General features: G+C 40.1%; 3 protein-coding genes across 3 annotated transcripts; 1 reads left to right on the forward strand and 2 right to left on the reverse strand.

The window, feature by feature from the left end:
* Window positions 1-2055: 2055 nt before the first annotated feature.
* Window positions 2056-6744, reverse strand: smim22 (small integral membrane protein 22). The gene is made up of 4 exons (XM_022764949.1): window positions 6637-6744; window positions 3646-3783; window positions 2234-2304; window positions 2056-2076 (listed from the first exon to the last, which is right to left on the reverse strand). Exons 2-4 carry the CDS (start codon window positions 3773-3775, stop codon window positions 2056-2058), a joined length of 222 nt encoding a protein of 73 aa, XP_022620670.1. The 5' UTR covers window positions 3776-3783; window positions 6637-6744.
* Window positions 6745-9558: 2814 nt separating this feature from the next.
* Window positions 9559-35561, forward strand: cog1 (component of oligomeric golgi complex 1). Its single transcript, XM_022764956.1, has 15 exons — window positions 9559-9910; window positions 11110-11357; window positions 12705-12886; window positions 12998-13174; window positions 14093-14249; window positions 19388-19598; window positions 19799-20159; window positions 23027-23475; window positions 23657-23803; window positions 23897-24058; window positions 24516-24640; window positions 27367-27475; window positions 27906-28015; window positions 28621-28702; window positions 35347-35561. Exons 1-15 carry the CDS (start codon window positions 9605-9607, stop codon window positions 35482-35484), a joined length of 2964 nt encoding a protein of 987 aa, XP_022620677.1. The 5' UTR covers window positions 9559-9604; the 3' UTR covers window positions 35485-35561.
* A 2975-nt stretch (window positions 35562-38536) lies between these two features.
* Window positions 38537-60150, reverse strand: LOC111236270 (regulator of G-protein signaling 9-like). Its single transcript, XM_022764943.1, has 17 exons — window positions 59997-60150; window positions 57218-57314; window positions 53341-53391; window positions 53126-53232; window positions 51907-51958; window positions 51074-51132; window positions 49000-49076; window positions 47580-47661; window positions 47422-47484; window positions 45211-45240; window positions 44952-45013; window positions 44595-44708; window positions 42945-43060; window positions 42706-42793; window positions 41909-42047; window positions 40397-40479; window positions 38537-38798 (listed from the first exon to the last, which is right to left on the reverse strand). Exons 1-17 carry the CDS (start codon window positions 60063-60065, stop codon window positions 38642-38644), a joined length of 1446 nt encoding a protein of 481 aa, XP_022620664.1. The 5' UTR covers window positions 60066-60150; the 3' UTR covers window positions 38537-38641.
* Window positions 60151-60782: the final 632 nt, after the last annotated feature.

The following is a 60782-nucleotide window of genomic DNA, read 5'->3' on the forward strand; positions in this document are numbered from 1 at the left end:
AATGTATTTGTTTGGTGTGCTAAAGTTTTCAAGGGTTTGCTGAACAGAATGATGTAAATTCATTTTACTCTGAGCTTCTTTGTTACTGATCATCTGTGTTGAGCTGTTGGAGTCATCTCAGCTGGATGTCCACTTCTAGGAGAGTAGCCACAGAACTGAGTCAGTATGTCTGACTGATGAAGATCTAAAGTGTTTGAGACGACTCTTAACATGGTTCAGTTATAGCTTCCTATAACTTTTTGTTTATAGGTAGAGTATATTGTGCTTTTTTGTTGTGGTGCTATTAATTCTGCTCCCTAGGTTAGTTTGACATCACCCGCTTGTCAAAGGGGGGATTCCACACCAGGCTACGCTGTACACCCTCGGACACCCACCTGTTGCTGGAGCTGGTCTTTCCCCATCTGCAGCTTGTCCTCCTTTTCCGTCCTTTGTGCCCTATCCACCAACTCCCAGCCTCCTGGGATGTAAGACCTGATAAAAGCCACATTGCGCAGATGCCAGGGGTGGCTTTGATTTGAAGTGAACAGTCCGCCTCTGTGCCTCTTCATTTCCTGTTGACTATGTGTTAGCTTAAACTTTGAATTTAAAGACAGTTAACTCATTGTGAGTGTTGATTTATTATTAATTTTGTTTGAGGCACTTGTTTTGTTGACAGGATTTTTATGGGCTATAGTGTGTTTTATTTTCATACACCTTGTGTTTGTGCACCACATTCAGTTTCTTTTGTTTTCGAACACACTACTTTATGGGTGGGCAGCCTCCTGTGTTTTTGGTTAGGTAGGTAGTTTAGGTAGGCAGGTTATTAGTTATTTTTTTTATAGCTTTTATTTTAATAAGCTGTATATAAGCCAGTGGAGGGGCTCAGTTAAGAAAACAGTTTTTGTTTTATTTGGTTCATGATTTGGTGCCACCTGCTGTCCTTCCCTTTGTTCCTGGCCTGGTGTTCTCGTGTTGTTGTTGAATTAGTCACCTGTCTGTTTGAAGTTTTAATCTTTAAGTTGACTATTGGGTCATTGAAACAATAAAAGGTTTTGTTTCCAGATTATATTGGCATATGTTGCTTTCCTTACCCCTAGACCCCTGCTGGGTTGTAACAGAGCACGTTCATGTGAAAGAGAGGGTTGTTTAATTACAAGCAACATCGTCAGATCCATGAGTAAGGAACTTGACATATATGAGAAGGAACTGACACCTGCAGGTAAATTCAGTTGTAGTGACGTCCATAAAGTGATATTCAACAAGGTGCATGTAAACAAAACTACAATAGAAAAGAAAGTAAAAATAATTACCAATGTTTAAAGTCAGACTAATGTAATGAGTGCATGAATTATGAAGATTCTTTGTATTTTCACTCTTCAGTCTGATGATGAACAGAACTGTTTAACTGTTTTCTTTAAAAACCAGAGTGGAAACATGCAAGATGTCTACATGCAAATATCTACTGCTCGTTATTATTGATCACTTTATATGTAACTCTTTTGTCCCTGTCAGGATCCTGTAGAATGATGATCTTCTGAAGTTAACCTGTGCCGGAGCAGGTGTTCAGCGTCAGTTACTGGTGATTTACCCTGGTAACAAGTGAACCACTGTCATAACCCTGACAACCCGAGTTAAACCTGAGCTTGCCTCACTAACTACAAATCCTGCTTTGTAGAAACAGGTCTGAGTCAGCTGTTGTTGATGTCATCAGTGAGGGCTTGACACTACACTGTGAATGTTTGAATAATGTTTTCAACATGGACAAGAACAACACAATGATTTGTGTGTTATTAGTTCAAATAGATCTGATCACATTTATATAGAAATGTAGGTCATTTTTTGCCATACTGTGTAACCTTCACCTGTTACATAAGCTTTACTAGTTATGAGTGTGTGTCTCTGTATGGGCTCTACATCCAAAATCCATGGCTCCACGTCTTAATTTTTTACATTCATTTGAAATTTTTGAAGGACAGAGCATGATGTCAGACTCAGAAATTCAGACCTTCAGAAGAAATCACAGCAGCTGAAAACAGAACACTACATACTGTAAACAGGGAGATTTGTTTAAGTCCTTCAACCTGTTGGCTCTGAGCTCTGGTCTGAGCATAACAGGGACAGAACTTCTGAGAGTTAAGCTCTCCTGACAGCAGCACCTCACAAGATGGGTGTGTTTTCCTTTCGGTCTGTCCTTTGTGTATGTGTGTGTGTGTGTGTGTGTGTGTGGTGTTGTGTTGTGTGTTGTGTGTCTTACCTTCTCATCATTACAACAGCAGCAGCAGCAGCAGCGGATGAGAACCAGGATGACCAGCAGCAGAACCATTCCTGACAATACACACAGACAGAGGACAGGTAGTCAGTGATTCAGATGTAGGACTGTATTCATGTCTCATACAGTTGCAGTCAGACCCTGTTTACGGCCGCCGCTCTGTTCACTTCTGTTGTGCCTAATTTTCCTGTCTGCCAAGCTGCCTGCACAGTCCACCCAGATGCTCCACCCTCTCTGTCCTGATTGGTGCGGCCTCCAGGCTCTTGGCAGCTCCGCCTTCAGCTCACCTGGGTTCCTGATTGGTGCGGCCTGTTTGCAGCTGGCCAATCCCAGCCGCCCAATCAGGAGCCAAACGCTACAAAACTCCTGCCAGCCTGTCAGTCCGGGCGGCTGACTGCTAGTGGCAGCTCGCCTCTTTGTTGGAAGTTTGTTTTTTGTGAAAAGCCAAGAAAGCAGATACTGGTAGCTTGTTGTGTGTTTTGTGTTTTGTACTCCTGGTAATCTGGTAGTCTTTGAAGCTTGGAAGTGGGGTCAGGTTTTAGATTTTTACTAATAGACTGATTCTGCTGATTCCTCCACCTTGTAAAATGACTTTTGTTATATACACTAGGTGCAGGGGTGCTGTTCCTGTTGTGTTTTGGTTTTTAGTTAGCTTTGGTAGCCAGCCTTGTTTTTCCTTTTACTTTGAATTAGTTAAATAATTTTATTGATTAGCTCCTAGAGAGATCCTCCTTTTGTTATATTCTGTTTTTTGCTTTGAACAAGCACCCACCGGCCGCGTTCCTTGGTTTATTTTGTCCATGTTAACCATTATTTTACAAATTTATGTTACAATAAACAACCTTATACCTATTAACAACTGGGTTTTGTGTTGCTTCCCTTTCCCCGGTTGTAACATAAGTGGGGGCTCGTCCGGGATTCCTTTTACGGATCTTAAAATACCGTGTTGTAAAAGACCCTCACACCAAAGACAGATTCATGACAGTTCCAGGCAGTTTGCCTGATACAACATCAAATGTGTGTCTATAGCAGACAGAAATGTCCAGGGTTAGAATGTTTATGATGCTGCCAACAGTGAAAGAGTGTTCACTGTGGATGGATGGATGGATGGTTGGATGGAATTGCCAAAACCAAGAAGATAAAGAAATTATGTGAAGCTGTTGTGTAGACTAAATTTATTTTACTTTAGACACAAGGGTTAAGTGTTTTGCGTAAATGACAGGTGAAGTGCTGCTCAGAAAAAAGTAAAAAACAGCATGGTGCAACTGAGAAAAACTATGCTTGGTGAATCGACAGTTGTCTGAAGAAGAAGTGGGGAAAGTTAAAGTCTAAACTTTTATTTTCTTAGGCATGTTTTACAAATCATCAGAGTGTCTTTGGTATTTAATCCCACTCACCAATGAAGATGAAGAAGACTGCAAAAGAACCGATGTCCCAGTCAGACTGGAATAACTGCTTGCTCTGCAGTCTGGAGACCACATCATTGAACTGATCCTCAAATTCCTGCTGGATGTTCCTCTGCTCCATCTCTCCGTCTGCTCTCAGAGACACACACAGAGGACACACACTACAGTGTCCATGAGCCTGCACAGTTTCATTCACACATCACAGCAGCTACCTGACAGCTACAGCTGCAACATCTCATCTCGCTGTGCTGCAGAACAGAGAGGTTCAGGAGATCCTTTGTTCCCACTGCCATCAGGCTATACAACACCTCAGCCAAAGGAAGTGGACTAATCTAATTATTATTTATTATCTATTATTAACTGTTATTATTATTATTATTATTATTATTATTATTATTATTATTATTATTATTATTATTATTATTATCATCATTATTATTATTATTACCAATGAGCTACTGGACACATGAATTTCCGCTAGGGATATAAATAAATATATATATATATATATACACACACACACACAGACATCTTATATGTGAGAATGTAGATTTATTGTTTCATGCTTCCTGGGACCGTTGTAATATTTGGATTGACACAGACTACTGATCATGACAGAGGTTGGTTGTAATTAAAAACAAAATGTATTATGAAAAGACAACATACATAGCACAAAAAATGAATGAATCTGAAATCATATGGAGAGAGAGGGACTGCAGCTGTGACTCCATTCAAGACTTTAAAGTGGGGACTGGAAGCTTTAGAGTAGGAGAAGAGGTTATACAATAGCTGTGCCTCAGGAACCAACATCAGTCATGAATGTGAGACATAAATATGTCAGAGCAGAACTGCAGCTCAGCATAAAAAAAACATTAATCAGCACATTCTGCACAGACCTCCCTGTGGTCTGTTCAAAGTTTTCCATATCTGTCTTAAAACAATAGTCAGGTGTGATCATTGCTCTTGTTCATACTAGCCATTAAAATTTCCCTTCATAATGCACTTTTACATGTATGTGGTCGGGGACTCAATTCTCATTCAAAATGCTGGTTCTGTGCAAAAAAATATGTTCCACAGTAAATTTGAAGTTAATATTTAAATAAAAATTTAATTAAATTCAGTATTTGTGTTACTTTCTACAACGGAGTATTAGGGCCATATTGACAAAAAAATCAGAAATCTGAAATTTCAAAAATAAAATTGTAATTTTTTGAGAAAAAAATCATAATATTTCAAGAGAAAAGTAGTAATATTATGAGAATAAAGTCATAATATTATGAAAATTAAAAATGTAAAATTTTGAGAGAAATAAAATAATTTTTAGGAATATTACATAAACCAATCAAACAGGTGAAATGACATTCAGTGGCAGCCTGAGCTGTTTCTGTTTGTCTGTCTAACAACAGAATAGACTCAGTTTCTTCGCAATCTTTTCAATGTCCTGATGATGATGATGATGATTCAAAAGATGAAGTTTCTCCTTATTTGTGAAACCTGCTAAAGTAGAACTTCACAGGATGCTTCTGATATTTATGGAAAATAAGACACTGGATCTGTTGTATGCAAACGTCAAGGAGGTCACTGCTACACTGCTTCAGCTCTACCACCACTTAGCAGATCAGATCATAATCTGTTTTTTCTTCAGCCTTCCTACAAACCCTGTGTACTGAGGCAGGCTGCAACCACCCGATCATTCAGGAACTGGACCCCAGAGGCCAGTGAGTCTCTAAAAGACTGTTTTGAGTGCACAGATTGGAATGTCCTGTTGGAGTCACAGGAAAATGATAAAAACAAGGACCCTGACCTTGATAGAATGGTTGAATGAACCACAGACTACATTAACTTCTGTATGGACACTGTAATACCAGCAAGGACTGTACACTGTACACCTGTTCTCTCTCTCACCACAGCATGTTAGGCTGGGTGACTGTGTCTCAGGGACAGTGATGAGCAGCACTGGACAGCATTGGTCTAAGCAGGCGCCCCATATGTAGAGGCTACAGTCCTCGCTGCAGTCAGCCCCGGTTCGAGTCCCGCATCGGACTGCCCATCATGTCATTCCCCCTCTCTCTGCCTCCCCATTTCCTGTCTCTCTATACTATCCTGTCCAATAAAAGGCACAAAGGCATAAAAGCCCAAAAAAATATACTAAAAAAAACATTAAACTTGTCCTTGAGGGTTTGTTTTTCATTTTACATAACAGGTGACAGTGTGATATTCATGATGCTCAGAGCGCATCATCATCATCATCTTCCATTAAGAATCACAACAGTGGAGAACCACATGTGAAGCGGAATTTAATCAAACCACAATGTTACATTCAGGTCCATTATCAGCCGTAGCAGGCAGGGTTAATGTTCTTCCTCCAGACAAAAGCCTTATTATGTGATTTAGAAATAAAGCCCAGTCTGTATTTTATTGCTCGCTTCCATCCATCCACAGCTAAAACAAAAGGCCAAAAGGCCACAGCAGACGCTATGACGTCACAGTGGGAAAAACACAGGTGTAAACAGTTAAAACGGCTGAATTCCTTTTAGCTGCTTCTGTTTCATTTTCTCTGTCACACCATCAAAGCTTTGTCAGTGTTTTAAACTGACATTTAAAACACTGACAGTGGTGAATGGGTTCACGTTTGCTCATCAGCTCTGGAAGCACTAACAAACAAAGCTGAGTGGGATTCACGTTAGTAGTTGCCATTCACTCCGTGTGGAGTCTACAGTGAAAACACACATTCCAACACTCTTACAGCAAACACACACAAACTTTTCGGGAGTGAATCAAACACACTTCACTTCGTGTTGATTGTAACTAAGGTGAATCATTAGACATGATTGATGCTGCTGGTGTATCAGTGTCGTTCACTCGAACGTTTTAAAGATAAAACTTGACAACATACATTTGAATAAATTCATCAGTTATTCGTTATGTTATAAACGCTACAGTATGTAATATATGACGTTATTCAGAGCAGCAGGTGCCTACCTGTCAGTAGCGTCGTTTGTTTTAGTCTTTTTCCTTCCGGGATGAAGGTCTACCTGGCGCACCTGTTAATCACTCACCTGACACCGCTCCACCTTCCTCCTTCCGCATTTAAAATAAACGCTTTCCGACAGAGGGGTCAAAAATAAGCCACTAGGGAGTGGTACACTGCACACACAGCATGACACTGACGCATATGTGGCACAGCACCGGCTACCTACAGTATCTGCCAGAGAGACTGGAATCATCAGCTGTTTATAAGTAACACATAACATCTGCATATTATAATTAGCAGTGACACATGTCAGTGAGAACTAGGCTGGTGAGAAGCGGTCAGGGGTGGACACTAACTAAGTACATTTACTTTAGTACTGTACTTCAGTATATTTTCCAGTATCTGCACTTTACTTGAGTTTTATTTTTTTAGAAACCTCTGACTTTTACTCCTCTACACTTAAAGACTAATATTGTACTGTTGACTCCTCTACATTTCATTTCAAGTACTCTTACTTTGAAGCAGAGCTGTTAGTCAGTGAATGAATTTTATTTTATTTTGAAAATGTGATATATCATACACTGTGTTCATCACAGGAGAAAATCCAATCGTAGCCAACTCCTCCACTGTCAGTCATGTTTGAACCTGTCAGCGTCCTAACAATGGCGACGTTAGATAAAGATGAGGCAGAAGATTCTGCACTAAAGACCATGGTCTGATCTGAAGTCTGTTAAGGTTTAGAAACAAAGAAAGATTCCTTTAGTTTGAAATGCTTTCTGTGTTTACCGAGACCAGACTTCATCACCGACTTAAAGAAGAAATAAGAAATATAAGAAATATGAAAACAACAATGGCTTCTAAATTGATTCAATTGTTTTTATTTCCATGTCTGCAGTCTTTGTATCATACTCTCTCTCTATCTCTCTTTATCCTACAGGTTCTACAGTCAGTCAGTAGGTTGTCTCAGAGTCATTAGGTTCTGTAAATGTAGAACAATACAACAGTATTAACTGTGTTGACATGAAAAATGTACATTTGAATAATTCAGTACTTTAACTCAAGTAACAATCTGACTGAACAACTTTCACTCGTATTGGAGTCATATCTGACCGGAGGATCTGTACTGTCACTCAAGCCATGGAGCTGTGGACTCAGTTCACCTCTGGAAGTGGTAGATGTCAAATAAAATATCGCACACTGTTTCTAAGAGCCACAAGCTGGTAAAACAGCAGCAGCTTATCAAAAAACTCCAGTGGCAGACCTCTGAATCAATTCATTTCTCTAAAGACTCTTTGGACATAATGTCAAAGTTTTACTTAAATCAGAGTCTGTCATTTTGAAAGCTACAGTCTCTAATATTTGGTCTTTTATTGACATAAATCTGGAGGATACATGGCTCAGTGCTGCATTCTGCATCAACTGTAGATAGACAACTGCATCATCCAACCAAGCAAATACTGAACTACAGTAAGGTTAAAGGAAATAGACATGGATGACCCTGAAAAGCATTGGCCTAACTTTTTTAATATTTTACTCATATTCCAGAGTTAGCTGAGGTTTGGATCAACAACTGTTCCCACAGTACATTTTTGGCTGTATGTTCTAAGTTAGTTGACCATGGTCCAATGTTAGAAGTATGAACAGGACCAATTATCACATTTTTCACACATTTTTTTTATTGACAATCTTTACAAGAGTCAAAAAGGCATGACTGACATTTAGGATAAATGCAGAAACAATAGAAACAACTGAGAAAGCAGTGATAAGAATAAGAACACTATAGGTCAACAAGACTGATGAAAAATAATAAACTTAAACTTAAAGATAAAGGGACAAAAATAAATGGTCAGTCAGGTATCAAAGTGCATATTCATATAGATGTTGGACGTTTTTAATATAACAGCATTTCACATATTTTTTATATAATGTAATTTCATTTAGACATCAAATGTAGGTGTTCTTTTTAAGAAATTACATTTTATATTTTTATATGTTAGAGTTAGAATATTGTGATTATTGCATGTTATCCAATACTGGAAAGCCTCCCATGTTTTATGGTCTCAGTGTTTGAATTGCAGAAAATAGAACTATTATGGTGTAAGAGGTCATTACGAGGATATATCTTGTTCAATATCTTAAAATGAATTTCTTTCGCATTTGGGGGACTGGATTTTGGTTCTTACCTTTATTAGACAATTGTTGGTGTATTCTCCAGAGAGAAATAATATGGTCAAGTGGTACACACAGGGGTACAAGCTATAAAAGAAAAGGGCACATCAAGTATCAAGCCTTACTGGAGCAGGACTTTGATCCAGTATGGATGCAGCCTCTAATAAGACTTCAGATTGATTGTGAGGTGAGTAATGAAGTGAAATGATGTCTGAGGTCCAGCCTTAAAAGGAGGAACTCAGGAGGAGTGGACCACTTCAGCAGGTGTTTACAAAATATTATACATGAATTATTATTATCATTATTCTTATAATTATTATTACTATTTGTAAACAGAATATGGTTTTCATATAGAATATAAGTAATCCATGTCTACATGATGTATGACGTTAAATAACCTTCTTTAGAGGTGTGATACATTCTTTAAAATGTCAGTGTTACTTGATCTGTACAACAACGAGGTTGTCATAGTTACTGCGCTACGTTTACAAAATAAATATTTGGTTTATTATAAAATAAATAAATAAAAATCAAAACTTCAGCAGGTGTTTAATGACTGAAACTTGTTATATTGGAATTGATAAATGAATTGTTTCAGTTTGTCATGTTTTGTTATGTTATGCTTTGGAATTATTTGATTGGTTCAGCAGTATGGATGGGCGGGACCCAGCCTGTACGGAAATGAACCAATGAACACATCACGTTTCAGTTGTCGTCACATTTTCCCTACGTGGAAGCAGGAAGTGTTTTCCTCCCGGTCTTCCGGGTTGGAGTTCGTGTAGGAGCCGAACTTGTTGTGTCGGAGCGATGGCCGAGGATCCTGCGCTGTCTCTCCGGGTCTCGGAGATTAAGAACCCGGCGGGTCTTTTCGAGCGCTACAACACAGACGAGATTCGCGGGATCGAGCGCAAAGTCCGCGGGGAGATCGAGCAGAAGAAGGAGGAGCTAAGGCAGATGGTGGGGGAGCGCTACCGGGACCTGATCGACGCCGCCGACACCATTGGGGAGATGAGGCAGTGCTCGGAGAGCGTCGTCCAGTCCATCCAGGACATGCACCAGTACTGCCACCGGCTGAAACAAGGCAAAGCCGGTGTGAGCGGCTGCAGACAGGAGGTGAACGCTTGACCTGATTGCACTTGTGTCGGTGATACACCTGCATCAACTGAGGAACACTAAACTTCATTTAAAAATGTGGCAATTCATTGTCATATAAATTATATGCAAATATTCACCGCAGTTATATTGTTACTTTACACGTAATGCGACCCATCAGCTGATGTGACCGTTATAGAGCTCATCTGTCAATAATCAGCTAATAGGAAATGTCCTGCATTAATCACAGCAAAAATATCCACCTCTGTTCACCTGCAGTGGTGAACTGGTGGATCACTACTGTGCCAAATTCACCAGAACACTATCTAACACTTGTTCTGCTGGTGTTTGTGTTTGCTGACTTCCAAAGGAGCATTAAATCTTAATGTTTCTGAATGGAAATTGGGGACTTGTCCTCATAAGAATGGATAGCACTTAGTTTAAATCAGGGGTCTCCAACATGTGGGTCACGAGCCACAAGCAGCTCACCCCCTGTTTCAGAGCAGCTCACATAAAGCTTCAGAGACTATAGTCTGTACAAACCATGGATGTATAGTATAGTTTAAGTAACACAACTTCACTCAGTCAATCTGCTTCTAATCAACTAAATCAAATGCACAGTCTTCAACACCAAATCATTATTTGTCAGTTGACTGTCAAATTAGTTATGATGTCAAGTTTGTTTGCATCAGATAGAGAGAGAGATAGATAGCTATTTTATAGATATTTTAACTTCCTGTTTGATATAAATCATTGATGAACTGACAACTATCACTGATCACTGACTGAGGAGCTTCTTCTTCTCTGGTTTCTAATCAGATTTATGGAGGTGTATTTACAGTGGTGTCTGTGTGTTCAGGTCTGACTGAATCATGACTCTGATTTTTGTGTGATGTGAGTTTCAGATGATTTTTGGATGTTGATATTTGATGACTTATTCATTTGATTTGTTGGGGATCAGTTTGAGTGTTTTGATACAATATGTGAATAAATGTGACCAGTAATATAAGACATGAGGAGCTCACAGACCCTTTGAGACCCCTGAGTCAAACCAGTCAACTTTAAAAACGATTCTGTACTATTGGATGTATGAAATGAAATCCACACTCATCTAATGCATTATAATATTACTGTACATCATTACATTGTCTTGTGTTTGTGTTATATCATTGCTTGTGTTTTCACCAGACATATAAATGTGTATGTGTCTCCACTTGTAGAGCCAGAGGCACTGGCAGGAGAAGTTTTACACCATGGCCTCCCAGATCAAGCTCCTCCTGGAGATCCCAGAGCGCATCTGGAGCGCCATGGAGGCATCCCAGTACCTGCAGGCCACCCAGCTCTACCTGCTGTGCTGTCACCTGCACAGTCTGCTGCAGCTGGAGACTGCGACAGGCGGCCATTACAGCCCCATCCTGGCCCGCTTCCCCATTCTGGTCCGACAGGTAGCCACCACGGGACACTTCAGGTATTGGATGTTTTTTATGTGTAGCTCCTTTTACACAAAGTCGACATGTTGCTGCTCCTGTGTGTGATTTTGGATACCATGGTCCAGATCTGTTAACACAGCATCAGCATCTGTCCTGCCATGCTGGCTTTAGCTTTTACCCAAACGTCGATTTGGCTCTGGCCCTGTTCAGACCTGTTCACGTCTGTTCAGACCTGTTCACATCTGTTCAGACCTGTTCACATCTGTTCAGACCTGTTTAGACCTGTTCACGTCTGTTCAGACCTGTTCACATCTGTTCAGACCTGTTTAGACCTGTTCACGTCTGTTCATACCTGTTCACATCTGTTCAGACCTGTTCACATCTGTTCAGACCTGTTCAGACCTGTTCACATCTGTTCAGACCTGTTCACATCTGTTCAGACCCGTTCACGCTGTTCAGATCTGTTCAGACCTGTTCACATCTGTTCAGACCTGTTTAGACCTGTTCACGTCTGTTCATACCTGTTCACATCTGTTCAGACCTGTTCACATCTGTTCAGACCTGTTTAGACCTGTTCACGTCTGTTCAGACCTGTTCACATCTGTTCAGACCTGTTTAGACCTGTTCACGTCTGTTCATACCTGTTCACATCTGTTCAGACCTGTTCACATCTGTTCAGACCTGTTCACATCTGTTCAGACCTGTTTAGACCTGTTCACGTCTGTTCATACCTGTTCACATCTGTTCAGACCTGTTCACATCTGTTCAGACCTGTTTAGACCTGTTCACATCTGTTCAGACCTGTTCACATCTGTTCAGACCTGTTTAGACCTGTTCACATCTGTTCAGACCTGTTCACATCTGTTCAGACCCGTTCACGTCTGTTCAGATCTGTTTAGACCTGTTCAGACCTGTTCACATCTGTTCAGACCTGTTCAGACCTGTTCAGACCTGTTCACATCTGTTCAGACCTGTTCAGACCTGTTCACATCTGTTCAGACCTGTTTAGACCTGTTCACATCTGTTCAGACCTGTTCACGTCTGTTCAGACCTGTTCACATCAGACCTGTTCAGACCTGCCCACATCTGTCCACATCTGTTTAGACCTGTTCAGATCTCACCAGTGGTCAGCTCTAAGTTTAGGTGTAAACGCACCCCCCCCCCATTTCCATGTTCATATCTTTTATACAGCATGGCGAGGCGGCCTACAGACTCTGTGAAAGGGGCTTGTGCCTTTGATTAAACACATGGTCACAAAAGTGAAACTTTAAAGGATTTAAAGGAGAAACTCCAGGCTTCAGAACCAGGAGAAGTAGTGATGGATCCACATGTGACAGTTAGTGAAAGCTGTGTGACAGGTCAGTCAGCAGCCTGTCTTTCTGCAGATCCACCATTCTGCTGGACAGCAGATCTCTGCTGCGGGGCCGGGCAGTGTCAGACCAGGCTATTGCTGAAGCTCTGGTGTCCACCATGCTGCTGGAGGGCAGCTCACCACGCCAGGCCCTGGCTGACTTCTTATTGGCCCGGAAAGCCTCTATCCATCAACTGCTCAACCAACCACAGCACGGTATTCTACCATTTATAACACCTGCTGACGTGTGTGTGTTTTTGTGCCAGACTGTTTACAGTATCTGTCAGAAATGTGTACCAGTTGATAAAGATGTTTGTTTGTATCCAGGTGCGGGGATCAAGGCTCAGGTATGCAGCCTGGTGGAGCTGCTGGTCACCACTCTGTTCCAGGCCTATGCTGTATTCTACCTGCCCCCAGAGGGAGGCCCTAGGCCAGGGGAGGGGGCCCTGAGCTGTGGCATGCTCTTCTCTATCTTAGAGAATGTCACCTCAACCACCCCTGCAGGTAAACAGCTAGGACATCCTGGAAGTTTGGATTCTTTTGAAACAAGCTTAGACCCCAATGGTCTCTGACGTTTCCCTTTGAAATCCAGGCTGTTAGTTCAGTTGCCACTCCCTTATTAACATTTGTTGGTATAGACACTACATGTCTTACATGTCGTGTATTGTTATGTTGAGGATAAGTTAGATTAAGTAAAGAAAGGCTGTTCTATTATTTGGCATGCAAGTGGTACTATGTATGTTTTTAGGGCTGTTCTAGGATCATTTTGAATGAACAAATACAGAGGGACCGACTACTCCAGGAGACAAAGACAGAAAAAAACCAAAAAACCCTGCTCTTACAGTTAATATAACAATAAGCACCAGTCAGGAAATGGATGTTTACAGTAAATTACATTTACCAAGAGAAGCAAATGTATATACATATATACAGTACATATACAGACATACCGTGTGTACACATCATACAAGACATACATGCACTTACGTAGATGCTTTAGTCCACTCTCATAAATAAGACAGGCATGCTTGCTGCATTCTGTCAAAGACAGACAGTAAATTTTATCCTCTCCAGATGTAGCAGGTTAGTGACCTCTGCCATCTTCAGTTTTCCAAAGTGTTACAATGATCCTCTTTGCAGTGACCGTGCAATATTGTTGTATCTTTTGTTGCAAGTTGAAGGGTGAATGGCAGTATATGGGTCTGGTGTAATAACACAGTTATTTACAGTAGAAAGGCATTTGAAGATATCTGACCAGAATTGGTTTACTTTGGGGTAAGACTGAAGGGGTGTGTTTTGATGCAGTAGTGTTCAAAGTGTTTAAATACAACACATTGAGTGGAAAGTAAGAAAAACCATTCACACAAAGTTTTTAACAGTGTGTCGATGCTTGTCATTTAATGTCTTCACCTCACTCCTCAGTTAAAGTCAGGAAGGTGCTGCAGGAAGAGACGAGTACAAGCAGCTGGTTCAGGTACCTGCCTACGTCCATCACTGAGTTCCAGCCCGCCCTTCGCACCCTGGCTCAGCCAATCCAGAGAGAGCAGCTGCGGGACACCTTGCAGCACTGGATTGATATGTAAGGATACTGCTTATCTTTTTCATATTACCTGCTTCCTTTGCCTTGGATGTTTTTTTGAAGTTTGATATGACTGTCTAATAGTGTACAGCAGAACATGGTACTCACATGTTTCTGAACACACACAGAGCAGAATCACAGTCAGACCCCTGCTCCTGCCACTTTTTCAATAGTATAGCGAATACGATACCACTCTCAGTTTATATACTGATGTCTGGCTTTCTTATGCATCTATGTGACTCATTTAGATCACATATAGTGGCTTTGATTTACCACACCAGCACAGAGAACCAGGGGCCAGTTGCACAGAGCACTTTAAGTTTTCTACTTAAGTCTGACACTTAAAGTTGAATTTCTCCTTAGCTGAGGGAGCTACTTAAGGGTGTTGCACAGAATAACTCAAAAGGTTTCCTTTGTTAAGGAAAAATGTTAAGGCATTTGCAGCAATGAAATAGATTTTACAGTGGTAAAATTCTGCAGTTTCCATGGGGACCATTTGTTTGCTGCATTAGCGCTTGTGATATTCAAGTCAATTTTTATTTGTATAGCACCAATTCACAACATAACTTATCTCAAGGAACTTTCCAAAGAGAGCAGATCTAGACCTTCTCTTTATAATATTATTTACAGAGACCCAACAATTCCCACCAAGAACAAGCACTAGGCGACAGTGGCAAGGAAAGATTTCCTTTTAAGAGGCAGAAACCTTGAGTAGAGCCAGACTCAGGGTGGGTGGCCATCTGCCTCGACTGATTGGGTTAGAGAGAGAGAGAGCGAGAGTGAGAGAGCACAGAGGAAAAGAACAAGAATGTACAGTGATAGCAATATTAATAATAGTGATAGTAGCGGCAGTAACAGCAATAGTAATGAAATGGCAACTGTAGTTCTCCTACTGATAAAAATAGTAATGACCGCTAATAACATTAATAATTATCATTATTAATTATAGCAAATTTTAGCAGGTTTAGCAGCAGGTGTGTAACAGGATCACGGGGGCAGTAGGTGGTTTGCAGTTGTAGATCCAGACTCTACGGTTGCAGCTCATACAGCACATACAGCTGAGTATCATTAGCATAACAATGGAAATTAATTCCATGACTGCGAATAATTTGACCAAGAGGTGAAATATAGAGAGAGAAAAGCAGAGGGCCAAGAACAGAGCCCTGGGGTACTCCATGTTTCACAGCACAGTATGTCGATATAGTGTTATTATAGGAGACGCACTGTGTTCTGTCATATAAGTAGGACTTTAACCAGGTGAAACACTGAATTATCTTTCAAGTCGGTCTAAGAGAATACAATGATCTGTAGTATCAAAAGCTGCAATGAGATCCAGTAAGAGGAGCACAAACGTGGAGTCCAAATCCATGGAGATCAGAAGATAATTTACATATCATCTATATCGTAGGTTAAAATATCTGTATCATCTCACACAGTTGGCCAGAAGAAAAAAATGTCTAAAAAAAATTACATTTAAGAGGTGTGCCTCTCTCATCCCCCTGTTGAGCAGAGCAGCTTACACTCACCCAGTTGATCGATGGACATGAAATAGTTCACCAATAATTGACTGGAAAGATCCTGTAGCATAAAACTGCAGAGTGATCATTAACTGGAGAGGAGATAGAAGAGCACAGTGGAGGGATCAGCTCTAGACAGACAAGTCATAAACTGACTGCCGATCAAACCTATAGAGCAAAATCAATTCCTCGTTGTTGAGGGTCCATCAGGTTCTTCTGATCGTGGAAAACTCTTGTTGAGATGTTCATCCTCTTCATTTATCATCATAATCTCAGACATGTTGCCGGTAAGAAAGAGTCAGAGGTACCTTAAGTTTTTTTCCTTAGTTTGGTTGCTAAGGTTTCCTGTGCAGCGGTTTAACTGACTTTAAGTCATTTCTTAGGAATAAGACTAAAATAAGGAGAAAACCTTAAATGCCTGCTGGACAACATCTCCCACCCCATGCAGGACACTCTGACAGCACTGAGCAGCTCTTTCAGTAACAGGCTGCTGCACCCACGGTGTGTGAAGATGAGATACCGCAGGTCTTTCCGTCCTGCTGCTGTCAGACTTTAAAACAAACACTGCACTCAGTGACCTTAGACACCAAAGACTGACAATCCACCATGTGCAATACAAGTCATCTACTGCTACTTTTTGTATTTTGTATCTTGTATATTTAGTATTTAATTATATATTTTATTTTATTTTATTTTATTATATTATTTATCTTCTTTAAGTATTTGTTTCTTGTCATCTGGCAATCTGTTTTTCTTTCTTTGTACTGTCCACTTTGCTGCTGTGACACGGGAAATTTCCCCACTGTGGGACTAATAAAGGAATATCTTATCGTATCTTACTTCAGTGAACATTTTAAAGAAACCTTAAAAAGAAGACTTTAGGGTGTTTTGTGCAACAGTTTTTATTTTAAGGAAATCATAAGTCAGACTTTAAGGAAAATCTTAACTTTTACCTTTTACCCCTGTTCTTCCCTGTTCTCTGGTTAATGCAAAAATTCAATGATGTTCATCTATTGTTTTGAACCCAGCACTGATTCCATCAATACAACAAAGTCATTTTGTAAATGTAAATGTAATTATTTTCAACCCACTTTTCACTCTGAAACTCAACACTTCCTGCACAGATGTTTCCAGTAGATGAAGGTCAATATAGAGGTTTTACAAAACACCATGGTGAGACATACTGATGATGACAACACTGCTGACAGTTTCTGTTACTGTCATTGTTGCAAGAAGGCACAGGGAAGACATCACAGCATGCCTGCCTTCACTGCAGTTTTCTTTTGTTTTTGTAACATTTTGTTTTTGGCTTTTGTAACAAAAGCCAGGCTCCTCAGAAGCAGAAGCCAGGCTCCTCGTGTGTCTCCCTCTACACTGGCTGTCCTGACAGTGTTCACTTTAGCTATTGACATACTGCAGTGCAAACAGTGCAAGCGGTCATCACATTCAGCAAGAGAGAGAAAAAAAAGAGAAAACTTGCTATGGATCCTCACAGGTCCGCTTCATCTCTGCTAATGTCAATAGGGATATTGCAGGGATTTCAATAAGTTAGACTGTAGAGATGCAAGGGCACACCCAATAAATGTGCATAACATCAGATAAACAAAATTTCTGCTTTTACATAAGTCGTGAGCTGAAGGTTTCACAACTCCAGGTGCGAACCTCAGCTCAACAGGCAGCAGGATAAACTTCCCTTTGGGTTGAATGATGTGGTGACAGGCTGTAGATTTGCACATCTTCAACTCAGCACGTTGCAAAATACTCATTATTGTGAAAATTTGAAAATGAAAGTTGTTTCTCCATTTTCTGATTAAAAATGCATGTGGACTTAACGGAAGCTTCACAGAGTATTAACACACACAGAGACTGTGCAGAATGTAAAGTGATTCCCAGTCAGCTATCCTAAACTCTTTAACAACCAGCCTACTTGTATTTCTGGTTTTATTTATTTCATGTTGCTTATATAATGGTTCTTTGAGTTTTCAACAAAGCTGTGGTTCAGGTCTGATCAAATAATGTTTCTGTATTTCAGCTCAAACAGCAGAAAATTGGATGCAATAGCATGATGATATCACTTACCCTGATGTTTTTGGCCTCAATAACCATAGCATGAAAATACTAATTTGCAACATTCTTCATCATCCAGTCGACATGATTTCTCTTACTGCCTGTATGCTTCTTTTCATTGCACTGAGTGGAAATGGATCAAAAGAAAAAGTGAGAGCAGCAGAGTGGTCAGTATGACAGGACAGTCATAGTGATGGAATTAGTGCTATGAAAATGCACATTATACTGAATTTATCCTGGAAGAAATTATAGTACAGGTGTTTTTTACATGGCCTTTATTTGTGCTGTTGATTACAGTTTTTCTCAATCACTTTGATGCAGTTCTCACATCAGAAACATCATTCTCACCTCTCTTAATGCAGTTCTCAGAACAGTTCATCATTTCCTCACACACATTAGCATTTCTCATTGTATTTGTACAAGCTTCCTTTGTATCCACACATAGTTCACTACTAAAGACGTTTTCTCATTGTGTTGATGCATTTCTCATCTGACTCTGACAACTCATGAAAACAGTTTGTTCCTCCGTCAGATAGAATGACAGACCTCTCACTCACTTTGATACTGTCCTGCAGCATCAGGGTTTTCAATCAGATCACTTTAAACATTCTTCAAATATGTATGAGAGAGCAAGGCCAGTCTCTCACACACACACACACACACACACACACACACACACACACACACACACACACACACACACACACATATATACAGTTTATGTGGTGTGAATTTACTGTATTATAATTGAGTCTAAGTTTGATTGCATATTTTTCTATTTTTGAATGCATAGTTCCATGTTTATCATTTTGCTTTCCTCGGTTACAGCATTCATATTCTGTGAATTTACAGATACCGTTTTTTTACAATTGCTTTCACACCATTTTCTAAACTAGGTCTTATTTTTCCATAACTCTACACACAAATCAATAAATTGCTCACACAATGCAAAGTGCCACAAATCTGCTGCAAAATGAAACACTGCATTGAAAATATCATAAAGTAAAAATACCAATGCAATGTTGGAACAGCATATAGTTATTTTCCCAACATGTTACTGTTGTAACTGTAGTTTGTGTCTGAACAGTTTTTACTATATATTTTCTGCACTTCAGCAGTCAGTCAGGTTTTTATCAAAACCAACTTGAAGCTCTGGTGAAAAGGTTTAATTCATTAGTGACAATGTTGAAGTGATTGACTGACTTTGCATGTTTCAACACGTGACAAGGTTTTGATTGTTTTAGAGGCTTTTGCACTGGTGAGTCAGTGTTTTAGGAACTGCATTAATTGTTCTGAGAACTGCATTAAGAGAGGTGGGAATTACTTTTCTCATCTGTGAACTGCATCAAAGTGGTTAAGAAAAACTGTAACAGAAATTCAGCTTTTATTTGAAAATTTCCAGTGTGTGAACTTTATTGATTGAGTAAGAAGTGTCAGGATGCTTTCTTGGAAACAACAACTGTAGTCAATCATCAATCATCTAAACTGTCATTGATCATTTGTCTATATATGGCTAATTAATCAACTGTTCTCTGATGTCTCCTCTCTTCTCAGGTGTAAGGAGGACATCTGCCGTGGTGTTGGCAGCCTGTTAGTCTATGTGAAGAGCCTGAAGGGGCTGGCGGCCATCAGAGATGCTGTGTGGGACCTCCTCTCCACAGATTCCATCAATCAGCACTGGGGCACTGTGTGCCAGCACCTGCTGGAGCGCCCCCTGGCGGTCTGGGATGACTTCCTCCAGCAGCTTTTCCTTCAGCGCCTGCAGGTTGGTGCTCTTCTAGCTCGACAGATATTAGAGCGGTCAGCTGTTTCCAGCATCTCAATAGGTCTGTCCATTGACTGTATGTATTGGTGCTTTCTGGGATGTTGTATTCTGTGTCACCACACTGTCACGCCTGTCTGCTGATGTGATAAAAAGTGTACATGTTAGTACAAGTATAATGACTCTTTCCTCCCATCCTCAAGGCCATCACAAAAGAAGAGACTGAAGCCATCTCAGCGAGCTCTGTCCAGCTCCTCAGCTCAGCTGTGAGGGACCTGGAGGGCCAGACCATCCACACCTCCTCAGGGGCCAACCCTGTCTCCAGCCGCGGGGCCCAGTATGAGGTAGATGTGGCCTCATTCCTGTGGTCAGAGTCCCCAGGGGACCTGCTGAGTGATGCAGGGTGGGTCAGTGTGAGCCAGCGGGGGCAGCAGCAGAGGAGTGGCCTGGCCATGAAGACCCAGGCCCTGACACCTTGTGTTCAGAACTTCTGCTCTTCCTTGGACGCGAAGCTGAAGGCCAGACTGGATGACCTCCAGCACTACCTTCCCTCCCAGGACACAGGTAGGTGCAGCTCACACTGAGCCAGTGTCTGCTAGTCTGCAGACAGTTTAGACAAACTTATTGATGGAAGGTGGTTTGTCAGTCCTGATTCATTGATTGTTGGTCATTAAGTGAAAAACCTTTGAATAGAGAAAAAAAAACAGACAAAAAAAAAAACATATACATTTATACTCAATAAATAAGCAACAAACATTTGTAGATAAGACATCCACCATCAATGCCGTACTTCACATCACTAGTAAATAAACTAATGTTTTTCATTACTCTCAGCTTTTCAGCTCAATATCAGTATTTTATTGCATTTTACCAACCCAAACATTTTAACATGAAGCATTCTAGTTACTGTTTAGTTATTATTAATTATTCCACCATGTTTTCTTGTTTTCATGTCTTCTTCTCCTCACCAACTTGGACAGACATGGGATATTTTTGCATATGGACTAAAAAGTTTATTGTTTGAACCGTCCCTTGTGGCATAAACCTGACGCTACCTGGTGCAGCAGGTTAAATCTTCACCATATAAAACGTACTAACAGTCTCTCAAATTGTGAGTCCAGCATGCGTCTCACCAGCTCCCTCTCTGGACTTGTATGTATGCAATCCTGCACAGCTGTACACAGATGACACAGGTCATACGGATCACACATCACACATCATACAGATCACACAGATCATAGATCACACAGATCACACAGATCACATAGATCACACTGATCATAGATCACAGGTCACACAGATCATACGGTTCACACAGGTCACACAGATTACAGAACACACATGTCACATAAATCACACAGATCATAGATCACAGATCACATAGATCACACTGATCACACATATCTGTAGATCACAGTTCACACAGATCACAGCAGCAACTTCTCTGAGCTGCCTTTATCCTAGCATTGTTCACTTCATTTGTCTGTGACACTGTGTGGTGCTTCCTTAATGCTCCAGGCGGCACTCCAGTCTGCTCCCAAATATCCCGTCTGTTAGTCATTACTTTATTTATTTCTTTATTTTTATATTTATTCATTTAATTTATTTATTTATCTCTTCTAATAAGTTTTTACTTATTAGGGCCCAAGCACCGACCCTGGAATTGCTCCATTTATTATTAGTCCTGAATGAAAATCTACTTTTTGAGCCTAAAAGCTCAAAAACTCATGGTCTGGTTTTCACTTGATTTACAGGAACATCATGCATGTTGGCTGTGACAGGTGGCCTCCTGGTGGCGCCCCCGAAGTTCATGAAGGGCAAGGGCCAGCATAACACTGCTTGCAGCTTTAAATGATATTTAATACTGTTTTCATACTATTTTTCATCAGCTAATTTTTTCAAGAACTTTTTTTGACTTGACACTTAAGTCTGGAGCCCCTGCAAAATACAGACAGTTTAACATTTCTTAGACCTTTGCTGCAAAGGGTTTACCTCAGGAAAGTCATGTCTTCAGAAAACAAATAGTCTTAGCTGTTAGTTTTCTTGTCTAGAAATGGATAATAAGGCCTGAGATGGCGTGAGGAAAAATAATGTAAGGACCAAAGTGGGCACCGGTCATCTGGGAAGCTGTTTAGTAAATGTAGTAGAAATCTGTGAGGGTGATGACAGAGGAAACATCAGGTCAGTACGGTTTATCCTCCGGTTTGTTTCAGCAAAGCAAAGTGACATTTTGGTCTAAAGGTGGTGTCAGAGCAAGTTTCAATGGATTTTCAAAAAATGGAAAGGGTTCATCTTCTGAGGAGCATGAACAGTAAAATGAAATGTCAGTCTGCCTTTTGAGATTTGAAGAACATCTAGCCGTTGGCTTTCAACACCCCTGGACATGGATAACAATGTTGGTAATGAGTGAAATAACTTAGAATTAACCTTTTCATCTAGAGTCACTGGCTTGTCATAGTTACTATTTGTCCAGTAAACTGTTTGGACATATATTGTGCCTGAGGGACAGAGGTCCACAGCTCCAGGACTTGAGTCACAGTACAGATCCTCTGGTCAAATATGACTCCAGTACAAGTGAAAGTTGTCAGATTGTTACTTGAGTTAAAGTACTGGAGTACTTGATTTTAAAGTACATTTTTATGTCAACACATTGTTGTATTGTTCAACATTTACAGAACCTAATGACTCTGAAACAACCTACTGACTGACTGACTGACTGACTGACTGACAATAGAACACAACTGAATCAACTAAAGGAGGTCTTTGCTGTTTTCATATTTCTTTTTTAAGTCGGTGATGAAGTCTGGTCTTGGTAAACACAGAAAGCATTTCAAACTAAAGGAATCTTTCTTTATTTCAAAACCTTCAAACACAGACTTCAGATCAGACCATGGTCTCTGGTGCAGAACCTTCTGCCTCATCTTTATCTAACGTCGCCATCGCTAGGACACTGACAGGTTCAAACATGACTGACAGTGGAGGAGTTGGCTGTGATTGGTTTTTCTCCTGTGATGAACACAGTGTATGGTCTATCTCATTTTCAAAATAAAATAAAATTCATTCACTGACTGACAGCTCTGCTTCAAAGTAAGAGTACTTGAAATGAAATGTAGAGGAGTCAACAGTACAATATTAGTCTTTAAGTGTAGAGGAGTAAAAGTCAGAGGTTTCTAAAAAAATAAAACTCAAGTAAAGTGCAGATACTGGAAAATATACTGAAGTACAGTACTCAAGTAAATGTACTTAGTTACTGTCCATCTCTGCTGAGGGATTAGCACAAAATTTTGCACACACATTGGTGGATTACAGATCATGTGACCTCTGACAGTGCCACACGCCATTTAAATATGTATTGATATTATGTATGTGTATCTATGTGATATGTGTTTTAGATAGTGAATAGTGATGAATGTTATCCTTTCACGCTGCAGGGTCTGACTCCGTGACAGTCTCCTCCTCTGGACCTACTGAGGGCTCGTCACCATCCTCATTTAACCGTTTCATGGACTCGCCAACAGTGGAGGAGGCTTTGCGTGAAGGCTCCCTGGCCTGTGTTCGCCACATCCTGTCCTCCATCCGCTCCAAGTTGGCTACAACCTCACCTGACCCCAGCCCCAGCCAGCTTAGTTCAGTCCTGTTCATGGCCAGGCTGTGCCAGTCCATGGGTGAACTCTGCCTTAACCTGAAGCAGTGCATCCTAGGAAAACAGAGCGGTACTGAGGCCAGGACCAAGGGAACCCCCAGGCAGGGCAAGAAGCTGGGCAAAGCCAGGGCCACAGCAGAGCTCAGCCCCACACAGGCCAAGTGGGCAGGTCTGAAGGAGGAACTTCTCAGCTGCAGCATGGAGGCCTATCGCATCTGGAGCACCGCCCTCTCCAAAGTCAGAAAATGTCAAAATGTAGATGTGTATCTGTGAAGTTTTATTTGTTGTATGTTGTATAAAGGAGGTTTTGTGTTGAGTGTTGACATCTGAGACAAAAACAGAGGGAGATAATGCACCTTTAAATCATATTGGAAATGTTGTGAGACCTGCAGAGTTACACTGTGCTGTGTGGTAACAGGAGCTGCTGGATAAGTTTGGCTCAGTGCTGCATGCAGAGTCTGCCGGTGCCATCCTCACAACAGCAACAAACTGGGAGGATCTGGAGATCCAAGAAGAGGCGGAGTCGGGGAGCAGCGTCACATCCAAAATCCGTCTTCCAGTCCAGGTCAGACACTAAGTTTCACCTCCAACACGCACAGGGCACACAGTGATTTTTGATTCCAGTCAGAGATTTGATGGAAAACTCTGTCTTCTGCAGCCGTCCTGGTTTGTCCAGTCGCTGCTGTTCCAGCTGTGTGTGGAAGTGAATAGGGTGGGGGGTCACGCCCTGCCCCGGCCCACTCTGCAGGAGCTGCTGCAGGCTTGTCTGGATAAGGCCCTGCAACACTACCACAGCCTGTCACAGCAGGCCCGCAGCAAGGTCACTGACACACACACACACACACACACACACACACACACACACACACACACACAAACACAAACACAAACACACACACACACACACACACACACACACACACATACACATTGTCGATTGCTGAGGGACCTGTCTGGCTGATATTCTCATATTCTTCAGTTCTCATGTTTTTCCAATTCTGTAATCTAGGAAACATGTTGGGGACAGTAATCATTTTCATGATGTTTGCAAAGAAAGTTGATGGTTGAGTTTGAGGCACAACAGTGAGAGGGAGTAAAAAGGAGAGAGAAGGGAACAGGAGGAAGAAGAGGCAGAACAAAGAAGGAAAAGAAAGTCTGGCAAAGAGAAGGAAGGAAAGGGAACTGACAAAGGAAATCAGGCTGGAATTATCAGGATCACCATCAGCTTCATTTGTGAATTTCTCTGCTTTGTTTTCCTCTGCCACTCCATCCTCTAGGATGGTGTTTTCCCCATGACTCAGAACAGAGCCCTGCAGCTGTTATTCGACCTTCGTTACCTCAACACCACACTGGGCAGCAGACAGGAGGAGGGCAAGAGCTCCCGGTCCCATCAAGACCCCAGGTATCTGTCCTCAGCACAAATTTGTCACATGCAGCCATTTTGGTGTGTCATCGGTGAGGCTGGGGAGGCTGTAACCTACCGCAGGGCTCATTAGGACCGCACATCAGAGGTGTCTTTTGTGTCCTGCCACTACACTACATGGTATGCAGGACATTATGTTGTCATGCTGCATCTGTCATTCTGACTCTGGGGACTCATCATTGTCAACGCCCTCATACATAAGTTTACATTCTGATGAGGAAACTGATCTGATGATTTTCCAGAAATTGTTGTAACTCCTTAAACCTAACCAAAACGTTTCAAACTGATACTAGATGTGTATTAAGACAAAGATGTTGGTATGAAAAATCTTTCCTAATGATAACGAGCTAATTAGACCTTAAACAGGATGAAGGTGATATTTTTCTTGAACATAATTCTCAGCTCAAGAACAATGAATAGAAACTTGACATTTACACCATAGGTATCCAACACAGGTACCTGCATAAATCTGCATATTAATGAGGCAAAACAGATATTTGGTGACAAACAACTAGTATTGTCAGCATATGTGTTCTGTTGTCATGGAGATCATGGTAGGACATAAGGCAGTTTCTCTGAGTGCTCAGCTCTCTTCTGCAGGAAAGCCCTGACCGCACTCACACAGTTGCACACATTTGGGATAATATAAGAACACAACTCAACAACATATTGTTTTAGATGTTTTAATGTGGAAAAGTTACAGATTAGAAATTCAAAGCTCCAGTGGAGCAGTTGTGGTTAAGGTATTTGTTCAGGGTGGTAATGAGAGAGGAGCAAGTGCTGCTGGGATTTATCCTGACAGTGCATGTTAAACAAAATATTAATCATAGCAGAATATTTTTTTTTGTCTGGAGAGGAACTTTAGTCAAGTCCACTGCATGGTTTTTTGCTATGTTTATACATGATCTCAAATTTGTGCTGGTCGGCTGAACTGTAAACAGACACTGTGGCATGAAAAGTAAGTGGAAGAACTGACTGCAGCTGCAAAGTTGATCCGTGGCATTTCAACGTCAGACTTCAGTGTTTAGCTGCAACAGTTGCTTGGTTACATTACAGTTTTTTTCAGTTGCTAACAAGCGTTTGTCCAACCAGTTGTCACATTTTCAAAACTCTAAACACAATTAGCACAGCATCGGTCTTTTGTGGCCATACCATTCACACATTTCATGTCGTTTTCACACAATATGCAGTCAGTGAACACATTTCCACAATGCTTACATTTTCTTAACAGACAAGTTATACCTCCCAACAAAATTATGGATTGTTTTTCTATTATTTACGAATGTTAACACACAACATCCCACAATAGCAAAAACAATATTCCAAACCTTAGATACAGTATAAAAACCTCTGCTTCTGCAATGATATCAGTTCAAAAACAATATATCTCAGCTGATAATAAACAAACAATTGAATAATTGACACACAGCTGATTTATGTTGGGTAAATTGGGCCAACCACAGCTGATTCCAGTCCGGCTTAGACTCAGTGGCAGGGGTTATTTTTTTCTATTACATTGACACTTATACAGTAAAAGGAGGACTTTGAGGAGTGATGTTTTTGGAAACAGAAACAAAAAGACAAACACTGTAATGTCTGGATGAGGAAGAGTAAGAGCAAGGGGCCCAGGGAGAAGAGCAAGCCCAGTGAGAGATGCAGTGAGAGGTGCAGGAGCAGTGAGAGGAGCAGGCCCAAGGAGAGGGCAAGGTAGAGGTGTAAGAATGCGTTGTGGTGGCATTCCAAGGGCTGCAAGAACAGTAGTCAGTGATGAAATTCGTGCCACTATCATTGACCATGTAATCAACCACGGTCTTTCACTAAGAGAGGCTGGGGAAAGAGTGCTCCTGTAGTAAACAGTAAAGGAAAAAAAAACTGGAATGCTTTTGAATGTGAACATTACATGTGGACGTACAGTTCCCAACCAAGAAATTTAGTGTAAAAACAGTGGATTGCATGTTTTGCATGCAAATACCTGTAAAACTGAAACATAAAAGTCTATGCAGTTTTTGTAATGTCAACAATAGCCAGTATTTTGAAACCTGGTGTACTTTGATTGACTGCATGTACCTTGTGAAGTGAAAACAAGTGTTATTCTTTGACATAATAATTTAATTTTGAGTCAGATTATCAGTGTTTTGGTAAAGTTAGTGTGTGCAGAGAAAGATGTGTTCTATTTTGAAATGAAGAGTTAACAAAATGTGTTTTTGAGAAGAAAATTATCCATTTGGCCATTTGTGTTTTGTAGGTGTGAGTCTGTGTTAAGAGTTTAGAAAAAGTATCTGAAGTATGGGTAAGCGCTTGTCTTTCACAGGTACTTTGGTGGACCCACCCACAAGAGGTTAAATACCTGGGTCCTACTCCATTTTCTTGGTCAGACTAGTGCGGACTAGAGAGACCAATACATGATGAACTGATGAAGCCGCTTGGATAAGAGGCGAAACGTCTTCCACAGACAAATACAAGTCCAGTTGCCTTCGATTCAATTTGAGAGAGAGATAACTATGACCTGGACGAATGAGAACATTCACAGACAGATTGTTAGCGATTGAAAAAAACTGTAATAAGGTTTGGAAAAGTTCCTTTTGTGTGTGAAACATATACAAACAGGTGTTTTTTTCCAGCTGTGTTTCTTCATGGTTGGTACAATAGTTTTACATGGTGTCCACTTCAGTGTTCTGAAGCTGTTATTGTTATGTGTCTTCCAGATTCCACGAGGTCTGTGATTGGCTGGAGAGCTTCATCGACCCCTTTGACCTGGACGTGTTCACGCCTCCACTGAACACCAACCTCAACCGCCTGTCCCAGAGGACATCGGTACTGTCCGCCCCTGAACATTCAAACACACAAATTCAGAGCAAAGACAAAAACAGTCGAGCTGTACACAAAACAAATCACCAAAATAAATTGGTATTGAAGGAATTGAAAGTCCATTGGCTTGTAGCAGATTAAACTAACTCAAACAAACCTCCGCCAACCAAACCAACTGTGTTGCAGACAGCTAAGACCTCTCTCTCTCTGTCCTCCTTCACCAAACACCTGACCTATCTCTGTTCTCCTGGCCACACCCCCTCTAACAGAAAGTTATTCTTGGCATACACACTAAAAGCATGGGTGACAGGGATAGATTAAAATCTAGGGTTTAACCTTGCAAAGGTTTCTTTAATATTAAACTGCCTAATTAATTGATCTATATTATTGCCCCCATGTACTTGTGGCTGTGTCACAGTGTGGTGTTGTGTTTCAGGTGCTGCTAGGGCTGCTGACAGGCTCAGAGAAGCAGTTCACCTCACGGAGCAGCAGTCTAAACTCCCAGGAACCGTACAACATCCTGCCACTGGCCAGCAGCCAGATCAGGTCAGAGGTCAATGCTAGAAGCTCTATGTGGCATTAATAAGTCATTAAATTTGTGACATTAATCTAATTTGCAGAAACAAACCACACTGTCACTGAGATGATGTGCAGCGACTGCTGGTCCCTCATTGCACTATTAGAGAGGAGGTCTTTACAGGTCCTCTTGGTTTCTAGTAACCCCAGATCTGACCCAGGAGCTGAGTCTTAGAGTTGGGCTTTTATAAACATCTGTAAACAGAAGTAATGAATACAACACATTTTTGACTGCAGAGGCACAAATGACATTTAGTCCAGATAAGGTGTGAAAATACAAAATAAATGGATAAAGGAAGTTCAAAAGTCTTCATCTAACAAAAGAATCAAAATGTTAAATAGTGTTTTGAAGCAGTTTAAAGCAGCTACAAAAACCTCACTAAGTAATGACATGAAATAGATTCTAATTGTGTGAAATTATTATTTAAATCTGATTTAAGAAGCACAAACAGCTTCTTGATTCATGGTGTCAGGTCACATTTCAGGCAGAAGCTATTTTGATATTTATAGGATATCTATATTTTTTGATGAGATATGATTATACATCTCCACCATGACTGTTGTGTCCTCTGCAGGTTTGGACTGCTGCCTCTCAGCATGTCCAACGTACGGAAGTTCAAGTCTGAATCCAGGAGTTCTGAGGCTCCTCAGCAACTGGTGAGTAACACAGCTGGGACCTGGTTTCTGAAGTCGGTCTGAGTCCAACTGAGCTCTTGTTTAGGGGATTTTAGTTTTGTTGTTTCATTTACTGACAGCCACAGTGTATCTTCATTTTTCTGTTTAATTGTTTTGTTCCACTGGTCTGTCTGTTACACCCTCTGCCCTCCAGCATTTCTGAGTGCCAGAAACCCAGGCAAGTCCAACACTGCAGGTTGATATATATATATGTGTGTGTGTGTGTGTGTGTGTGTGTGTGTGTGTGTGTGTGTGTGTGTGTGTGTTGGTTGTGTTGTTAGCTGTTCCTTGGTTGATTTTTGCTGCAGTGTGAGAGTGTATTATTAATTGATGAAAATATTCTTGAGGTTGGGTGGATGGAAACTAATGGCTCTGCTTGGGCTCCAGTAGCTTGAGATCAGACAATAGAATTTCTTTGGGCAGTAGTGACCTGGGACGTTCTCACCTGTTTGAGTGGATGGTCCTATCTTGAGATACACTAATTATAACTGAAGTCTGTGTTAAGGTCAGCACAAACACAAACGACAGATGTTTCTGTGCAGCTCAAGGTCAGATTCATCCAGAATTGGATTTTTTTCCATTAAAGACTCTGGACACATTGGAAATGGTCCTGTTTGCTGCCTCACCAACAGTCACATAATAAAATACATGTCACTTTGCTTTGGAGTAGAGCCAGACCGATATTGGATTTTTGGGACCGATGCTGATACCGATATCAGGCAGTAAAAAATATTGATTAACACTTGTGAAAAAGATATGTCATGAAAGCAGGATATTTTACAGTTTAACAATAAACTCTATTGTCCAAAATGACATCAGTGCACTGAAACGGTAAACTTCACTGGGAATTAAATAAAATAACTATAAAAATAAATAACTCTAAATAAAAAACAAAGAACAAATATGTATATATACAGTATATATTTAACTTGAATGAAAACAAAGGATCAAATATACATAAAATGCTGCCTTTATAACTTGACTGGACCCGAGCATTTCCACTGCATTATTGCTTAACAAAAGTATCTGTGAAATCGGCTGATCAGTAAATCGGTCTGGCTCTACTTTGGAGCTATTAGAAGCTGAATTTTATCACATTGGGTAGCTAACTAGTCTAGCAGTTTCCCCCTGCTCCAGTCGTTGTGCTAAGCTAGACTAAACATGTCATCTGTACTGGATAAAGTTGATTTCTACTCCAGAGTAATTCAGGTGTCCTGTGAGTCTGTGGCTCGGGTTTCCATAGTAACACTTACAGTGATGGTGTGAAACTGTGTAAATGTTGCTGCCACTCACCCTTAGTCAGTGTTTACCCCCCCATCATGTGACGCCAGACCTGTGATTACCTGCACCAATGAAACAGTCTATCAGAGTCATCTGAAAATTCAAATATAATTTGTCTAATGAGACAAGTGTACAGGACAAAGTAAGTTATTCTTTGAAGTTGGCATCGCATGATCAGAATATTAATAAAAGCATTTTGATTTGTGCAGATTCTGCTCTTACTAAACACTCGGCTTGCTGAAGTGGTGGCCTGAGCCTTTAATGGCTTACATCATTCAGTTTTATCTAACCTTTTAGCTATAGAGCTAAACAGCTTGATATAACACTGGGGATCCTTTGCAGTGTGTTAGCATGGAGCACCAGGGCCAGGATCCACCCAGCCCCTATCTAGACCCATTATGCTACGTATCACGGCCCTGATTTGAGTTCAGAGTTGTGCTGGTCTGCTGGTTTTACTTTGGTGAAATGATTGTTATCTTCATTACCACAACTGCTGTCATTTTCAGAGGACACTGAACGCAGCTCAGAGCTTCTGTCTTCATGAGCAGTTTTCTTTTGATTTACCACAATCAAAGAGGCAGACACCACAGCAGAACAGGCTACTGTGGTTACAGCCTGCTATGCTAACATCAGCTAGTCAGCCTACTGGAGCGTGGCTGGTTGATGAGGGAGGACCTGCAGTTTGCATGATTGACAAAGAGGAAACTCAGGCTCACATGCATGATGTCCTTCCTCATGGGCCGGCTTCAGTTCTGCCTGTGGTATTTGTTGATAGTAGTGCAGAAGTAAGGATGAATAATAACTTAGCCAGTGTCCATCACTGTTCTGTTCTCTGCACCTTTATGTTTTTTTCATTAGTACCACAAAGAAATGTATGAAACATGAACTGGTCCATAGAATCGAAGAGACACAGACACATTCAGATGAATTACCAGTAAACTGTCATTAACTTTTAATAACCAACCTGCTTCACTTCATGATTTACTTTTAGAGCAGCACACTTGAAACATACTTTAGGATTAACTTTTCACATTGTTAGGTGTAATCTCTAAATGCAGTATTTCAGAAAATGTGATGATATAGTAATAATATTGTTAACGGCAGTGGTTCCCAAGCTTTTCCAACTCATGACCCACTTGAGAATCTTAAAAATGTTGGCAGCCCACATCCATCCCCGTAACAATACAATTTTAATGATAATGATTGAACATTCAGGACTGAACTGAAGCAGGAGCTTAGTTCAGTTTTTCTTTTTTTTTTTGATGGGGGAGGGATCACCTGTCGATTCACCATCTGTCTCTTGACTCTCTCACCTTTTAACTCTTCCTATTGCTTTTTTTTCTTTTTATAATCACATCTTTTCATCAAAATTATAGCCTTCTGTTTTGCAAATGATTTGTCGGGCCATTTGCAACACCTTCACAGCCCACCAGTGGGCCCAGGCAGACAACCAGTGGTTTACGGTAATGTCTTTGGCCACAATAATCACAGCATGAAAGTCTGATTCCAGCACATCTCCAGTTTCCATCTGCTGGTACCTGGAGATTTTCTGCCCTCGGGGCATCATAAATATTATATTCAATGTTTGGTCTTCAGCTGATGTAGAAAACTACATCAGATGTAAAAATGACCAGAGATAAAGCAGGATTTCTCCTTTGATCACAGACTTGTTCTGTCACTGGTGCAGGAAGAATACTAGTGGATAAAACTGTAGTCTCCTTATACTGTGTATCTTCAGGTTTCCTGCAGCATTTTAAAAATCAAAAGACTGAACAATGTGGAAATCATTTCTTTTACTCAGACTTTTGTTATTGTTCTCCTGTAAACAATGTTTTAAAATAGGGGCAGAGTAGACATTTCAGTCCGGGCTAGTCATGGAAGTTCAACAGCACATAGGTGACAACAATAGAAACAGCAATAAAAGTACTAAACACCTGCAGCAGCAGTATTAAAGAGCCACACTTTGCATGTTGGTAGAAATAATTATTACTTCCTATGCTAAACAAGAATTTCATATTAATTCTCTGGTAACCAGAGGGAAAATCACATGTTTTTAGTGTTTTGTAGAGCACACTTTTTAGCCCTTATCACTACATTGATGCACTGGCAACAAATTGCAGCAAGTCCGCATAGCTTGTAGTTTTTGGCAACACATTTGTATATATTAGTATATTTTTTTGTCGATTGATGTTTTTTATTCTACGTCGTTGTTTCGTCTGACGATGGAGAAAATAATGTACACAAAAGAAGAACTCCTGGCTTTAAAGTTTACCAGATATGGAGATAAACATCCCATACCGGCTGAGCTGAAGAAGCTGTACCATGGATGCAGAGTCGGGGCTAAGTTAAAGGCTAGGAGATTAAGATATAAGCCTTTTCTACCATCGATCCTCATGGGAAGTGTCAACTCCCTGGCCAACAAGTGTGATGAACTGGAGGCACTTGTAAAGAACCAGCGAGCATATCGTGAGTGTAGTCTCATGTGTTTCACGGAGACCTGGTTAAACAACAACACTCCCGATCGTTGTGTGGATTTACCCAGCTTCACTGCAGTACGAGCGGACAGAGACGCCAGAGCAAGTGGGAAGAATAAAGGTGGAGGACTGGTTCTGCTTGTGAACAATAGATGGTGCAACCAGGTCACATCACAGTGAAGGAGAAGATCTGCTGTCGGGATATTGAACTGTTGGCAGTTGGTCTTAGACTGTACTATGTACCGAGGAAGTTCTCACACATCGTCGCCATTGTTGTTTACATTCAACCGCGAGCAGAGCCTGTAGTTGCATGTGACGACATCCACGAGACTGTTACAAGAGTACAGACCCAGCAGCCTGATGCATTCATTGCAATATCGGGGGATTTTAACCATGTCACTCTCACCTCTCACCTGACTGGCTTCACTCAGTATGTTGACTCTCCCACAAGGGAAAATAAGACACTGGATCTGTTGTATGCAAACGTCAAGGAGTCCTACACTGCTTCAGCTCTACCACCACTTGGCAGATCAGATCGTAATCTGGTTTTTCTTCAGCCTTCCTACAAACCCTGTGTACTGAGGCAGGCTGCAACCACCCGCTCATTCAGAAACTGGACCCCGGAGGCCAGTGAGTGTCTAAAAGACTGTTTTGAGTGCATAGATTGGAATGTACTGTTGGAGTCGCAGGGAAAACAGCAAGGACCCTGACCTTGATAAAATGGTTGAATGTACCACGGACTACACTAACTTCTGTATGGACACTGTAATACCAGCAAGGACTGTACACTGCTTTCCAAACAACAAACCCTGGATCACCAGTAACATCAAGACCCTCCTCAAGCAGAAAAAGGAGGCCTTCAGGGATGGAGACAGGGAGAAGCTCAGGTGTGAGCAACATGAGCTGAAGAGGAGATTAAAGCAGGCGAAGGAGGACTACAAAAGGAAAGTAGAGAGGAAGCTGCAGCACAACAACACCAGAGAGGTGTGGAAGGGGATGAGGACCATCACTGGCTATAAAGAGGAAAACAGCCAGGCAACATCAGGTGATGTGGACAAGGCCAATGAGTTCAACCTGTTCTACAACAGGTTTGACACAACCTCACCTGTCTCTCTCCCACTGCTTCAGTGCAGCTTCTCCTACGGCATCTCCTCCACAACCTGACCCTGCAGCTGCAACTCCCTCCATACTGGGGTCAAGTCTCCTGTCCTTTACAGAAGAGGAGGGAGAGTTCAAGAGGCTGTGTCCTGGAAACACAGCAGGCCCGGACGGTGGTGGTCTGAGGCTGTTAAAGGACTGTGCAGCCCAGTTGCGCTGAGCCTCTCCAGAGGATCTTTAACTTAAGCCTTCAAACAGGGAGGTCTCGGTCCTGTGGAAAACATCATGTCTTTCTTCCGGTACCTAACGTAGGACGACCGGCTGAGATAAATGACTACAGACCGGTGGCCTCACATCACACATCATGAAGACCCTGGAGCGGCTGCTTCTCCACCTTCTGAGGCCACAGGTTGAACACGTCCTGGATTGTGGATTACCTGACAAGACGACCACAGTACGTCAGGCTGGGTAACTGTGTCTCAGGGACAGTTGATGAGCAGCACTGGGGCTCCACAGGGGACTGTTCTGGCTCCGTTCCTGTTCACCCTGTATATGGCCAACTTTAAAATACAACTCTGAGTCCTGCCACATCCACAAATACTCGGATGACACAGCTATTGTTGCGTGTATCAGGAACGGGCAGGAAGAGGAGTCCAGGGATCTGATGATGGCCTTAAAGTGAATGGAGCGACAAGAACTGCCTCCTTCTGAACACCTCCAAGACCAAGGAGATGGTCATCGACTTTCGGAGTCTAGGCCCACCCTTCAGCCAGTCAGATTCGAGAGAAGGACATTGAGGTGGTGCACACTTATAAATACCTATGTGTGCACCTGGATAGTAAACTGGACTGGTCCCTGAACACGGATGCCATCTACCTGAAGGGCAGAGCTGGCTCTTTTTCCTCAGGAAACTCAGGTCCTTTGACATCTGCAGTGAAATGCTGCACATGTTTTATCAGTCAGTTGTGGCCAGTTGTACTCTTTTATGCTGCAGTCTGCTGGGGCAGCAGCATGTCAGACATGAACACAAAGAGACTGGACAAGCTGGTCAAAAGGCTGGGTCTGTGCTTGGCAGGAGTCTGGACTCAGGACTTCTATCTATCTATCTATCTATCTATCTATCTATCTATCTATCTATCTATCTATCTATCTTATCTATCTATCGTGAAGTTAATATTGAAGCAATATTCTACCTGCGGACCCGTTTAATGCCAAACTATGCATAACCACATCTTAAAAATAAATTTGTGTCTGTTAACAAAGCATTACCAGCTTGGAACGAGTGACATGAAACCTCAACGCCATAATAGAACAGATCTACCAAAATGAACTTATTGTTAATTTTTTTTTTTTTTTTTTCACTAGTCTTAAACCCATTATCTTCAAATTTAATACCTACAACAAATTTACAGTAAATATAAGACATTTTAAGATCTTATTTTCCTTTTTACCGACCTGCGGGAACCCTGATCCGCTGGCTATGGCAATGACCTTTCATGTTCAGAGCATATTATTTTCTTTGTTTCTTTGTTACTTTGCATCTGCCTGATGTTGAAGACTCTATTTTCCACATTCTCCTCAGGATGAATTGTAGTAACTCACTGAGTGGTTGAAATGTCCAGATTCCAGGAGAGGGACCTCCAGGACTGTGATACTTAGCATGACAAGGGTCAATGGACAGTAGTTTTATAAGTTCTCATTATTAATTAACATGACCAACAGGACAGTCTACCAAAACCTGATCAAACCTAATGTTTCCTCCTGTCTCCTCAGGCTCCTCCCTCCTCCACAGCAGACAGTGAGGACAGCTTCCGGCCAGGCAGCCTGTTCAGACAGCTCGCTGACCAGGACGAAGACACAGCAGCTCCGTCTTTATTCAAACTCAGCTGGCTGTCTGGCATGGCCAAATAACCCTTTGTTGCTTTATTGCTAGACTTTTTATTTGCCTTTGCATAAACTTTGTAAAGATAATATGTATACTAATAAATCTACTTTTGTCTTTTGAAAAAAGCCTCTTGTGATTGAATTCAGTTCAATTCAATTCAATCCAATCTTTATTAAGGACAGCTCATGAGGGTTCCACAGAAAGAAAATAACAATAAACAAAACAAAAAGAGCCTTTCAAAAAGACATTCCACAATACTCAGACAATTGCATACAGGCTGCAACGCCAGTGGACCTGACATTAGATGGTAACCTGACGGAGCTCAGTTCAGGGTTGGTTAAGACTGAAATAATACCATTTTCAGAATCAGATACCCTACACATGCATTTATACATCAGATTTCTTATTACAGCGGGGAAGGTAGGTACAACTGCATTCACAAACATTTGGCTGGTACTGCATCTTCTTGGAACTCTAAGCAGCAGCCTCATACTGTCATTATAAGCCACTGTGACTCTCTGCATACTAGCTTTTCTGACAACACCATAAGTGGGCAATATATAGTGTGGAACTGAAAGCTTTTAAAAAGATGGATCTTAACAGTCACTGAACACATGGTAAATTTACGAGCTAACATATTTGCTTGTGCGTACATCTTTCGACACTACCTGTAGATGTCCTTGTCATCTGATAGGTCATTGGTTATGTAATGTCCTAAATATTTGCTCAAATGCACTCCTTAAGAGGAATATGCAAAAGGAAGAAGTCAGGAAATACTAATCTTCTGTCTTCCCAGCTCCTAACAATCATAATATTATTCGTTCATATAATATTTTATGTCAAAATCTAGACCATACTGTGAACATACCCTCAATAACTGTTGAAGACAAACACTAGATGGAATGAAAATCACCAAATCATCTGCATACATAAAGTGGTTAATGATAGAATTACCAACTATGCATCCTGTGCTACATCCAGTTAACTGCACTGACAAATCATTCATATAAATAAAAAAGAGATAAGAGAAGAGGAGACAGAATACCGCCTTATCGAACTTCATTATTCACATGGAACGGATCAGATACAGAATTTTCCCATCTAACTCGCATTGTTTCATGTGCGTACCAGAATGCCAGGATTCCCGCAAGAAGGAACCCCTCTTTCATATAATTTGTTAAATAATTTACGCGATTTATACGATCATATGCTTTCGTAGCATGAATCAAACACATAAACATTGTGGTATTTTTCATTTTGTATTTATCTAAAATCTCCTTTAAAGCAAAAGCACACATATCAGTTCCATGTTTACATTTAAACTCAAACTGGTTATTGGTAGTCAGGATGTACTACTCCCGTCTGTTTAGTTTGATTCTCTCCAGCTAATTAAATAGAATGCTGGCTATGGCTCTAGTCCTGTAGTTCTCTGAACTGTTTATCTTTGTCTTTTTTTATCTTTAACCACAGGCACAAGTATAACTTAAAGTCATTATTTTTATACCATATGAGTGTTTAGTATTGTTGGTAACATTAAAACCTACCCGACCATGATGTTCCTTTATTGGGAGACTGAGACTGATGCAACACTTGCTGCATTTCTACTCAGAGACAATATGGACTAGACCAACCAAACTTTTATACATTAAACTCACACCTGTCTGCTAATGACCCATACCATTTAAAGATGATTACATGACTTATTATTCACAATATTTATTTGAATGGAAGAATTCAAATGTTGCAACAGAACCCAACCCTTGGGACAGTTGCAACATATATATATTTATATATATGTGTATATGTAAATATATATATACAGTGTGTATATATATATATAGTCAATTAACTTTTGCTTTATTATGACATTATAGTATTATTTATTTAATGATATTTATTGAATTTTGTGTAGAACATATGAACCTACCTTCAGTCAAAATATGCACAATTTATTTATTTTACTGCTTATGATGAACAGAACAGGTAAATATATTATAAAACCATCAGAGGCTAACAAAATAATTCCCAAAATAACTTTCTCTTATGCATCAAAATGAGCAATTAATGTTGTTCTGTTGTTCTATGGGACAAAATTAGCTGCATATTTTGACTATTTTGAACTAAAATGATGAAACACATTGTTGTGTGGTCTGTTGTGATTTGGCTGCTTATCTTGACGACCGTTATAATAACTTGTTGCAACCGTCTCCACCCTGTCAGCCATGACAGAACAACGTGCTAGAAACACTGACGCATGCTAACCCTGTCACTCAGAAGTCAACACAACAAGTTTAGGACAGTTTGACAAAAATACAGCTCATGAAAAAAATTGCATTCTTTCTCCAAAACAAGTTTTTTTTAGATAAATGCAGCAGCAGATGCTGAATGTGTCTTCTGTGTTCCTGGTGAGGGGAGGGTCTAACAGTATGAGCGTGCAGTTTGAGTGTCATCACTGTAGCATTTCTGACTGGAGGAATAAGACTTGTTGCAACAGTGCCCAGTCTCCCAATGTAAAAGTTCCAAACTCCACCTTTAACATACACACACACACACACAAACAAACACGCACAGTGATCTGAAGTCTGCTTTAACTTGATCTCATTTATCAAAATAACCAGATTTACACACTTTACAAATATGCACATGTGAATGAGTTCTCTTTAACTTCAGTGGACTGACGTTGTACATTTTGATTAGAACTAGTTTGATCATTTGCAGCAGGGAACAGACAGTTCAGTAAAAATCAATCTCAGCAGTGTACACAACCACAGTTCTATTTTATACAGACTGCAGCAGCAACAGCAACAATATCTCCAACTTACACACTAGTGAGATAAAAATCATTTGACTATTACCTCACACTCTTACTTGTATGGAGTAATATGAATGTACAATAGAACTATTACACTGGCTCTCATGAAAATCTGACATTGAACAACAGTTTATTATAAATAATAATAACTATTATAATAATAATCTTTATTTTCATAAATATATATTTAGGTATTGAAATAAATAAATAAACATGAAATAAATTCAAATTGATAAAAATGTAGAGAAAAAAAATACTGCATCACTTTCTAAATAATGGGAAGGGTTTTCAGTTTGTGTTTTCTTACATTGGATAATTCCAAAACAAAGTGACACTGATGAGCAGCTGGTACCTGTGTTGATGGTATATCTCTACTTCTTCCTGTCTATTTTGCTCATCATGGCCTTGACATCCACAGGAGCAGAGGCGGCAGCAGCCTTCGCCTTTTCCTCCTCCTCCTGCTGCCAGAGGATGATGGGATGAATGCCCGGGCTGCGGGTCAGAGCGTTTTGCTCCAGCTGGGCTGGACTGGAGTGAAAAGAGAAACTTGGTGATGAACTCAAGATGATGGGAAAGCCTTTGTCATGAGGGAGGACAATATTCTGACAAGAGGCTTTCAGTTAGTTCTATTCTTCTTATTTTATTCATTGTGGTATAAAGGTAAAATGTGTTAAGGGCTCATTTTACCCAAACTACAAAACACAAATTTGCAGATATCTATGTATACATATATAGTATATAGTACATCAACGGTGTAGGTTTGCATTTGGACAGTAAGGACATGTCCCTACCAATATTTTGGGGGGACAGAATTGCCCCTACTAATATTTGAGTGAACTAAGAGGTCGGGGACTATCTGGAGGCAAATATCACACTCAGTGCAGCTGCTTACATCGCCACCCTTACATTATTACATTGTTAATACTGATGCATCAGTGGATTAGCAGCACTTTACTGATGCAGCTGGTCAAGGAGGAGCTGGTTTTAAATGAGAAATCAAATAGAAAAGGAGAACTGCAGCACTGGTAGGACTACTGAATATAAACATGTTGACCATGGATGCAAAAATGCAAAACTAGTGTTAGATTTTTCTCTTTGCCATTAACAAGTAATTTCCTGAAGTTTACTTTCTTTAAATTTTTGATCCGTTACTGTGTATAGTTTTTATTTAAATGTAAACACTGGTCATAACGTAAATACAGATGATATGTTTGTTATGGAGGTTGTTGTGAACCTATAAATGTTGAGACCAAACCTACGCCCTTGGAGTACATATAGTTTAGGATTTGTTTGTCCAGGTTTTAAGATCTATGTATGTCTGTGAGGTTTGTGTTGTGTCACCACTGCAGTAAAAGGTGAAGGGAATTTCATTTATGATGTTCACAGTGTTGAAGGAACAGAAACACTGTCGACATGACAGTCCACCTCATTCACTATCTCTCTGAGCCCAGTTGACATGTATGTGATTTTATTTGGGTTCTGTCAAAAGAAATATTATTAATAATAAAAAAAAATAATAATAATTATAATAATAGGTGTGACCTGAAAATATTAATTGCTGCGGAAAAAAATGAAATGAGAAATGATCTGTATATGATCTGTCTCGGGGACTGGGAGGAGTCAGTGGGCAGCCAGAGAAAGATCAGAGATGACATCAGAGACACAGGTTAATATACAACCACCTGAGTGGTGGTATTAATTATTATTATTATATTTTATATCCAAATGGAAATAATATTTTATATCCAAATGGTCAAAGGTTAATTTCACTGTGACATCATAATGTTCTTTACAAACACTTTTGGTCATTATTCAATGCTGTAACTCAGGAAGGAGAGACTGTGACCATGTTTCCTGACACTTGGCTGGTTGGTGGAGGGATACAACCAGAAGGGGGAGATTCTAGTTTTAATAAAGCCCCCTCTCAGTTTACAGCTGCTGTACTGTCCCTTTATGTAATAATATGCTTGAATCTGTCATTAAACTTACTAATAACTTTGGGGAAGAAATGTCATGATTATAGGGAGAAACAACAAGCACAGTCAGTTTGTACATACAGTATATTGGGACAGCAGTTTCTAGATATCAGAGATTAACTAGAGATTAATCTAATTTTAGCAACTGACCTGAAGTTATGAGGCTCAGGGTTCAGCGCCTTCTTCTGTATGTCTTTGTACACAGGTGACTTGAGGTAACGGAAGAAAGTATCCTGTAGCAATGAAAGCACAGGAGACTGCAGGTGAGCTCAGCTTCACTAAACCAAAGTGCCTTTAATTCCCATCTGAAAATGTGCAGATGTCATTTCTGTCACAAATTCTAATAATACAGCACATGTCAGAGCCGTGACCTGAAGGTGACCTCTGTTCCATTACAGTTTTTTGCGATTGCTTACACACTAAAAGTGAATGCTTAGACCAAAGCATCAAAACCTTAACTTTTAAAGCCATGCCTTAAACAAAGGAACCAAAAGTACAAACACATGTTCTACTTTACACTTTGTTTTCAATTCTACAACACTTCTTTTTCAAACTGCAACACACACCTGAATTTCACACCAAACACATACACACCTAAAAACACTTATGCAGATATTGAACACCACTCAGTCTGAGCCTTAGTGCTACAGGTAGACCTCAGGTGAGCTTCTGTGAAGCTTTGCAAACATGGAAGCAGTGAAAGTGAGAGGAAAGGAAGACAGAGGAGGTGGAGGATGAGGGCCAGAACAAAGAAGACCTGGTGATGGACAGACACATATTTCAGATGACAATGGGGCCACTTTGGTGGACCATGTCATAAATCATGATCTGACACTGAGGGAGGCTGAGCAGAGAATCAGTCCAACCTCAGTTGCTACAGAGTAGTATCCATAATATGGACATTGAGACTAGAGAGCAGATCTTCAACTTTCTACTAGACTGGACCTCTCAGTTCATCAACACCACCTTACAATGAAGCAGCTGTACAGGTTTCCATATGAGAGGAACAGTGTTAGAGTCAAAGACCTTCTCTATGAATATGTGGAAGTATCACTGAACTGTAGAATAACAGAGTAATGGCAGCAGATTGTGTTGTGTTTTCAATGTATACATTCAGACAAAGCAGTATGTGACCTGCACTAGTGCCTCCGTTCTGGGAGGGGGTGTCTGTAGGTCTCTGCCTATCTGACCCAACCCACCCCCAACCCCCTCCCCGTATGAGAATGTAGATGTTATAATCCTGTGTTTTTTACACCAGAATTACTTTACACCATATTCACATTTGAGTGTAAACCTGTTCTGTGACAGAGTCCTATAGACTTTGATGCAGCTGCAGCTGTAAGTTCTAATGTTCTGTACAAACCTGTTCTGGTAAAATCAGCTGTTTTCTGAATATTTTCTATTTCTGTGTTGTGTGAAGCAGTGTTTCATTTTGACATAGATGTTCAGATCCAGGTGTTCTGTGTTATTTTGCTTGTGTGTTGGGTTTTGACACAATGAGCCAAATTCTGAAATAAGTGTAAGCAATCACAAAAAACTGTAAACACGTTTTTATAGATCATCATATTTATCATTGAATCACTTGTTGGTACTAATCCACCACCCTAACATATGGGTGATAGTCATTAGCTACAGGGCAAGAAAAATAGTACACAGACACACCTTCTTCATCAGCAAGAAGACATGTGTCTGAGCTGCTTCCAGCACGTAGCGGTGAGGATGATCCAGGCCTTTCACTGTCAGACCCATTGTTCTGCCATCAATGTTAATCCAGCGCGGGGCCCCTGGGGCCAGGAAGGTCCTGAACACACACACACACACACACACACACACACACAGACACACACACATCACACACACACACACACACACACACACACACACACACACACACACTCCAGATCATGATATGATAGTAATGATACTGAAGGTCAAAGAGTGGAGAGGTGTGTAGTGTGTCTAGTTTTTTCATAGCCATTGGTTTGTCACTCTGTCTGAGGTCTCCAGTGAATTCAATAAAAGCCTTTGGTTTTCTAACATCTCTGCATCTGAGTCCTGCTTTGAGTCTCGGCCTGACAACGTCACTGTAAAAACCTGACTGTCCACATGAAAAACATGATATTTGCTTTGATGTGAAGTTTGAAGAGAAGTGAATGTAGTAGGACACGGCGGTGCCTGACACAAATGAACCAGGACCCTGTCCAGAATGCTTTGTGGGGATAAAACACATGACAACAAATCATATTAACTCATATCAAACTGTAAAAGAAGAGCACAATCACAACACAACATATTTTGTGTTCTGTATATGTATATGTATGTGTACAGTATATATATATATATATATATATATATATATATACACACACACATACATATAACATTGTGTACACACTAGGCCTAGTGACAATGGACCCACACACACACCTGCAGAGAGAGAGAAATAGTATTTGTCTCACTTGAAAATGGTCTCAGCTTTTGTTGACATGGAAGATGCAGTGCCCCATTTCAGTTCCTCAGCTGCCTCCCAAAAAGCCAAGTTCTCCCCTGGGATACACACACACACACACACACACACACACACACACACACACACACACACACATTTTAGGTCCAAATAACTTGTCCCATTAAACTTGTATTCATTACAGTCATTAATCACAGCCTGAAATATATTTTTTAAAGTTTGGTAACTTACCGCTGAACTCCTTCTTGAGGAAGATCTTGAAGTCGTCTCGGCCTCGCAGGTCGGTCAGCAGCTCAAACAGGCTGAAGGACCAGCGCTCTACTCGCATCTTAGTGGGGACATCAACTCTGAACACAGACCGGCACAGACACCCTCTCATGGCTGACTATGGCTTTTAAAAATCATCCATGTTACACTTTTATAATTTGGAATATGGGTAAATGATACATTTGTTATGCTTTGTGTCTCAACTCATATGAAATGAAAACATTAACTACTAATTTTGGCTGGTAAAATGACCTCACAATAATGTTTTTTCTATCCAAAATTGTCCTCACAATTATAGAAAGACATGTACATGTGAGCAAAGAACCACACATCAACACATACAAGTACATGCAAATACACTGTGTTGATTATCCTTAGAGTTGCTCCCATACCTGAGTTAAAAAGCTAAGAATTAATAAGTCTAATTAGTCAATCAAAATCAGCTTTGCCCATTTCCGCCTATTAACTATCAGTAGCACCTGCTGAGACACTGGCTGCTACTGGCAACTGTGGCCACCAGGGTGAGGAGGGAAACACGCACACACAATCACGTCTGTCTCCCTAGGTGGACAACAGCTTTTAAGATGGAACTTGTGTTCCAAAATGGAATATCAGAGGGAAACTACAAGTTCTGTTGAAAAGTAGCTGTAGAGCTTCTCCCAATCTAGTGATGATGTCATCCACTCTAGCTCTGAACATTCTGTACACACCCATTAAAAAGTGTGAAACAGTCTGAAAATTACACAAAACGTAAACTGCGATTTTGTGTACACAGTAATAGTTTTCAAAATACCGATTTAACCCAAAGGAGTCTCAAGTCAAAAACCCTCAAGGGTCACTTAGTAGCTTCCATATTTCATAGTCTTCCTCCATTCTTTCCAACTGAGAAAACTCCATTAGCTGAATAATTTCAAATGTCACACTTGTGTTTTCAAATGTAATTCAGAGAACTGATGATGATAATGATGATCCTTATAAAACTAAGAGGATTTGTCTCTGAATCGTCACTGAATCCTGGTGTTATTTGCAGCTTTACACAGCTCTGGATTTGATGGATAGATGAGGCCCTGGGGGTCGCTGCAGTAGTTTTACCACTGGACACACACACACACACACACACACACACACACAGAGCAGCAGGAGTCCAGTCTTTACTATGCTCAGTTCACATTCTTCAGGTTTGTGTGTTGACTGTAGAATTGAAATATTACATCTTTATACAACTTCTTCTCCATCTACATGTCTGGTTGCTTTGAGCGAGGCAGTAAACCTCAGACCTGTGTTCGGACAGCAGAGTCACATGGACGTCTGTCCTCACTGTAAATTTGCAGCCATTTATACAAAAACAAGTCTCATGTATTCTGTTTGACATGAAGGAAAAGAAGTGATCCTCCGAGGAGAGTTTACCAGCTGACGCTGAGGCTCTCAAATGTTTGTGTCTGTTTGTTCCTTTTTTGTGTTCCTCCCAAAACAGCTCATCACAATTCAGTGTAAACATATGAAAAGGCTAAAAATCTCCCAGTTTGGTTTGATTACAATAATTAGACCAATGTCTCACCATGACTGTGATCATTTCCTGATTTACCTTTACCTTGATGATGAAGCCACCCTCACCTTCTCATGTTGAGAGTCCAGTATGCATCGTTGTCTGTTTGCCAGGGGTTGCTGGGTAAACATGGAGCCAGAAAGGCATCATGGTTTTTGTAGTTTGTAATGTACTTGACCAACCTGCAGAGTCCACAGAACCTCAGAGTCAGGGTTTCCAAACCGTCACTGAACTGATCACCAGACACTCAAACAATCAAAAGGTCATGTTGTATCCCTCATATTAATTTAATAATGAGATCATCTCATTACAATTAGGAGGTAAAAATATGAGAACAAAATGTTGAGTCATAAATACAAGAAAAACAATTAATTATAATTAATATCAATTTTAACTCCTCTACATCAGGTACCAGATGAACTTACGCTCCGAGGGACACACTAGATTTGACCTTTGACCTCATGATGGCTTGTTGATAGAAAATGTTCTAGAAGAAAAGAGGAACACAAAATGTTGTTTGCAACTGTAAAATTATAATTGTAATTTTGCAAAAGTTTTCTGACCATCCACTTCCACCCAGAAAATGTCCTGCTCACTTCCACAGTTTCCAGTTTCAACAGTGAGCTGGGAGGAAGTTTTTCCATTGTTATTTCAGTGTGTGTATTTTTGAATGTTCTGACTTACTTTGCGTCTGTACTCATCAAAGCTGATTTTCTGAAAGACAGAAAAATAGTGAGTGTGACAGAGGATGATTCTGATGCTTTATTATTATCTACAGAGAGCTGCTGCAAACACAAACACGAACACGACTAAACACAACTGAATAAGCTGCTTGCAGGTTACAAAGTTTTTTGTGATTATTGCAAAATATCAACATTAATTTACTTTTGTGAAAGACTGAAACTTTTCTGACATTGGCCCTGTGCTCCAGAGAGAGAGAAAAATGAACTTGGCTTGATAATACTGAGGTCTTCTATGGGCTTAAATTAGGGTCAAAAAGATTTTGAGCTCGTAAAGTGATGTTCACAAATAATTCTAGTTTGTAGATTTTAATAAACCTTTAAAAATAAACCTTTGTAAACTTGTAAAATAAATTTGCAGGAGAAATGTGAGTTTGCGCATGTATAGAAAAGATTTGTATTTGTAAAAAAATTAAAATAAAAGAAGACTGTGAATGAAATCTGTGATCACATGAGATAAGTAGTGAGGTCACACAAAGACTCTGTGAAGTGTTTCTGTCAACATGTATGTAGAGATACAAAGCAGAAGACAGTCAGCACGCAAAGTTCCCACACTGTGTGTGACACTGAAACTACAAGTTATGAATTTTGACCTGTCTTCACACCTAAATCTATTTGGACAATAACAACCCAATGACAAAGCAGAGTCCAATCAGAAGACAGGAGAAAGATGCAGTAGATTTTCAAGATGGGCGACGTGCACTTCTGCAGACACACAGCACATTACATGTTTAAGCTTATTTTCTACATCATCAAATATAATTAAAGCCACCTGGTTTTACAGAAAAATGATTGACCCTAATCTCCCTTATAGAAAAACCACATGAATTTCCCATTTTTTCCACGTCTTACATTTACATTACATACATTTGATAACATGGTAGCACACGCTGCAAAATGTAGAGCACATGTGGAAAATGTGTCCACATGTTGTAATATGTCACAAATACTGCAGATTTTCAAAGTTTCACCATAACATTTTCAACAAGTGCAGTAATGTGAGAACTGACAAACATGCAAACAAACAACAACAATCTATGTACATGGGTCTCAAGTGTAATCCCAAAGGTTTCAAATGTGAAATTACATGGGCTTCACACATTACACTGTATGTGATTTTGCACATGTGAAATGCATATGGTTTTTCTGTAAGGGCTGAGCCCATAGTTTTCATTCAGATGGACCTGGTCTGGTTTTCTTTGTGGTGAATTTTAGACCATTTTAGGACAGTTTCTGCAGGAATGAGACAAAATCTCACCCTGCTCAAATAGTTCATTAATTTACAATCCAAACATCCTCACTTCCTGGAGGGACTGACTAAATACGACATGGAACATAAATCTACAGGAGTGTAGTTTCCACAGAGGAGTGACAGTCTGGGTAAAAGACTGTATATGATGTTTTCTTTCTGCTTGTTTTATTACATCACTGTATCTTCATCAGTGTAAGGACATCTGTTTGAAAGGAGACAAAGACAGGATAGGGGAAAAAGCAGTGAATGAAACAGCTGATCTTTACAGGATGTCCTAATATTCCCATCCTCTAATCATTTCCATTTTGTTGAAAGAAAATGAGACAGAGATGAAGATGGTCAGGTGGAGTAAAGACACCATAATTGTGTTTGCCAAACCATTTGAAAGTGAAGTAGATACAGTAGAACAGGGCTATTCAAATATGTTGTTCAGGTGGCCACATATCCTGAAAGCTAAGGGCCCTGAGTAATTCTTACTTTGTATGTACACTTGACACAATACAAAACTTTTATTTTTCCACGTTGCAAAAGTAGCCTAATGAAGAAAATAAATAGGCCTCCTTTAAGTTATCAGGCCAAGTGGTTCATTTGATTTTCTGTGCAACATAAGCTGTGCCATTAACAAAAGTAAACACATAGTTTTCTACAACACATCATGCCAGCTGTCTGGCATGCAAATTGGTTAATTCTGTTATCTCTTACGTCACACCATATTAAAGTGACAAAAAGAGGCAAACAACAGAAGAAAGCAAAGAGAATGCAAAAGTTCAAGATAAACTGACCTTGTCTGTGAATTTGATACCACACACACCAATTATAGTTGAAAGTTGGCAACATTTTGACAACAGACACTTGTTGTTACTGCCTTGGACTGGTGTGTGTGTGTGTGTACTGACCTGTTACCTCATCTGCGCTGGGATCAATAAGACGCTCTGGACCACAGTCCATAGCACTGTGAGTGCGACGCTGCACACACACATGACAGGTCCATGATGAATGTACAGTCATTAACATGATCACGTTATAATGAGATCACAATATAGAGTCACACACACACTGACCGGAGGTCTGTTCACTATCCAGTAAGCCCTCTCCTGGCAGTCAAACACCACACAGTCCGGCTTCATCCTCTCCTTACCAGCCCTGACACACACACACACACACACACACACACACACACACACAACACACACACACACCCACATGGACACATGGACACATGCAAAAAGAATGGGAAGTGCAGGTAGTTAGATGAATCTAACAAAACCTATAACCTGAGTTGAGTAGCTGAACTGATTATGTTGGTCAGGTAGAGGTAGGTCGTCTCTAGTGTCAAACTTCTTGTCAAAATTTTAAATACTCTTCTGGGTATTGAGCATCAAAAACTGTCAAGTAGTGAAAGTCTAATTTATAGTTTGAGACTGTTGTATTTTGGCTCTGTACAGCTGCTTGGGCTTTTGTTTCTGTAAATTAGATGAGATAGATTAGATTTTTTTTTTCCTACACTGGTACCAATCGTTTCAGCACTAGTGTAGAAAATTTTTAAATATGAAAGATGCAGCCCTGCCTGTGGTCTACAGAGCCTCCACATGTAGCTGCTGCCTCCTCTCTATAGGCCTCACTGTAGCTGACAGACTGTGGAGTTATTATTATTCCTCTGCACCGGCAACAGTTAGAGCTGGAGCCATATTGTTTTCATGTTGTCCATACGTACATACATCTGTCCCAGTCTCGAGGACATACATTATTTGATATCTCAGTAATGCCTTGATGGAACCTCTTCAAATTTGGCACAAACATTCACTTGGACTCAAGGACGAACTGATTAGATTTTGGTGGTCAAAGGTCAAGGTCACAGTGACCTCACAAAACGCAGTTTTGTATGATGGCCCTGAGAGCTCAACACACTACAACTTAAGGAAACACATGCAAATACACATGTGCATTGACAATTCAGAAAACATCTTCATCAATTTAACAGCACATGTGCTACAAATACTGTCAACACAACAGAAGTGTTTCCAGGGGACACTAAAAAATAACAGACCCAGCTGGGGCACATTCACAATGCTGTTTGTTCATTGCTTCTTGACTTTTGAAGTTATGAAGACGGCTACCCGTTAGTGGTATTTGAAAATAAGCTAAAGGTGAGTTGTTTGGTTTAGCATAACGTCAATATCACATGATTCAGATATTATTGCAAATATGTACTGTTAGCTTAGCCATAGTCTTATAATGAACATTATAATAGACCCAACTTATTTTCAAACGCCACTAATGGGTAGTTGTCTTCATAACTTCAAAAGTCAAGAAGCATTGAACAACCAGTGCATCCCAGATGGGTCCATTACTTTTTAGTGTCCCCTGGAAACACTTCTGTTGTGTTGTCAGTATTTGTAACGCATGTGTTGTCAAATTGATGAAGATGTTTCCTGATTTTGCAGCGCCTTTGTCTTATTTTTTTGTATAGGTTTGACCTACTTGTACTGTTCAGTAGCCTGCATCACAATGAAGTCCCACTTGTGGTTCAGCCATTCATGGAGGTGGTTATAATGCACCTGTTAAAAACAGTATGTATAAGTACAGTAACAGTGACATTGAAGGTAACAGGGACAGTGACAGTGAGGGTGACTGATGGTGACAGGGACAGAGACAGGGATGGTGACAAGAACATAGACAGGGATGGTGACAAGAACATAGACAGTGACAGTGTGACGTGATAGTGACGGTGACGTGGCGGTGACAGTGACAGTGACGGTGACAGTGACAGTGATGGTGACAGTGACAGTGATGGTGTGACAATGGCAGGGACAGTTACAGTGTGAGGTGGCGGTGACAGTAAGGTAATAGTAACAGTGACAGTGACAGTGACGGTGACAGGGACATTGAAGGTAACAGTGACAGTGACAGTGAAGGTAACATTGACAGTAACAGTGACGGTGACGGGGACAGTGAAGGGAACAGGGACAGCCAGTGACAGTGACAATAATGGGGACTGTGTGACATTGACGGTGAGGGTGACAGGGAAGGCAACAGGGACAGAGACAGTGAAAGTGTGACGGTGACGTGGCGGGGACAGGGGCAGGGACAGTGACAGTGACAGTGATGGTGGGACAATGGCAGGGACAGTTACAGTGTGAGGTGGCGGTGACAGTAAGGTAATAGTAACAGTGACAGTGACAGTGACGGTGACAGTGAAAGTAACATTGACAGTACCAGTGACGGTGACGGGGACAGTGAAGGGAACAGGGACAGCCAGTGACAGTGACAATAATGGGGACTGTGTGACATTGACGGTGAGGGTGACAGGGAAGGCAACAGGGACAGAGACAGTGAAAGTGTGACGGTGACGTGGCGGGGACAGGGGCAGGGACAGTGACAGTGACAGTGATGGTGGGACAATGGCAGGGACAGTTACAGTGTGAGGTGGCGGTGACAGTAAGGTAATAGTAACAGTGACAGTGACAGTGACGGTGACAGTGAAAGTAACATTGACAGTACCAGTGACGGTGACGGGGACAGTGAAGGGAACAGGGACAGCCAGTGACAGAGACAGTGACGGTGACTGTGTGACATTGACAGTCAAGGCAACAGGGACAGAGACAGTGAAAGTGTGACAGTGATAGTGATGGTGACAGGGACAGTATGGTGACAGTGACAGAGACAGTGATGGTGACAGGGACAGTGAAACTGACAGGGACACTGACAAGGACAGTGACAGTACGGTGACAGTGACAGACACAGTAACAGTGACAGGGACAGTGACAGAGATGCTGACAGTGACAGAGACAGTGATGGTTACAAGGACAGTGACAGTGACAGAGACAGTGACGGTGACAGGTGACAGGTGACAGACAATGACGGTGACAGAGATGCTGGCAGTGACAGTACGGTGACAGTGACTTTGACAGAGACAGTGACGGTGACAGGGACAGTACAGTGACAGAGACAGTGACGGTGAGAGGGACAGTGATAAGTTCACTTAAAAACAGAACATAAACAGAACTGGGAGGAAACTAGTGCTCAGTAAGTCAGCAGCAGTTAAAATCTCCTCTTCTACAAACAGCCTGTTTGGGTCAAATGTTTTCGCCACATCACATCTCATGTCTGAATCCATAGATTAAACATTGTGTTTTACTCTTTCCTATTGTAAATAAATGTCTTTAGTATAACTACTGGTCAGTTTAATGTTGCACAAGTGTGAATATTGCCAACCTTTACTCAGTTGAATTCCAAACCTTCAAAGATTTGCTGTTGATATGGTAATTTGGTTATAGTTATTAAGGTAATTATTAATCACAGTTCCAGATTAATAGTAATAATTTGAGACTGAAAAAATATTGGCTATTTTGCCTATTAGTTAGGCTGGTGCCCCTGAGGACTTTAATTCAGTTATTATTTGATATTAATATTTTAATATTAATATTTTCTACATTTATGATAGCCGATAAATTGATAGAAAACCAAAGGTCCAACATATATGGTGTCCTGCTTGTGAGGCAGAGCTCAGACCCAACATGCACATCTACACACACACACACACACACACATGTACCTGTTCATAGGGCTCTAACATGCCTTTCTTGCGGATGTTCCTCTTGGCCAGGTAAATGGCTACAATCACAACAAAACAAATCATTGGTTACTAGTGTTCGAAAGTAAGTAAATATATTTACTCAAATACTTAGACTTACACAATACATTTCATAGGGAAATATTTTACTTTCTACATTTATCTGACCAATTTAGTTTTAGCACAGCACATAACTGCATATTTCAGGAGAAAACTTTTAAATGTGGATACAAGTATTGGGTATTACTCTTTTGACAAAACACGTTAGCCACTCAAAAAATCAAGATGGTCATCACTTCCAAGATGGCTGACATTTCTGGCAAGGAAGTGTATGTAGTATGCAGTCCCAGTATGCAGACAAGAACCTTGCTGTGGAAACTGGGAGAAACTACTATCCTAGAGCTGTCAAAAAAAAAAAAAGACTAGTTGCCAACCCATCCAAAAATCTGCAGGGATAATTTGTTAATTTACTACTGCTGAGGAAATCTGGCATCTGAAAATGTCAGACATTGTATTGAGGCGCCTTGTTCGTAAGTAGTTGAGCTCAAGAAGGTGATTGATTCTCTTTTCAGATCTGCCAGATCATTTCTGGGATTTGACAAAAAACAGTGAGTCCCTTCTTTTAAAACAAACCAAGTTGTTCTTAACCATGAGCCTGTGAAACGATCACTCAGAGCCTGTTTGAAGTGGTGTTGCTTATGCAGTATTGGTTGTAATTCTTTTGTTGGAGCAATAACTATATATTGCGCGTCCCTACATGTGATTCAACAGTCTGCAGGTTGCATTGTAAAGAGATGTTTCTGTATTGTACCCACCGTAGTCCGAGTCTTCTGCAACCCAGTTCTGTGTCGGCCAAAAGTAAGGGGTCTGAAAGGGATGACATTTGAAAACAGTGATGTTGATGTTCTTTCAGTGGATAAACATAAACAATAAACAAGATAATAAAGAGAAAACATAAACAACAGTAGCTGTAACTGCAACAGTAAAGTTTGTAAAGGAATGAAACATATTATATTTTCTATGAAAATAATTAGGGAACACTGCACCTGGATACAGTTAGAGAATGATGGTAATCGTGGTTTAATAATGAAGAAGTCAAAAGTGACTTGAAGCAGAAAATGCAAACACATTTCACTGAAAACCAGATTCTTTACTGAACCTAAACCAGCGTACATCTACTCCCTAAACCTGATCCCACGTGGGACTGTGGTGAGAACATATTATGGCACTGTCGAGGTGAATTAACCATCTGGCTCTTCACTTTGAAGGAGCATAGTATTTCTAAGGTCACAACCCATTTTAGTAGGTAGCTAGTTACTGTGTTTTTGTACTGGGATTATTCACAGCAGCCCCTAGTTGGTTGATTCATAATTATTCATTTATTATTTATTCAGACTTTGGCATTGCAGTACAATACAACAGTTGCTCTAGTTAATAGAGGCAGGATTAGGGTTATAAAGTGACACTGAATTAAATTAATAAAAAAATCAAAAATAAAATGAACTGTGTTATTATGAAAATATGATTTTATGATGAAATATAATTTCATTATAGTGAGTTGCATTTTAATAATTTCTGAAATGTTTAAAAAAATTATTGCTTCATTTATATATTTTACACTATTCATGCATGTGACCGTCTCAATAACTTCTTAATCCATTTAATATTTAACACTTTGACAGCTCAAGACAGTTTCTAATTTGTCCATTAACCACATTAAACCACCCACACACTACTTTATTGAATGGATAAAGGGTAAGAATTGATAACATGGCTTGAAAACAGCTAGTGTGAAGTCTGGATAGATGCGATAATAAAGTTATCATTCAAAATTCAAATTCATACATCTGCAGATTCCTTGTGAAGCAGGAACAGTTCCTCCTTTGTCCTTGGTGTGCAATAATAATTTTTAACACAGTCAGAGAGTCTTTAATCTTTAATGAAGTGAAATCCCGATTCTGTTTCCTGTGAAGATAAAGTGAAACATTGACTCCAGCTATAGGCAGGATTGAGGAAGCAAGTATTCAGTTTTACCTGGAAGCGGTAAAGGCTGGTGTCATTGCACATGACCAGCTTCTTGTGGTTCTGCAGGGGGTAGATGTAACCATAGGCCACCAACATGGTGCCAAAGACATGAGCCTCTGGAACAACACACACAGGAGGCAGCAGAGGGCAAGGACATGAATGAGACGGAGCAGTGAAGATGTCATGATGTCAGGTTTTTCATTTTCATAGTTCACAAACTCTACCTTCTGTTTCAGTTTTCATCTTGCTGGCGATCCATGCAATTATGTCCTGACCTGTGGAAACAGAGAACATCTGAAATACTGAAATATCCCAGAAGTTTTGGAGAGATCTCGAGTCTCACTTTTCGAAGCTGCTAACTCTCTCTACTCCTTCAACCTTAAAGATATTATTCATTATGATAGTCCAATTACAGTGCTCTGGAATATCTACTTAATGCAAAATTCCCTATCCACAAACAGAAATTTGCCAAATCAACTGCTAAATTTTCACCTTTTTTCCTAAAACTAAATTTTCTACTCAAGTCACTTGGTTTATTAAACAACAAAAAGGGTAATAAGCTGCACACAGTGCACACAGCCATGTTCCACCAACTACACAATAGTGACTGCAGTTTGTGATAACTGTGCTGAAAACTTTGTGTTTGACAAAGACATAATTTGTTTTTCTGTTAATAGCGTGATCTTAGAAGTTTACATGTCATATTATTAGTGCCACGGGTGCTCAGCTCCGAGGCACTCCTCTACAGCTAGAATAGCTGAGAGGAGTGCCTCTATTAATATTCCTTCAGGCTTATTATTATTCTTCCGCCAAATTTTGGCGCATAACTCGTCCTGCAGCTTTGAGAAAACCCCAGTAATATATACATCAAAACGTGTGTCTTGATCCCGAAAGAGGTGCTATGACTTTTGGTGTTAAAATTCCAATTTTTCCCAAAGTTATTCCAAAAATACTGGGAATAAATAATGCATTAGGAATGCATTGGAATTTTCTTTAAAAACCCACAAAATTTCACCTTTTTTCTACAAAATTTCACCTTTTTTCTGAGTCACCCAGCTCTCTCATACCTGCACGTAGAAATGTGATTCAAACTATAAAACGGAGGAAAACTTCTGCTCTCTCCAAAACACAGCAACTGTTTTTACATAACATGTAAACTTTTCAAACTATGAGCACTCAAAGGAGGAGTGGAAATCACTTTTTCTTCAAAGTTAGAGTGACAGCGTCAGTTGGCTAGAGTGCGTGAAGCAGTAAAAAATAACCTTTATTTTTATTTTTAACTCGAGCTCACGGCCAAACCGTAAAAAGGAGACAAATAATTCTTTCTGAAAATGTAGACATAGTTGTTGGGATTCATAAAATGTAACTTTGACAGGCAGGGTCTGCACAAAATTTAAACGGGGGTGCCGAGTCCGGCAGCAATACCTGTCTCACTCTCATTGACACCTAATGTAATCGTTTTTTTTTTTCAAAAGAATCTCACTCTGTCTTCGCACTGAGCTTACTCACTCATTTTAAGGAATATCTGAATAAAATAGAGACTGTAAGAAACTTCTGGCTTCAGTGTCTGTCACGGTGTTTTCGGTTTTTGAAAAGAAGTAACGGTTTTCTCATAATTTGCAATTGTTTTAAGCCATGTAGAAGCCAAATTCTGGGCAGATTTTCACATTGCCATGGCAACGGCAGCTCCTGACCTGTGTGCGTGTGTGCGTGCCTAGCAACCAGATAACCAACTCTCCAAGCTCCGCTAGCTTTACATTAGCCGCATGTTAGGTCTTAAATTACATTTAGTTAGGTCTTAAATATGTAAGTCCATTTACTGCTTCCTTTGTTGCTTTTCTTTTTGTTTTGTTAAATGAGTGAATGAAGTTGTGACGGTCTCCGCTGAGACAGAGGAGAGGAGAAGCTACTAGCCCTCTCTCGCTGTCACTTCTAGTCGCGTTGCTCTCCTCCCCAGTAATGTTAAATTTAGCACCGAAAAAAACATTATAGTGGTAATTTAAATAGCGGTTCATGGGATTTATTAACCCTCAGGGGTCCCTCTGTCCTTTTTTGGACATTTTCTTCACTTTTCTTTTTTGATTAGCTGATCATTTTGGCTGTGTTACAGCTGAAGGTATGGATTTCTGCAAGAAAGTGTCTTTTTTGACATATTTTTAAAATGTAATGTCAGTTACTGTTACAGGTCTATTATACACTGGTAACACATTTTGTACCCTCTGGGGTTCCTCGCGTCCAAAAAAGGACACCCAAAGAAAATGCTATAAAATCATCATATATCAATATTTTATTCTGCTTTTTTTTTGCATACATCTCTTAAACCACTTCAGTTCTGCTCAAACCTACCAAATGTTTATTAGTTTTCAGGATTTTAACCCTTTAAATGCCAGTTTGAAGACATGTTGCCTCTTGTTTTATTAAAAAAAACAACACAGAATATGAGATATTTCCCACATAATACATGATGGAGGGATGTGACATTGTTTTATATCAGAGTCTTTTATATCAAGACATTTCTCAAAACCAGAATATGATCAGGGTGACTTTTGAACACTGGAAATAAATCATGTACTCATCCCGGCAGTAGCCCCCGTGGCACTCAAAATTTCCCTGGAATTTTCTAGTTTTAATTTGTTGTTCACCCTCACATTAATGCTGCCAGTTTTCATTTAAAAGCAAAGTGATCATTGTGACATCAGATCTCAAGTTAACTGTTGGGATGATGTAGGAAAAGATGAGGAGCCACAACAACACAGCTAAAGGATGAGTAAAGGGAACATTCACTTCAGATCAATCACACTGAAGCGCACCTACACAGCAGGAGGTGTTTATACATTACTCAGACCACCTCGACAGGTGAGATGGTGGGTTTGGTCCTTGTATTCATACTGACCTTTCCCTCGCTGGTCTTAGACCAGATTAAAAAGCCACTTTAGCTCCTAAAGCACAGTCCAGATCTCATCCAATTGTGGGTTTCCTTATTTAGTCTGTGTTAGCAGCTTAGACAGTCAGGGCAGCCTGTCACAGTCTGTTTTAAATATGCACTGGCACTGAGTGTTGTCTTTGCTGTCAAGAGAATTTATACAGATTTTATGTTTTATTTTACAGAGACATAGAAGTTCAGAAATAACAGACCCTGACCAAGTCAAGGTTTTATTAATAATCAGTACAATACAACCTACTCCTGCCATGGAGAGAATAACAGAATACCTTTTTCTGTTTATTATTGTATTGATCCATATCAGTCATTTTAAATAATCTAGAAACACAAGCAAATAAAGCTCAATAAACAAACTACAATGATCGGTAAGTGCAAGTGGAAATGAAACTATTTTAATGACAGAATACTCATCAAAATCTGAAAAACAAAACAAAACAAAGATTATATCTTCGATATTATTGATAAAAACAGTGATGAACTCTCTTTTATACATAACAACACAAACACATTATACATTTTTGGGAGCACAACAAGCTGAAAACAAAACATAACACACCTTTCAAAGTTGCAGTCAACTGCACATTCACACATATAGATATCACAGAGCAACACTGGCTTTTATCAGGCATTGTCTAGTCCAATATTCACTTTGAGGAAGATGATTCTCTGTGGGGTTGTCACTAAATAGTGAAACTGTTATAAAGATACTTGTCAAATTATAACACTATGTTGAAATTGAGTTTATATTTTATCTTGGAGAAAATGTTGGAGTTTTATTTTAAATGAGCACATTAGCAGGACGAGTAGTAAGTAGTAAGTATTGATGTTGGCCCTTAATTTGTTAAGTATCAAATCGACACAGTGACCTTAACAAGTGGAAGAGACAAAGATAAAGTTGGCATTAACTGTCCAGTCAACCATTAGGGTAAGGTTAGGGTTGGTTTGAGTGTCTCTGTGTGTGCATGTGTGGCCTTGTATTTCTATATTCATGGGGTCCAACCAGGTGCCCACTGTACTAGTGGGGTCTGACAGCCTTGTGAGGACCACAATGATGTGTGGCTGTGTGGCAATATGTGTGTGTGTGTGTGTGTGTGTGTGTGTGTGCGCGTGCGTGCGTGCGTGCGTGCGTGCGTGCGTGTGTGTGTGTGTGTCAGTCTCACCAGTAATAACATGTGGGATCTTTGTGACATTGAGTTTCTGCTCTGAGCCTTTTACTCCACTCTTCAGGTCCTGCATCTCCACCACCATGGCTTCCAGCTGTGAACCAAACAATATAGATAATGTAGATATAGATAATTTTCAGATACAGTGTAATACCCACTGTCACATATATCCAGTTCAGATATCCACATTCCACTCAGGAAGAGAAAACCACAGCATGAACACTGGTACATGTGTCATGTCACATACATTATTCCACAGTTTTAGAGCATCACCAGTGAACAGGGAGGAGGTTTAGGAAATGAAGTGTTGTTAGGCTGTGGTACCAAGGCCATTTGAGCTGGAAATCCAATGTTCATATAAAAAAGAGGAATCTCAGTTGATCTTGTCCAGTGCATGTATGAGACAGAATATCAAGTAGAGTATTTGATTACCTTCAAATACCTTCAAGCGCATGATTAAAATGATGTCATTGCTAAGTCTATTCATTTGTCATGTCTGAGCAATCATGAATTAGGAAGGAGTATACAATCCTTTAAAGGGCCCATGGGCAGTGAAGTTCACTTAGCAGCTCCATTATTAGCCCATGGAGAACCCAGAGAAACCACTCAGTACTCCTTTACTGCAATACATGGTCCCAGGTTATCTAGTGTGTCGGTGTGGGTTAGACAAATATTTGTTTTGGAATCTGCACAATGTAAAGATAAGAATATCAAAACTTCATTTTAACACAGGGCACTGCTACAAGACAGGGGCCTCAGTACTACAGCTTTAAGGTCATCATCATTTAAGTAGCTATTGATTTACATATTACATTACTGAAATTACCACAACATTGACACACAGTGACCCTGGGGCATGTGGGGCAGCTGGGGGTCTGCAGCTGCTGGACAACTCCTTGCTTTGTCCAGTTCTGTATCCAACCATAGAAACATCAGGGTCAGACTTAAAATAAATTTTAAACAGTGAAGTTTGTCCATCATTATATACAGCAACTGTATCTCTTACAAATAATTTTCATATCAAAAAACTTTTGCAGTAACAAAACAGAGCAAAAGGGCGACAGGAACTGAACTCAGAACAGGAAAAGAAGGTAAACACTTGTACTAAACCTGTACTTTACTTTTCTGTAATGTAACACTACTTTGCTGTTTTAGCTCTGAACATTGCCAATAAAAATAAGTTGCTAATGCTGTATACTTCCATATGGAGGACTGGGTTGCATCTCATCAGGAAAGCAGGAACACTGTGTTGTTCTTGCATCTGATTACAGTGACATGTACTCTGGGTACTTAAGGTTGTGTTTACTACTTTCAGAGAGCAATATTTCACTTTACTCCGCTACTTACACATTTTTACTCAGTGATAATGATGCAATGATATACACATATGTTCTATAGAACATGCATAACAAATAGTTTTACTGTGATACTTTTTTTAATAAAGATTTTAAATTGTGGTTTTGCCACTTTTACTTCAGAAAAATTTTTTTATTCCACCACTGCAAGGCAGTCGTGGCACATGATTTTCATTTTACACCTTGTGTCTTATACTTTTGGATTCAGTGCTGTTTTTGCTGCATTACATGGGTTGGCTGTGGTTTAGGTTGTAAGGTTGGGGGTTTGATTCCCGCCTCTTCCATGGAGCCCCACTGAGCAGCGTGACACTCAGCGCTTCTCCTTGAGCTGCTGTGTTTGAGTTGTGCCTCACTTCTACGGCACTCTGGACAAAAGTGTCTTCCAAATAAATAAATGTAAACGTAATGTAACTTTGCCTAAATGTATCCTTTGCACTGAAAATGTGAATGTTGTTGAACACAATCTGAGCCTCTCTAAACTTCTGGTTTATGATTCCATATCTATGACTTTTTATGACTTTGCTAAATAAAATCAAACCTTTGACTGAACTGAATTATGACCCACCATCATTTAATGTGGTATCTGCATTATTCTTTCATAAATACATGAATAATTAACTGTGCCACTTTACTGTGCCACTTTTTTCAGCACCCATCTCACTATAGTGTTATACTAAAACAAAAATAGCATTCCCCCTACATATATTATATACATCATAGACATACAGAAGCAATAATATCAGCTGTATGACAATGTAATGCAATGTGTATGGAATCCATAATTAGTCTAGCAGAAAAGTGATATTTATTTTTTGTAACGTAGTTTTTAATCCATTTATTTTTTTTATTGTATTTGTTTTCTATTTGTCTGCTTCCTTGCGCATTGTAATCAGATAGACTTCAGGATTTTCTTCTGTTATTGATTCTGTCCTGTCCTTATGTCCTTTGACCTCATGTGTAAGTGAGCTTAAAGTTAATATCTTCTTCTGAGGAGCACACCAGGTGAGGTCAGGTTTTTCTGCTGCACTGAACAGTATATTTCAACAGCAGAGTAGCAAAGCTAATTGGCTTTAAGGTGGAAATAGCGATGATCATTAACAATCCTCTGTTCTTCTGCTAGCAAACAAATCATGTGTAAAGCTCATATAAATACACATGTACTCAATGAGACTCTATGCGTAAAAGGAAAAAATAAAAAATAAAGCTATTTCTGAAAATACTGAGTGAGAGAAACTTACATGCTAAAAACTTAGAAGTAAATGGTTTTTTTTCACAGCTTAAATGTCAGTGTTCTCCAGAAATGTAAAGTCTAATTTCTGACCAAATTAAGGATAATCAACACATATTACAAATGAAATGCCAACAGCTTACACAGAACAGACAGAACTTGAACAATAATAATAATGATGCTGCCCACCCACCTTTTTGATGCAGTGCATTCGAGGCCGGAAATGTCGCCCCCTGTCAGGACGGGCTGTTCTTATTGTCATAATTGCAGACAGATAAAGACCAAATCAGTTGTTTAAAAAAAATGAAGTCCTGGTGTGAAATATTCCAGTTGTAATATGTATAGCAGCTGACAGACAAGTGTGTATATGCAGTGGATGTGAACACACTCCTCCTCTGTGGGGATTGTAAAACAGGATTGTAAGGATGGATTAACCACCAATCAGCTGTAGGAAACTTGTGCTCTTATCCCCCAGTAATTACAGAGAAAAGCCTTTGGGTGGTTCTTAAATTAACTTCTGTGAAGAGTCATGATTGACCCAGTGTCAGAGCTGGAACATGTAGTTTGGTTGGTCGTGTGTGAAGACTGGAGTGTGTCACGATCACCAAAGACTTTATGAGTTGTTTGATTAATTGATATAGAATACATTACAAGTGGGTAAAAAAAACGAATCAAAAAGAAAACACAATCATTAATTGTGCCATTCAATGCAATAGATCTACATTTTGGGAAATATGCTTATTCTGTTTCTTGCTGACATTAAGATGTTCAGAGTAATAAACTAAACCACTCTCATGTCTGTACTGTAAATGTGAAGCTATTGCCAGAGATTAACAAGTTAAATCTATACAAAACTGAACTGTAAAAATAGAAAAGTTGCATTTTTTTGGATGGGGGGGTTATGTGTCAGGCTATTTCTTGGCTGGGTGCAGTAACTTCCTGGAGACTACACGACCGTAACACCTGAATGAGTCATTCT

The sequence above is a fragment of the Seriola dumerili genome, unplaced genomic scaffold (assembly GCF_002260705.1).
Source record: "Seriola dumerili isolate Sdu_G_001 unplaced genomic scaffold, Sdu_1.0 BDQW01000609.1, whole genome shotgun sequence".
Taxonomy (NCBI): Eukaryota; Metazoa; Chordata; class Actinopteri; order Carangiformes; family Carangidae; genus Seriola; species Seriola dumerili.

What these genes read in the sequence shown, in the direction of transcription:
- smim22 (XM_022764949.1), bottom strand. Translation starts at nt 3,775, where the DNA reads ATGGAGCAGAGGAACATCCAGCAGGAATTTGAGGATCAGTTCAATGAT. An exon ending in AGTCTTCTTCATCTTCATTG is followed by an intron (nt 2,305 to 3,645) that starts GTGAGTGGGATT and finishes GTGTATTGTCAG; the next exon opens with GAATGGTTCTGCTGCTGGTC. An exon ending in GCTGTTGTAATGATGAGAAG is followed by an intron (nt 2,077 to 2,233) that starts GTAAGACACACA and finishes TGCTCAGACCAG; the next exon opens with AGCTCAGAGCCAACAGGTTG.
- cog1 (XM_022764956.1), top strand. Translation starts at nt 9,605, where the DNA reads ATGGCCGAGGATCCTGCGCTGTCTCTCCGGGTCTCGGAGATTAAGAAC. An exon ending in TTGCAGCACTGGATTGATAT is followed by an intron (nt 14,250 to 19,387) that starts GTAAGGATACTG and finishes CTCTCTTCTCAG; the next exon opens with GTGTAAGGAGGACATCTGCC. An exon ending in CTGGCCAGCAGCCAGATCAG is followed by an intron (nt 28,016 to 28,620) that starts GTCAGAGGTCAA and finishes TGTCCTCTGCAG; the next exon opens with GTTTGGACTGCTGCCTCTCA.
- LOC111236270 (XM_022764943.1), bottom strand. Translation starts at nt 60,065, where the DNA reads ATGACAATAAGAACAGCCCGTCCTGACAGGGGGCGACATTTCCGGCCT. An exon ending in GAATGCACTGCATCAAAAAG is followed by an intron (nt 57,315 to 59,996) that starts GTGGGTGGGCAG and finishes TTTGGTTCACAG; the next exon opens with CTGGAAGCCATGGTGGTGGA. An exon ending in CCAGCCTTTACCGCTTCCAG is followed by an intron (nt 51,959 to 53,125) that starts GTAAAACTGAAT and finishes CATCCCTTTCAG; the next exon opens with ACCCCTTACTTTTGGCCGAC.